Source organism: Magnolia sinica, chromosome 7, assembly GCF_029962835.1.
Source record: "Magnolia sinica isolate HGM2019 chromosome 7, MsV1, whole genome shotgun sequence".
Lineage (NCBI taxonomy): Eukaryota > Viridiplantae > Streptophyta > Magnoliopsida > Magnoliales > Magnoliaceae > Magnolia > Magnolia sinica.
In genome coordinates, this window is record NC_080579.1 from 91,217,922 (window position 1) to 91,290,010 (window position 72,089).

Sequence of the window (72,089 nt, forward strand, 5' to 3'; positions counted from 1 at the left end):
TTTCCCCTACTTCAATTCAGGAACTTATTCATTCCATGACTTGCAATGGTTTCTACTCTTGTTCTTGGTGTTTATTAAATTTCCTTGGGAATCTGAATCCAAATCTTGCTCTCTGTGTGTGTACGCATGTAACTCATTACTTGGATGTAGGAGCAGGAGAGGGTAAAATATTCATGTGCAGAAATTTTAGAAACTGAATGTTGAAAAACCATCACTTCTTAAAGCAGCAACAGTTTATTGTTAGAAGTAATAAAGTCAATTAGATTTATGTTCTACTACTTTGACTATTTTGCAATGCCGATTAGAAAAACGTTTTTAGCATTTCTAACTCGTATCATCCTTCTTGTCACAATTAGTAAGAAATATAAGCTTGTTACAGACATACTGCAAGTTACAGACATTAGATCTCTAAATTTTATTTTATTTTTACAAACATAAATAAACTTCAAGTTTGGCAGGGGAGTTCTTTACTACGTGGTGTGTCCTTGTGTGTGTGTGAGTGTGTGTGTACACACGCATTGGCATGAAAATTCCTAGATTTGACAGAGGCATCATTATCAGGTGCAACAATATCCATTTTAGCAGCACTTGCAATGATGTTTTTCTTTTGAATGGTATGTTTTACTTGTACATTTTCAATATATGTAATTAACAGTATTTATAGATCGATACATGCTTCATTCTTCTTGCCTTCAGGCTTCAATCTAATGCTTTATTGATCACTTCGTTTGTTTATCCTCAGAAGCACCAAATGTAGGATTTGGGACTGGATTTTGAACTATTTGGGGCTGGCTTGTTAGGCCATTACTATTCAAAATTTTAATTTGCTCAGCCCAGCTTTTAGAGGATGGCCTATTTACACCCTTAACTATTCAAATGAAGCAGATACAGACTCTATTTCAACATTGAGACTAGGGATGGAGTGCAAAAGGTGAGAACAGTGAAATCTTACCAAATGACCCAACTATCATTTCCCTACAAATTTAAAAATCATATAACACTTGTGGGGCATGTTCAATGCCTAGTTATTGGTTTTCTGAACATGGCTGATTCGACTTGATTATGTACTTAAGTTACATGGGTTTGTGTTTGTTTGGAAAAGAAAAGCTCTTTTGAATAATTCTAATGTCATAATGCAGTTTGCCAAACTCAATTTATGGATCTCAATGCAGATGTCTTATGGGCCACAGATTTTGGCGAGGTTGTTATATTAAACGTAAGGCGTGTTTGGGCATGCTCAGTTGAATTGAACTAAAGGAAACAAAGAAAAATGGAAAAAAAAAAATTCTTGAATTAGGTATCATTATTCTAATTTGAATGAGGTTGGCATTGCATATCATGTATTTTAATTCAGACTCAAAATCATCTGAATTTGCAGTTTCGGCCTTTTCCCCTCTAGCAGCGTGCTTGCTACTCGTTTTTTGTCAAAGTGAATGCTTTTTTGAATTTAATTGAAATTAAGGGCCTGCTTCCCACCTAAATGAAACAAAGTGGCGATTTCGACTACTACCCATTTAGCATATTCATCTTCTTTTTCTTTTTTCTTTTTGCATGCTCCAGGCGGCAGTAGAGATTAGCTGTGAGCCATCTGTCAGGATTTTTTTTTTTGTTTTCTTAACATAGAAATCGATTGAATTCTTATATGAATTGTATTGGCAGGGTGTTAAAAGAGCTGATCTCACGGAGGATGAGACTGCCTTGCTTGAGCAAGCCCCAGCAATGTCAATGGATGATCCTAGATCTAGTCAATCTGGTGATGTGTCTGTGGGAGATACCGATATGTCAGAGCTAGAATGACATGAGCAAGGTGCTTGGAGACCAATCTTTCGTGTCATCTATTCTTGCTTCGCTTCCTGGAGTTAACCCTAATGATCCTTCAATTAAGGATTTGCTGGCATCTCTCCAAGGTCAAACAGAGCAAAAGAAAGATGAAGATAAGCCACCAAGCGAGGGCGAAAAGTGATGGTGCTCTGTAAGCTGTCCATGCCTCCACATGCTCTCCAAAGGTCAGGTTTGTGATATACATACAGAAGGCTCCTAGGAAAGTTTGTGAGAAGTAGACATCTCTTTTCAACCATGAATGAATTTGATTTAAACAGTTTCAATGTGTCCAAATTATGATGACTTGAAGTGAAGCTCACTGATATGCAAGCTATTCTTGTTTGGGACTTAGATGGTGGCAGCAGCAGCAGCAGTTAGGGAGGTTATTTGTGCATTCAATTAGAGGCCTTGGTAAATTCCTCCTAGTTTGAATTAATCAAACAACCACCTATTGTAGGTTATTTATTTCCAAAGCACTGGTTTAAAATGGATGCATGCCTATCATCGAATTCTTTGACACGGACCATGCAAACACGCCATCAAATTCTAAGGTTTTGCAGAGTGAATTTGAACATTAATCTAGTTTGAACAATGAATTTGAATAGTGATTGGCATTGGTATCATCATATCATGATCCTAGTATGAGCACTGCATGAATAATGTTATGTTCAGTTCATTGCTATCTGAATCTGGGTTCCGTTTTTCATGAAACCAAAAATGGCAAAAAACAAAAAAGAAAAGAAAAGAAAAAGACATGGCACCAATCTCTGCATCAGTGTTTGTAAACGAATCTGTCATAGCCTATAGCTTGAAATTCTATGGAATGTGTAGTTACCTGATTGAGAACTTGTCACTAATGATGGCTTATATATATTTGCAGCAAAACCAAGGACGTTTGTTGGATCGGTTTTCAGCCAAATGCTATCAGGTTAGACAGAAGTATCTATGGCCCTCAGACCTGAGAATATGTTTTTATACGTGGGACAGGCCCGTGCTGTAGTGATCTAGACTGTTGATCTGATGGCCCATTTTGGAATTGGGAATTTTCAAAAAATCTCATTGATATGACAATCCTAACTGATTGGGAAGAAGAAACAACAACAGCTTCAAGTTGAGTTTTATCATTTTATTTTTTTTTTCCATTTTTTTAAGTTGTTATAATTTTTCTGCTAGAACTAGCATGTGTGGATTGGCAAAAGTGCGAATGCACTTGGCGTTTCAAATGCCACCCACTGTTTTGATAGAAAGATATTATGTTTTAAATAATATATTAAATTTTAGCAATTATTATGTTTGATAGTATCAATTGTTTCAAATGCCATCCACTGTTTTGATAGAAAGATATTAAGATTTTCAGACCTCACCTCTTCTCTAACCTTATCTTGCAATTTATACCAGATGTGCCGAGATCTCCAAGCCCGACTGGCTGCTGCAGAGGCAGAAAGGGTAACAGCTGAATAGGAGAAGCGTGAAAAGGAGGAATCTTTTTCTTTGTTCTTTTGTTAAACAAGAACTCATCATGGAAAGGGTGGTCCAAGAGTCAAAGAAACTTTAGCAGGAAGCAGAGGAGAATGCGAAGGTAATAATAAAGGTGATAGCTACGAGCAACAAAGACTAATATAAGTCATAGCATTGTCTGATCGTCTTGATGCTCTGTTGCAGCTACGGGAGTTCTTAATGGACAGTAGTCATGTTGTCGATATATTGCAGTAAGTCTCCATTCTCTCGTTTCTTGAATTATAGAGCTAGAGGTTTCAGTTACTTTTGGACTGAAATCCCCAAGAAAAAAAAATTCATGTGGGACAGTCCAATCCAGTCCAATGTTGCCATTATTGTAAAGAGTGGGTGGCATTTGAAACAACAAACGCTTTTCTTATGTGGTATATCATGGGATTAACTATTTGTTGATAAATTTTTCTTAGGTATTTTAGTCCAAATGCAGCATAATCTAACTTTGATTTATTTGAAAACTTGGCTGGTCATTCATTCATTTCCTAACAATGAAATTTTGTCATAACTGGACAAAAAACAAGCGTCTTCTGGTCATAGATGAACTATTATTAGCATTCCTTTCTTGTCACTATCTTGGTCCAGACTCTTAGTTGGCCTCAGTAGCAGCAGATAAATGGATCTGACTTTGCCACATTGTGATATTGCATTGAAATGTTTCTGCTTTAGCTTATCGATCAGAAGAGAAGGATACACTGTAAAGGCATGTTGTCATCATAGTAGTAGCCTTGTCCCAGCCATTTGGGGTTAGCTTTCACATGGAATGCATGAATCTTGATGTTTTCCTCGGATGAGAACAGTTGAAAACAGAACTTGATTCCTCAAACCTAATGAAGTTTGAAGGATAAATCTTAACTGTTTAAAAAATACATCAATTCTTTTTTACTTGACCCAATTTCTGATGAATTTACAAGGATAGAGATGATGTTTGGCCAAACAAAAAGGTGTTTTTGGTTTTGCTAGCAATGATGCTATTGGCCTCCACATTTCTGTGACCCTAACCATTCATCTGGTGGCGCCATCATGAATTTGTTCCCAAAGTTCACCTCTGGAAAATCTTGCACATGCAGTTTGACTTTTCCAATTGAATGTGGACATGACATTTTAAGGAAATTGGATTGCTAGACCCCACAGTGATGTTTATTTGTCATCCAACCTGTTCATAAGATCATACAGACATGGATGAATGGAAAACAAGAATATAAGCTTGATCCAAAACTTCTGTGCCCCCTAAGAAATTTTCAACTGTGGTACATTTTATCTGTTTCATGTGGTGTGGTCCATTTAAACAAAAATATAAGCTTGATCCAAAACTTCTGTGCCCCCCAGGAAATTTTCAACCGTAGTATATTTTATCTGTTTCATGTGGTGTGGTCCATTTAAACAAAAATATAAGCTTGATCCAAAACTTCTGTGCACATACAAGGATACTTTTTTCAAGGTGATTCACATGCTTTATTTCATTGCCATTGTTTGAATGAACTTGTCCTCAATATATGCTGCATTTTTTCTCTCTTAAAGCTTCTTGAACATGAAAATGTTTAAGAGTCCACTCATGGACGTCTTTCTTTCTTTTTTTTCCCAGGATTGCCTCAAGTTCTTAAAAGAAATACCTTCTGCAGCAACAAATGATGCATTTGCCAATCCTTTCCAACATTCCAGCTCTTTCATGAATCTTTATCTAGAGACAAGTTCTACTCTTTTGAAGGTTTTTACTTCCAAAATTTCTTTTTCTATTACCTATACACAGCGTCATAGAGAACTATTATATACATGAATATTTCACAGGTCCTTCAATCCCATTCTGGCCAGCTCATCTCCCACCAACTTTCTAAGGAATTGAGAAGGTTGCAGGCATCATCTGTGCATGCTAATCTAAGACTGCAAAATGGTGGAGCTATAGATTCATGAACACATGATGCATCATATTTGATTATTCACTGGCCTCTTCAGATCAACAAAAAATAATCTTTTTTAGCATCTTTGTCCAAACACAGTTCAAAATGTATGATTATTCACTGGCCCTTCACTCACCGTTGTTGTTTAAATATATCTTAATGCTATTGTTGTACAGAACAATGGTAGCAGATTTTTGAAGTGTGTGGAACAGTTGTTGGGGTATGAAGGGTTTAGTTGAACAGTTGTTGTTGTATAGAATAGTTGGTGAAGGGTTTTGCAGATTTTCAGAGAGATATTTGAATTTAGCTTTGTTCTTTTGCTCTTTTTTCTTGAATTTGAGGTTGGGAGTTCGGAATTTCAGGTCCTCGGGGAGAGCGATGGATTTCAATGTGATCTTTAGTCTTTCTTCATGAACTGGAAGTGGGTATTTGGAATTATAGTTTTCTTTTTTTCCGACAGAGATTTGAATTTTAGATGTGTTGCTCTTTCCATGTGAATCTAATTTTCTTCTAACATCTTTCTTACTGTAGATAGGGTGTTAAGAAGCCTCAAATCATGAAAAATTTTGTCACGATCTTGTCGAATGCAAGTATTGGGATGGCCATGTTCGGTCTCGGTAAGATCATTGATATGCTCATCATGTTCAGTCTCGGTAAGATCATTGATATGCTCATTCAACATGAGGGGTGTCATCAAGAAATATGATAGTCCCGAACAAAGTAAGTTTGCTTATTCTATGTACTTGCTATGAATTTCTTAAATCTATATATGCTTTCTCATCACCGTGCCTTCTTTTCTTGCAGTTCTTGAAGAATTCTTTCATTTAAGACTTGAGTTCTATGTAAAGAGAATAGTGAGCTTTGATCTAGGCCCCCCATTTTTTCTTTTTGGTAATTGAGAAGATGGTAGTATTGACTTGCTACTTTCATGAAGAAAGTAATGTTGGATAATCTTGAAATAAAGCTGTTGAAATTGTCTAACAAAGTCAGATTCATCATTGGGGTGGTAGAAGGAGAGATTATTGTGAGTAACAGGAAGAGAGCAGATCTGGTCCTCGAGTTGCAGCAGAAGGGTTTCACACCGTTCCCTAAAACTAAAGGCGTTGATACCAGCGAGGCAATGGAAACAGAAGAAAATGAAGAGACACCGGAGGTGGGAATAGTTGTAAGAGCAAGTGATTATGAGTATTTACTATCGATGCCGATTGGATCTTGTTGTTAATGAGAACTTTAAATAGACATATAACTATTATTATGTTGGCATTGTACTTTTGTGAATGGAAATGAATGATTGTGTTTGATTGAATGAATGAATGATTTATCAGGGTGTACTACAATGGTAAGAGTTGCCATTACCAATTAAATTTTCTATTAACAACAAGCATTAGCTACGGCTATTCACCGTAGCCCTTTGTTGAAACCGTAGCTTTGTTGCTAAAATTAGCTTTTTGCTACGGTCTCATTCTACTTTTAGCTACAGATAAAATCCGTAGCTGTATGTAATTTTAAACTACGGACAATATTGCTACGGATTTATTCCGTACCTATACTTTCATTAGCTACGGCTACTAACCGTAGCATTGTATCTGAAAACTGTAGTTGTTGCTAATTTCAGCCTATTGCTACGGTTCTTGCCCAACTTTTAGCTACAGATATAATTCGTAGCCGTAAATCCTTGACCGCTATAGAAGCAACGGCTACGGCTTTAATCCGTATCTATTATCTTTGTAGCTACGGATTTTATCCGTAGCCATAGGCTTTTAGCTACGGTTTTTATCCGTAGCCTTTTCCTTGTTTTCTGGTAGTGTATGATTGATCTAGGGTAAGCCTATCCATCAATGTGGATCTCATATGATGGAAACATATGGATCTTACAAGAGGATAAAAAACAAAACCTAAATAATAGATAACATGCACACACCATTCTTTTCATCATTAAAACAATCAATCATCATAATCTTAAAAAAATTATTAAACCCATGTGCTTCCCTTCTAGCTTGGGCTAGAAGGAACTTAGAAAAACATAATTAATTGCAGAAATAAAAAGCAACAAGAAAGAAAGAAGAAAAAAAATGTAAATAGAAAAGATCTAAAATAAAAAAAAATAACTTATAAAGCTTTAATAAAACTAAAAACTCTTTAAAAACCCTAAATATTGCTCTTGAATGCTTCTAATAATGTTTAAGAATGCCCTAGGAGGCCCTATTTATAAGTAGGGAACTCCAATTTTTGTACAAAGTTGAAAACCCTAGAAAACGTCTCAAATATACATATTTTCTCAAAATAGACTTCTCGCTGCATAGTTCGTTTAAAACAGACTTCTTACTACGTAGTTTTCCAAAATAGACTTCGAAGCTTTAGAATACACTTTTCAGGATGATTTCAGGATTCTTCACTTCAAATCTTCGATTCTTTTCATTCCTTACTTGGTTTTCTTAGATCTTTGACATGTGAATTCTTCAATCTTGATCTCTTAAGATCCATCCCTTGCCTTGGTGATTTTTGAGCATCAAATTCTTACTTTTTAGCACCCCTTTTCAATCCAAGCTCTTAAATTCACCTTGCAACACATACATGAGTAAAATAGAATATTAAGATAATTTATGTTCATAAAACCAAGATATAAATGGAAAAAATTATGCAATATTTGAGTCTCAACACACACCTCAACCAGCATTTTGCCGGTCCCGAGCAAAATTAGCGAAGAAAAATAAAAATAAGAATAAAAATTAATTTTAAAAATAAAATAAAAATGAAAAAATTCTAATTACACCACTTTTACAGGTAATCTCGATTGCATTTAGCATATACAACAAGCCTTTAAACCCTTAGGTTTTCCCTAGTGGACGAGTTATAGTCTCGTGAGGGTTTTCAGAAATGTTACCCACAAACATTAAAAACAAGAAAAATATTTCAACACTAAGAAATTTATACAATTATGCCATCATTCATCATATGAATTCTAAAACAAAACAATACTTAACCTAAGTCTGAAATTAGTTAGAATCTCAATTTTCTAATCCATTACATCCTTGAGTTCAGAGACCTAATCAAAATTAAGAATAATTATGATCCAATATCCTTAGGTGCTCCGTGACACTAGTCTAACTTTGAGAAATATGCATGTTCCCTATCCAAACTCCCTTCAATCATTCCAAGAATATGAAATCTCTAGTTATCTCATTTTTTTCATGACATTTCTTCTTTCATCATTATATCCTCATTATTATAGACCACCCTTAGATGAAGATTCCCATCGGGTTTGCTTCAAAACCTATGGTATCGTACTTGTAATGGTAACAGTAATGGATACTTAGGTATCCTTACTCCGGATTACTGACACGATTGTTATGGTCATTGCATTCATGCTGTATAATAAAAAAAAAAATTCATCATTTTTTTTCTTAAATATTCTCTCTTTTAAGCATATATCAATGGTACTAGTTCATTCAACCTTGTTTGAATCAAAATTTGTTATTCAAGTTCACATATCATATTCCTCACTTAGTTAGCTAGGGTGTATTGTGAATTTAGTACATCAAATTACAACTCACTTTAAACTAGTGATTAGATAATTGAACTCAAGTTTATAATTTTCAGTTATCAGATTTCTGACTACTATCAACCTAGACTAAGTATTAACTTTGCCTTTAGAATTTACAAAATATCATGTTTATATTCTTGTATATAAACATATTATTTTGAAAATGTTGAAATTTTTTTTCCATAAACCTAAAAAAAATAAAGAAAAAAAAAACTTAAACTTAACTAAAACCAAAAAATAATAAAAATAATAATAAAATAAACTAAAACCTAAAAAAAAAAAAAACCTTCACATGGATGACTATCCACACCCCCAACCTAAAATCTACATTGTCCTCAATGTAATGAAATATAATGCAGAGAATAATAAAAAAAAAAAAGGGTGGATAGTACCTACCATGAAAAACTCACCTGCTATATGACACTAAAAAAATTGAATATGATACAAATCCTACACAAATGCTCCGTCAGACTAGGAGCATCAATCTAAATATTCTAGCCATGAAGAGGGATGGACTCCTCTCCCAAATGAAAGTTTTCCACGTAAGGCTTCAATCTCTGACCATTAACCTTATACACATTGCCATTACGTGGATTCTCAATTTCAACAGCCCCATGAGTATAAACATTCTTCAAAATGAAGGGTCCTGTCCATCTTGATCTTAACTTTCCCGGAAAGAACTGGAGACAGGAATTGTACAATAGGATATTTTGCTGAGGTTCAAAATTCTTCCTCAGGATATTTTTGTCATGACAAGCTTTGATCCTCTCTTTTTAGATTTTAGAATTTTCATAAGAGTCTCTCCTCAGCTCCTCTAATTTATTCAACTCTAATTTCCTTTGTCCACTTGCTTGATCCATATTAAAGTTTAATTTCTTTATTGCCTAGTAGGCTCTATGTTCCGATTCCATAGGCAAGTGGCAAGCCTTCCCATATACCAATCTGTATGGAGACATTCCAATCGGGGTCTTATAAGCAGTCCTATAAGCCCATAAAGCGTCGGTTAGTCTGAGGGACCAATCCTTCCTATCTGGCTTTATAGTTTTCTCTAAAATGTGTTTAATTTCTCGATTAGAAATCTCAGCTTGCCCACTTGTTTGTGGGTGGTATGGGTTGCTCACTTTATGCTTGATGCCATATTTCTTCATCAAAGCCTCAAATGTCCTATTGTAAAAGTGAGACCCGCCATCACTAATGATGGCCTTTGAAGTTCCAAATCTAGTAAAAATATTTTCCTTGAGGAATCGTATGACTACTTTATTGTCATTGGTCCTACTTGGAACTGCCTCAATCCACTTTGAAACATAGTCCACACCAACCAATATATAAAGAAATCCAAAAGAAGATGGAAATGGGCCCATAAAATCAATACCCCAACAATCAAAAATCTCCAATGGTAAGATTGGGGATAAAGACATCATGTTACGCCGGGACACTCTTCCCAACCTTTGACATCTATCACAAGCAACACAGAAAGCATGAGTGTCTTTAAACATGGTGGGCCAGTAAAAACCACACTGCAGAATTTTTGCAGTGGTTTTCTTAGCAGAAAAATGGCCACCACATGCTTCCATGTGGCAAAAAGAAATAACACTCTGAACTTCATCCTTTGGGATACAACGTCTAAAAATTTGATCAGTCTCATATTTAAATAAATACGGGTCATCCCAGAAGAAGTTCCTAACCTCGATTTCAAAACGCTTCCTATCTTGTGACTTCCAATGATATGGCATTTTTCCCATTACAAGATAGTTCACTATATCCGCATACCAAGGCAATTTGGAGATCGCAAATAATTATTCATTAGGAAAAGTGTCCTGGATATGCATCTCCTCAGTGGAATCATCTAACACCAATCTAGAAAGGTGATCGGCCACTACGTTTTCTACTCCTTTCTTATCTTTTATCTCTAAGTCAAATTCTTGGAGTAGGAGGATCCATCTCAAAAGTCTCGGCTTCGCATTCTTCTTAGATAACAAATATTTCAAAGCCGAGTGGTTCGTGAAAATGACCACTTTGGATACCAACAAGTAGGGCCTAAACTTATCCAAAGCAAAAACTACTGTAAGTAACTCTTTTTCAATTGTTGAGTAGTTCACTTGGGCCGAGTTTAGAGTTTTACTCGCATAGTGAATAACGTAGGGCCGTTTTTCTTTCCTTTGGCCCAAAACAGCCCCTATGGCATAATCACGTGCATCGCACATTAGTTCAAAAGGAAGTGTCCAATCTGGTGGACGCATGATAGGTGCAGTGGTAAGGGATGATTTAATTTTATTAAAGACACTTATACACTCATCTGTCCACTTAAATGGAACATCCTTTTGAAGAAGATTAGTCAAGGGTCTAGTAATGGCACTAAAGTCCTTGATGAATCTTCTATAAAAACCAACATGCCCTATAAGTGATCTAATATCTCTAACAGTTCGGGAGATAGGTAGATTAGCTATAATGTCGAGTTTTGAGCGATCTACCTCGATTCCATTTTTGGAGATAACATGTCCCAAAACAATTCCCTTTTAAACCATGAAATGACATTTCTCCCAATTTAAGACAAGGTGTTTCTCTTCACACCTAGACAAGACAAGAGGTAAATTGTTGAGGCATTCCTCAAAACTACTCCAAAATATAGAAAAGTCATCCATGAAAACCTCAAGAAACTTCCCAACCATATTTGAAAAAATACTTAACATACACCGTTGGAAAGTTGTTGGGGCGTTACACAATCCAAATGGCATCTGTTTGAAAGCAAACGTGACAAATGGATAAGTGAACGTGGTTTTCTCTTGGACTTCCAGGGCTATCTCTATTTGGTTATATCTAAAATATTCATCAAGAAAACTATAAAAGGAGTGACCTGCTACGCTCTCTAAAACTTGATCAATGAATGGTAGAGGGAAATGGTTCTTCCTTGTGACCTGGTTCAATTTTCTATAATCAATGCAAACACGCCAACCAGTGGTGATACGTGTTGGTATGAGTTCATTATTAGAATTCTGCACAATAGTTATTCTAAATTTCTTTGGGACTACTTGAGTTGGACTCACCCAAACACCATCGGATATTGGGTAGATGATTCCCACATCCAATAATTTGATCACCTCATTTTTTACAACTTCCATCATGTTTGGATTGAGACACCTTGGAGGTTGTCTAATTGATTTGGCGTCATCATCGAGGTGGATCCGATGGGTGCATATGGAAGGGCTTATATACCTTTAATGTCAGAAATGGTCCAGCACAAGGCTCCTTTGTGGTCCCTTAGAACTTTTAACAATTTAATCTCTTGATCCTTCTTTAAAAATGAAGAGATCACCACAGGATAAGTTTTATTTTTACCTAAGTATACATACTTAAGCTCATTTGGTAGTGGTTTTAAATCAAGCTTTTGAACATTGGTTGGTGATGGAAGAGGTCGCAAGTCCTCAATAGATAGGATTTGAGTGCGTGCTCTCCATTGGTACATACCAATGTCTTAGGTGGTAGTGCTCTCATTATCATCAGAAATTTCAGCAATCACTTTTTCTAAATCAGAAATTTTCGAGTCTCTAATGACTTGAATAAATTTCTCAGTCAGACTAGGTTCCAATTCCTCTTCTTCTATCAAGCAGTCCATGAAATTTAGCTCATGGATCTCATTATTTTCAATGGGCTGCTTACATAGATTGAAAATATTTAGCTCTAGAGTCATGTTACCAAAAGACAAGTTCATTATTCCATTCTTGCAATTTATGATTGCATTTGAAATTGCTAGGAATAGGCGGCTTAAAATGATGGGAACTTGAGCGCTAGCATTTATACATGGTTTAGTGTCTAGTACAATAAAATCCATGGGGAAGTAGAATTTCTTTACTTGGACTAGCACGTCCTCTAAAATTTTCCTTGGTACCTTAATAGAGCGGACAACGAGTTGGAGTGTAATCATGGTTGGTTTAAGCTCGCCTAACCCCATTTATTTGTAAACCGAATAAGGAACTAAGTTGACACTTGCACCCAAATCTAGGAAAGCATGCTCAATTTGGAAATTCCCAATAATACAAGGAATAGTGGGACTTCCTAGGTCTTTGTATTTGGGTACAACCCTTTGTTGAATGATAGCGCTCACTTTCTCAGTAAGGAAGGCCTTTTTGTGCACATTTAATTTTCTCTTTACAGTGCACAAGTCCTTGAGATATTTAGCATATGATGGAATTTGTCTAATGGCATAAAGCAGAGGAGTATTGACAATAACCTTTTGGAGCACATCCAACACCTCTTGATATTTCATGGGGACAGTTGGATTCCGAAGTCTAGATATGAACGTAACTGGAGGCTCATATGACTTAGTCTCTTTATCCTTTTGTTGTTGCGACTCTTGAACCATAGTCGGTTCATCATTTTCTTGAGACAGTGGCTCATCCTCCGGTATTTCTACCGGTTGCATTATCTTGTTATCGACCTCTTTTCCACTTCTCATGGTAATGATGGCCTTAGCTTGTTCATGATGTTGCTCACTTGGATTTGAGTCTCCAATGAAATGTGTGTTTCTAGGGTTTGACACAGGTTGAGAAGGAAGGGTGCCTTTTTCCCTAGCATTTAGTTGAGTCTCAATCCTAGCCACAACTGTCTTTAATTCCTGATTTGATTGGATTAGAGACTGATTCATTTGAGCTTGAGAGTTCATAAATGTGGTCAATGCATCCTCCATAGATGATCGCTTTGGTGGAGACACATATGGTGCATTGTTAGGTGCCCCAAAGAAGTTATTTTGTGGAGGCATTTGAGGTGCATTGGGCACATTAATTTGTGGTCCATTCCTCCAACTAAGATTAGGATGGTTACGCTAATTTGGATTGTACATGTTTCCCATTGGTTGCATAATTGACCTTTGGTAATTATTTATAGCATTTGCTTGATCATGCTCATGCGTGATATTTTGTACAATTGAGATTATTGGACAATCCTTTGTGTCATGGTCTGTACCACCACAAATGCTACAAAAATTATCTAAGGAAGTATTTGCTTTAACCTTATCAACCTTCCTAATTTCCCAAGGCTTCGACCTTTCTAGCCAATGCAGCAAATTTTGCATTAAGGTCGTCTTCCTCTCTTAGGACATATATTCCCGTTTTCTCTCTAGGAATGGGTCTAGTTTGGTCTGATTTACCAGAGACATCCCATGTCTGTGTATTCTCTGCTAACATATCTAGAAAATTCCTAGCTTCATTATGATCTTTGTCAAGAAAGGTTCCACCACACATCATCTCTATGAACTGACGGGTATCCATGGTGAGCCCCTTTTGGAAAGCATCAATCACGTGCCATGGTTCATAACCATGATATGGACAAGTAATTAGAATGTCTTTGAAGCGCTTCCAAGCTTGAAAAAATAGTTCATTCCCCTTTTTGGGAGAATGAAATGAATTCTTGTTTTAGTGCATTTGTTTTGTACTTGGGAAAGAACTTTTTCAAAAACTCTCTACTTAAGGCTTGCCATGAAGTGATGGTATTAGGTCTTAGAGAGTTGAGCCATGCTTTGGCCCGATCCTTTAGAGAAAATGAGAATAACCTAAGCTTAAGTACATCCCTATTGCCATTGTTTACTTGTAACGTTACAATTACTTCTTCAAAGTCCTTGAGGTGCAAGTAGGGGCTTTCAGAACTAAGCCATGCAATTTAGGAATTAATTGAATCACACTTGGTTTAAAATCAATGTTCCCTGTGTGAGCAGGGAACACTATGCAAGATGGTAAAGTTGATCTTTCAGGGTGTAAATGTTCACGTAAAGTTCGTGGTTGATTTAACACATTCCTATGAACTTCATTTTCATCCTCAAGAGGAGGATTATATTGATTTTCTCTATTTTGATTTATAGTTGGATCTGGCAGATTTGGATTTGGATTATCAACTGGGTCTGCCATGGAATCCAAGTCATGTTGAGTGCCTCTTCTAAGTGAATAATAAAGGCCTGGAACTAGTCTCCCTTCAAAGGAGAGTCGATTGTTTTGATCCCTACTCCAACGGGACATAAACCATCTACACCACACAACAAATACCAGTAATTTAAATCGCAAGTATGATACTTAAAATAAAAATAAAAACTTAAATTAACAACCCAGGTGGCAGGGCCAACCATGAGGGTTCAGTCCACAAAGCAAAATAAATCATAAACCTAGGTGGCAGAGCCGACCATGAGGGTTCAGTCCACAAAGCAAAATAAATCAACAACCCAAGTGGCAGGGCCGACCATAAGGGTTCAATCCACAAAAAAAAAATTAAATAAATAAATAAATAAAAGTAAAACTAATGAAGAAATTAAACTATACTAATCTGAAAAATAGATTCAGCGGATGATCTTTGTGATCAAACAGCAACTGTAGGATAACCATAGCACTTAGGTGATAAAATCTCAAGCAAGGCAACCTTATGTCATAGTTAGTGTTTGAAAGACCCAACTGAATTTATTTTCAAAGAAAAAGAAAAGAGAAGAAAGAAAAAAAAAATCTACAGAAAATCTTGAGGGTTTAGAAGAGAACTTACCTTAGCTATCTTGTACAAATCTGATCTATCTCAGTCTCTCCCCGGCAATGGCGCCAAAAACTTGATTGCTCGCCTCCAAGTGCAAAGGTTCATAAGTAATATCCTGTGAATACAGGGTTGATCCCACAGGGAGATGAATTGCAAGAAGGAAAAAATCAAATGCAAAACAAATTAAGTAATAAAAACTAAATTGATGATTTGATTTTGGGATTTTTGAATGGATGTAATTCAACTGAATAAAATAACACCCAAGTTTCAAAGTTCCACACATAGGTTAATGTTCCAAAATCATGATGACTTAGATAACACAACTAGGATCTGAGCACTATGGTCAGCCTAATTGGAAAATAAAACACTTTAAATATTTTAATAAATGACATAAAATATTAGAAAATAATGGATTTGCACTATTGACATATATTCTCAAGCGCCAATGATTTTAAGTATTCAATATCTATAGGATAATGAATATCAAAGAAATATAACAGGTTGATAACATCTCTTATCTAGGAAATCTGATTGATCTAGGGTAAGCCTATCCATCAATGTGAATCTCATATGATGGAAACATATGAATCTTACAAGAGGATAAAAAATAAAACCTAAATAATAGATAATATGTATACACCATTCTTCTCATCATTAAAACAATCAATCATCATAATCTTAAAAAAATTATTAAACCCATGTGCTTCCCTTCTAGCTTGGGCTAGAAGGAACTTAGAAAAACATAATTAATTGCAGAAATAAAAAGCAACAAGAAAGAAAGAAGAAAAAATGTAAATAGAAAAGATCTAAAATAAAAAAAACAACTTATAAAGCTTTAATAAAACTAAAAACTCTTTAAAAACCTTAAATATTGCTCTTGAATGCTTCTAATAATGTTTAAGAATGCCCTAAGAGGCCCTATTTATAAGTAGGGAACTCCAATTTTCGTATAAAGTTGAAAACCCTAGAAAATGCCTCAAATATACATATTTTCTCAAAATAGACTTCTCGCTGCATAGTTCATTTAAAACAGACTTCCAACTACATAGTTTCCCAAAATAGACTTCGGAGCTTTAGAATACACTTTTCAGGACAATTTCAGGATTCTTCACTTCAAATCTTCGATTCTTTTCATTCCTCACTTGGTTTTCTTGGATCTTTGGCATGTGAATTCTTCAATCTTGATCTCCTAAGATCCATCCCTTGCCTTGGTGATTTTTGAGCATCAAATTCTTACTTTTTAGTACCCCTTTTCAATCCAAGCTCTTAAATTCACCTTGCAACACATACATGAGTAAAATAGAATATTAAGATGACTTATGTTCATAAAACCAAGATATAAATGGGAAAAATTATGCAATATTTGAGTCTCAATAGTAGGTAAAGATGACTAAGTTTACTTTGGTAAAGGTCATCTTTACCTACGAAAATTTTCGTAGGTAAAGGGTGTTTTGAATTTTTGAAAAAACAAAAAATTGAAAAGTTTACATTTACCTACGAAATATAATTTCGTAGGTAAAAGTAATCTTTACCGACGAAAATTTTAAGTAAAAGTAATCTTTATTGATGAAAATTTTCGTAGGTAAAGGTTGTTTTGAACTTTTGAAAAAATAAAAAATTGAAAAGTTTACTTTTACCTAAGCCATCTTTACCGACGAAAATTTTCGTAGGTAAAGGGTGTTTTGAATTTTTGAAAAACTAAAAAATTGAAAAGTAAACTTTTACCTACGAAATATAATTTCCTAGGTAAAAGCCATATTTACTGATGAAAATGTTTGTAGGTAAAGGGTGTTTTGAATTTTTGTAAAAACAAAAAATTGAAAAGTTTACTTTTACCTACGCCATCTTTACTGATGAAAACGTTCGTAGGTAAAGGGTGTTTTGATTTTTTGAAAAAACAAAAAATCAAAAAGTTTACTTTTACCTACAAAATATAATTTCGTAGGTAAAAGCCATCTTTATCGACGAAAACGTTCATAGGTAAAGGGTGTTTTGAATTTTTGAAAAAACAAAAAATCAAAAATTTTACTTTTACTTACAAAATTCATCTTTACTGATGAAAATGTTCATAGGTAAAGGGTGTTTTGAATTTTTGAAAAAACAAAAAAAAAAAAAATCGAAAAGTAAACTTTTACCGACGAAATATAATTTCGTAGGTAAAAGCCATCTTTCCCTACTAAAACATTCGTCGGGAATAATTATATAATTTTTACCTCATGAAGTTTTCCAGCGGTAAGAGTTTTACCGACGAATTGTCTCGTAGGTAAAAATATTTCACAATACTTCTACTGACGAAAATGTACATCGGGAATAATGATCTAATTTTTACCTTTGGAAGAGTTGTACTGACAAATGGTTTCATAGGTAAAAATATTTCACAATACTTTTACCTGCGAAAAGTTTCGTAACGTGGATGAGACTTTTACCTACGAAATATTTCGTAGGTAAAAGTCTTTTTTTTTTTTTTTTATTTACAAAATTCCTGATATACACTTGTTACAATATATTTCAGCATGATATACACCAGTTATATAATATATTTCATCATATTCACATTCACATCCATCTAAACTCAAACTACGTAAATCCATCCAAACATAAACTACTTCCATCCAAACACAAACAACCCTATTCACATCACATTCATCCATGCATAAATACATATAAGTTTAACATTATAAATAAAATACAAAAAATCATTCATAGCCTATTTCCTAGTGGGGCTCACAAAATTCAGCGTGGTGAACACATCGCCGACTGTGCACACACACCTAGGTCCTTACTCATGCCTTCATGGTAGATTCAAAATATTTTCAATACAAGGCCACGAGTTCAAGTACCCATTGTGGCCGTAAGCGACTCTGGTGTGTGAGTGTGTGTTAAAAGAAAAAGAACGAAAGAAAATGCTAATTTATCTTTTGGGTTGAGCCTAATGGTACTTGATGATTTCTCATCAGGTAGAAATTATTATTAGTTGTTTTTAGAAATGTGAGATTAGGCCACTTATAATTATATTAACATGATAAAATATTGTACGTATATTTGAGCAGACACCATAAAATAAATAATCCTATGAAAAAAATAAATGAAAAGAGACAGAACATATGAGAGTTGATCCTTATCTCCTTTGATGGATTCAAGCTGCATGTGCCCTACCCAACTTCCTATAAGGAGAAGTTATATGGGTCTTAGAATAATGTTGGTGACAAATCCACTTTGTCTATTAATATTATCATATTGTGTTAGGACATGATTCTAAAAATGAGATAAATCCAAATCTCAAATAATCTATGTTATAAGAGATAATGGAGATAAAAATAGATGCATTGCGATGCTTGAGTTCGAGTATACTTGCTAACAAAGCAAGATTTTTTTGTTTGTTGCCATGTGATTAGGTTACATTATTACATCAATCGGGTTCAGGTTCGGGATCGGGTTTAGGTTTGGGTTTTCAAGTTTAGGTTTAGGTTTAGGTTAGGGAGTTGAGATTAAGATTAGGTGTAGGTTTAGGTTTAGGGATTCGAGAATACATTTAGGTTTTAGATTTAGGTTTAGGTTTTAGGTTATAGGTTTAGGTTTAGGTTTTAAGTTTAGGTTAAGGTTAGGTTATAGGTTATAGGTTATAGCTTTAGGGAATTGAGAATAGGTCAAGGTTTAGGTTTAGGAAATCGGGTTCGGGTTCGGGATCGGGTTTAGGTTTGGTTTTCAAGTTTAGGTTTAGGTTTAAGTTAGGGAGTTGAGATTGGGATTAGGTGTAGGTTTAGGTTTAGGGATTTGAGAATACATTTAGGTTTTAGGTTTAGGTTTAGGTTATAGGTTATAGGTTATGGTTTAGGTTTTAGGTTATAAGTGTAGGTTACAGGTTTAGGTTTAGGTTAGGTTATAGGTTAAGCTTTAGGGAATTGAATTTAGGTTATAGGTTATAGGTTATACTTATAGGTTAAGGTTAAGGTTATAGGTTATAGGTTTAAGTTTAGGTTTAGGTTTAGGTTTAGGTTTAGGAATTCGGATTCGGGTTATATGTTTGGGTTTAGATGTAGGTTTAAGTTAAGTGAATTAAGTTTAGATTATAAGTTTAGGTTATAGGTTTAAGTTTAGGCTAAGGGTTTAGAGATTCAGATTCGGGTTCGGGATTGGGTTTAGGTTTGGGTTTTCAAGTTTAGGTTTAGGTTTAGGTTAGGGAGTTGAGATTTGGATTAGGTGTAGGTTTAGGTTTAGGGATTTGAGAATACATTTAGGTTTTAAGTTTAGGTTTAGGTTTTATATTATAGGTTATAGGTTTAGGTTTTATGTTATAGGTTATAGGTTTAGGTTTAGGTTTATATTATAGGTTTAGGTTTAGGTTATAGTTTATAGGTTATAGGTTTTAGTTTAGGTTTAGGTTATAGGTTTAGGTTTAGGTTTAGGTTATAGGTTATAGGTTTAGGGAATTGAGAATAAGTTAAGGTTTTGGTTTAGGAAATTAGGTTTGGGTTCGGGTTGGGTATTGACTTTAGGTTTCGGTTTTCAAGTTTAGGTTTAGGTTAGGGAGTTGAGATTAGGATTATGTGTAGGTTTAGGTTGAGGGATTTGAGAATACATTTAGGTTTTAGGTTTAGGTTTAGGTTTTAGGTTTAGGTTATAGGTTTAGGTTTAGGTTATAAGTGTAGGTTATAGGTTTAGGTTTAGGTTAGGTTATAGGTTAAGGTTTAGGGAATTGAGTTTAGGTTATATGTTATAAGTTTAAGTTATAGGTTATACATTATAGGTTAAGGTTTAGGTTTAGGTTATAGGTTCAAGTTAAGGCTATAGGTTAAGGTTATAGGTTCAGGTTTAGGTTTAGGAATTCAGGTTTGGTTTATATGTTTCAGTTTAGGTGTAGGTTTAAGGTAAGTGAATTAAGTTTAGGTTATAGGTTTAAGTTATAGGTTTATGTTTAGGCTAAGGGTTTAGGGATTTGATTTAGGTTCGGGATCGGGTTTAGGTTTGGGTTTACAAGTTTAGGTTTAAGTTTAGGTTAGGGAGTTGAGATTAAGATTAGGTGTAGGTTTAGGTTTAGGAATTTGAGAATACGTTTAGGTTTTAGGTTTAGGTTTAGGTTTTATGTTATAGGTTATAGGTTTAGGTTATAGATTTAGGTTAAGGTTATAGGTTTAGGTTTAGGTTTAGGTTATAGGTTTAGGTGTAGGTTTAGGTTTAGGAATAGGTTAAGTTATAGGTTATAAGTTTAGGTTATAGGTTATAGGTTATAGGTTATAGGTTAAGGTTAAGGTTTAGGTTATAGGCTTTGGTTTAGGTTAAGGTTATAATTTTAGGTTTAGGTTTAGGTTTAAGTTATAGGTTATAGGTTATAGGTTATAGCTTTAGGGAATTGAGAATAGGTTAAGTTTTAGGTTTAGGAAATCGGGTTTGGGTTTTGGTTGGGTATCGGGTTTAGGTTTCAGTTTTCAAGTTTAGGTTTAGGTTTAGGTTAGGGAGGTGAGATTAGGATTAGGTGTAGGTTTAGGTTTAGGGATTTGAGAATACATTTAGGTTTTAGGTTTAGGTTTAGGTTTTAGGTTCAGGTTATAGGTTTAGGTTTAGGTTATAAGTGTAGGTTATAGGTTTAGGTTTAGGTAAGGTTATAGATTAAGGTTTAGGGAATTGAGTTTAGGTTATAGGTTATAGGTTATACTTATATGTTAAGGTTTAGGTTATAGGTTAAGGTTTAGGTCTAGGTTAAGGTTACAGGTTAAGATTATAGGTTATATGTTTAGGTTTAGGTTTAGGTTTAGGTTTAGGTTTAGGTTTAGGAATTCGGGTTCGGGTTATATGTTTGGGTTTAGATGTAGGTTTAAGTTAAGTGAATTAAGTTTAGGTAATAGGTTTAAGTTATAGGTTTAGGTTTAGGCTAAGGGTTTAGGGATTCAGATTCGGGTTTGGGATTGGGTTTAGGTTTGGGTTTTCAAGTTTAGGTTTAGGTTTAGGTTAGGGAGTTGAGATTAGGATTAGGTGTAGGTTTAGGTTTAGGGATTTGAGAATACGTTTAGGTTTTATATTATAGGTTATAGCTTTAGGTTATAGGTTTAGGTTAAGGTTATAGGTTTAGGTTTAGGTTATAGGTTTAGGTGTAGGTTTAGGTTTAGGTTATAAGTTTAGGTTATAGGTTATAGGTTATAGGTTATAGGTTTTGGTTTAGGTTAAGGTTATAGGTTTAGGTTTTGGTTAATGTTTAGGTTTAGGTTTAGGTTATAGGTTATAGGTTATAGCTTTAGGAAATTGAGAATAAGATAAGGTTTATGTTTAGGAAATTAGGTTCGGGTTCGGGTTGGGTATTGGGTTTAGGTTTCAGTTTTCAAGTTTAGGTTTAGGTTAGGGGGTTGAGATTAAGATTATGTGAAGGTTTAGCTTGAGGAATTTGAGAATATATTTAGGTTTTAGGTTTAGGTTTAGGTTTTAGGTTTAAATTATAAGTGTAGGTTATAGGTTTAGGTTCAGGTTAGGTTATAGGTTAAGGTTCAGGGAATTGAGTTTAGGTTATAGGTTATAGGTTATACGTTATAGGTTAAGGTTTAGGTTATAGGTTAAGGTTTAGGTTTAGGTTATAGGTTCAGGTTAAGGCTATAGGTTAAGGTTATAGGTTTAGGTTTAGGTTTAGGAATTCGGGTTCGGGTTATATGTTTGGGTTTAGGTGTAGGTTTAAGGTAAGTGAATTAAGTTTAGGTTATAGGTTGAAGTTATAGGTTTATGTTTAGGTTAAGGGTTTAGGGATTCAGATTCGGGTACGGGATCGAGTTTAGGTTTGGGTTTTCAAGTTTAGGTTTAGGTTTAGGTTAGAGAGTTGAGATTAGGATTAGGTGTAGGTTTAGGTTTAGGGATTTGAGAATACATTTAGGTTTAGGTTTTATGTTATAGGTTATAGGTTTAGGTTATAGGTTTAGGTTTTACGTTATAGGGTATAGATTTAAGTTATAAGTTTAGGTTAAGGTTATAGGTTTAGGTTTAGGTTTAAGTTATAGGTTTAGGTGTAGGTTTAGGTTTAGGAATAGGTTAAGTTATAGGTTATAAGTTTAGGTTATAGGTTAAGGTTTAGGTTATGGATTTTGGTTTAGGTGAAGGTTATAGGTTATAGGTTTAAGTTTAGGTTTAGGTTTAGGTTATAGGTTTAGGTTATAGCTTTAGGGAATTGAGAATAGGTTAAGGTTTAGGTTTAGGAAATCGGGTTCGGGTTCGGGTTGGGTATCGGGTTTAGGTTTCAGTTTTCAAGTTTAGGTTTAGGTTTATGTTAGGGAGTTGAGATTAAGATTAGGTATGGGTTTAGGTTTAGGGATTTGAGAATACATTTAGGTTTTAGGTTTAGGTTTAGGTTATAGGTTTAGGTTATAAGTGTAGGTTATAGGTTTAGGTTTAGGTTAGGTTATAGGTTAAGGTTTAGGGAATTGAGTTTATAATATAGGTTATAGGTTTAGGTTATAGGTTATACGTTATTGTTTAAGGTTAAGGTTATAGGTTCATGTTAAGGTTATAGGTTATAGGTTTAGATTTAGGTTTAGGTTTAGGAATTCGGGTTTGGGTTATATGTTTGGTTTTAGGTGTATGTTTATGTTAAGTGAATTAAGTTTAGGTTTATGCTAAGGGTTTAGGGATTCAGATTCGGGTTTGGGATCGGGTTTAGGTTTGGGTTTTCAAGTTTAGGTTTAGGTTTAGGTTAGGGAGTTGAGATTAGGATTAGGTGTAGGTTTAGGTTTAGGGATTTGAGAATACGTTTAGGTTTAGGTTTTATGTTATAGGTTATAGGTTTAGGTTAAGGTTATAGGTTTAGGTTTAGGTTTAGATTATAGGTTTAGGTGTAGGTTTAGGTTTAGGAATAGGTTAAGTTATAGGTTATAAGTTTAGGTTATAGGTTATAAGTTATAGGTTACAGGTTATAGGTTAAGGTTTAGGTTATAGGTTTTGGTTTAGGTTTAGGTCATAGGTTTAGGTTTAGGTTTAAGTTTAGGTTTAGGTTATAGGTTATATGTTACAGGTTATAGCTTTAGGGAATTGAGAATAGGTTCAAGTTTAGGTTTATGAAACCGGGTTTGGATTCGGGTTTGGTATCGGGTTTAGGTTTCGGTTTTCAAGTTTAGGTTTAGGTTTAGGTTAGGGAGTTGAGATTAGGATTAGGTGTAGGTTTAGGTTTAGGGATTTGAAAATACATTTAGGTTTTAGGTTTAGGTTTACGTTTTAGGTTTAGGTTATAGGTTTAGGTTTAGGTTATAAGTGTAGGTTATAGGTTTAGGTTTATGTTAGGTTATAGGTTGAGGTTTAGGGAATTGAGTTTAGGTTATAGGTTAAGGTTTAGATTTAAGTTATAGGTTCAGGTTATAAGTTTAGGTTAAGGTTATAGGTTAAGGTTATAGGTTATAGGTTTAGGTTTAGGAATTTGGGTTCGGGTTATATGTTTGGGTTTAGGTGTAGGTTTAAGTTAAGTGAATTAAGCTTAGGTTATAGGTTTAGGTTTAGGCTAAGGGTTTATGGATTCAGATTCGGGTTCATGATCGGGATTAGGTTTGGGTTTTCAAGTTTAGGTTTAGGTTTAGGTTAGGGAGTTGAGATTAGGATTAGGTGTAGGTTTAGGTTTAGGTATTTGAGAATACGTTTAGGTTTTAGGTTTAGGTTTAGGTTTTATGTTATAGGTTATAGGTTTAGGTTTAGGTTTAGGTGTAGTTTTAGGTTTAGGAATTTGGGTTCACGTTCAGGTTATATGTTTGGATTTAGGTGTAGGTTTAAGTTAAGTGAATTAAGTTTAGGTTTAGGCTAAGGGTTTAGGGATTCAGATTTGGGTTCGGGTTCGGGATCGGGTTTAGGTTTGGGTTTTCAAGTTTAGGTTTTGGTTAAGGAGTTGAGATTAGGATTAGGTGTAGGTTTAGGTTTAGGAATTTGTGAATACATTTAGGTTTTAGGTTTAAGTTTAGGTTAAGGTTACAAGGTTAGGTTATGTTTAGGTTTTGGGATTTTAGAATATGTTTAAGTTTATGTTAATGTTGTAGGTTATAGGTTTAGGTTACAAGTTTAGGTTTAGGTTTAGGGATTTGAGAATACATTTAGGTTTTAGGTTTAGGTTTACGTTTTACGTTTAGGTTAAGGTTACAAGTTTAGGTTATAGGTTTAGGTTTAGGTTTAGGTTTAGGTTAGGTTATAGGTTATATGTTTAGATTAAGGTTATAGGTTATAGGTTTAGGTTTAGGTTAAGTTATAGGTTATAGGTTTAGGTTAAGGATATAGGTCATAGGTTTAGGTTTAGGTTTTGGAATTCGGGGTCGAGTTCGGGTTCGGATTATATGTTTGGGTTTAGGTGTAGGTTTAGGTTATAGGTTTAGGTTAAGGATATAGGTCATATGTTTAGGTTTAGGTTTTGGAATTCGGGGTCAAGTTCGGGTTCGGGTTATATGTTTGGGTTTAGGTGTAGGTTTAGGTTATAGGTTTAGGTTAAGGATATAGGTCATAGGTTTAGGTTTAGGTTTTGGAATTCGGGGTCAAGTTCGGGTTCGGGTTATATGTTTGGGTTTAGGTGTAGGTTTAAGTTAAGTGAATTAAGTTTAGGTTATAGGTTATAAGTTTAGGTTTAGGCTGAGGTTATAGGTTTAGGTTTAGGTTTAGGTTTAGGTTATAAGTTTAGGTTTAGGCTAAGGTTATAGGTTTAGGTTTAGGTTTTAGGTTATGAGTTATAGGTTATAGTTTAGGTTAAGGTTTAGGTTATAGGCTATGGTTACGTTCATTTCAAATTACATAAAATTAACTCGAGCATAAATGTAAATTTTCATAAACACAGGCCTGCTCCTACAAATTCAAGGTAATACATAAACACGGTCTGTCCAAATGACCAGACCACTCCAATGTTGTCCATAGAAAATGGACAGCTTCATCATGGTCTTCGCAGCGGTTCCCTCTTTCCAGGGACCCCGTTCAACATCCGAATTGCTCCATCGCACATCTGGGTCTGCTCCAACAAATTCGAGCTAATACATAAACACAGCCTGTCCAAATGGCCAGGCAACTCCAATGTTGTCCATAGGAAATGGACAGCTTCATTATGGTCATAACAGCGGTTCCCACCTTGCAAGGACCCCCACTCAACATTCGGATAGCTTTGACACACATCCGGGACCTAGTCTAATTGCTCGGGAAATAAGTGGGTTAAGTGCTAGTCATGGGCTGGGCTTAAACCTTGTTTTCAGCCCTACAATCGGTCCAAAACTCACTATCAGGTTGGAGAATATCATTAGGTGATGTTAAATGGAATATGCACTTTACATGCTAGTGGACCACTGTTGAGACTCAAATATTGCATAATTTTCTCCATTTATATCTTGGTTTTATGAACATGAATCCGCTTGATATTTTATTTTACTCATGTATGTGTTGCAAGGTGAATTTAAGTGCTTGGATTGAAAAAGGGTGTTAAAAAGCATGAATTTGATGCTTAAAAATCACCAAGGCAAGGGATGGATCTTAGGATACCAAGATTGAAGAATTCACATGCCAAAGATCCAAGAAAACTAAGTGAGGAATGAAAAGAATCGAAGATTTGAAGTGAAGAATCCTGAAATCATCTTAAAAAAGTGTATTCTGAAGTGTGAAGTTTATTTTGGAAAACTTATGATGTGATCTTTGTGGGCCAACATTGTGCATCAACGGTCCGATCTGTACCGTCCATGAGACTCACAAGGTCCCTCTCAGTCACGCCTAGGTGACAGAATTAAATAAGACAATGAAGATTGGGTTTTCAACCGTTCAAAAGCGAAATGGACGGTAGAGCAGAAAATCAGGTGGACCGCATCAAAAGCAATCCAAAAGCAGTCACTTCCTACTGAAATTTTGATTAGATTCTAATGGACGGCATGGATTTCCCATTAGAATTCGATATGGGGCCCTCTGACACCACCGACTCAAAATGAAAATTTTCGTTTCTTTTGGCATGAAACAGAGCACCGTTTGATCTGTAGTGGGCCTCCATTATGGTCCAAATTCTCAATCCGAGCCATCCATCATGTAGAGTGGCTCGATTTAATCAAACCCATGTTGACCTTGTGCACTCATGCACGCACACGTGCTGGTTTCAACAGTTACAAACGGACAGCCCTGCACAGATTGCAGCTTGATTACTACCTTCGGCCGCATCAATAACATTCCAAAACCACCCATATCTTGCTGAAATTTCGTGTACAATCCAATGAATGGATTGGATCTTGTGAGCAATTCCAAGAAATGGGTCCCACCAACGTCCAGCGTCAGTCAGCAGGCCTTGCTGCGCACGTTACTGCGTAAGCTTACACATGTGACCGACTGACCTCCACCGACACAGCCTTGGCTATAAAAGGAGAAGACGGGGAGAGAGAAGGGGATCCGAATTCCTTGGACATGCACGAGAGGGAGAGTAGAGTTTGTAGGGTTTTTATTTTTATTTTTCTGTTTTATTTTTCCTTTCTTTTAAGGTGTAGCCTAATCATGTTGTTAGGATAAACCTCTTAGCCAGGGTTAAGAGGTGAAGCTTGTAGTGTGATTGGGTTGTTAGCTTTGTTTTGATTCATGGTTATTGAACTCTTGTGGATTTTAGTTTGATTATTAAGGAATACGTTTAGTTTTTAATGGTTTATTGTGACTCAAATTACAGTAGATCTGCAATAGCTTTGAGTATGTTCTTTTCATTATGAGGCTGTGAACTTAGGAGGCCCTGTTGTTCACCATTGTCTCATTGGCATGGTTAGGTGATGGAACCCCTTCCTAACTTTCACAATTCTCTTGTGATGGCTGCGGGTTTGATAAATTGCTATTGTTTGCCATAGTCTCCTGGGCATGGTTAGGTGATGGAATCACTTCCAAATCTACACCAATCGTATCTGTTGATAATTCGATCCATGAGACATTCAAAGATCTGACAAATCTCTTCTTACCAACTGGATAGGATGGGACTCTAATTCCAGTTGTGTCCTTGAATCAATACAAGGTAACTTTCCAATTGCTACAAGTGGATCCTTGGCACCCTAGTTCCCACCTTTATTTTTATTAGTTTTTAATTAATCTATTCATAATTATTCCCTCATATTCGCTTGATTTAGATTACATCTTAGTCTAGTTCTAGTTTTATTTAGTTTCAGATTACGTACAGGTTTCAGTCCCTTGGGATTTGACCTCGGTCTCACTGAGTTGATTACTACATCACAACCCTATACTTGGGGAGTGAACAATGGCAAGCCTTAAGTAGAGAGTTTTTTGAAAAAGTTCTTTCCCAGGCACAAAACAAATGCACTAAAATAAGAAATCATGTCATTCTCCCAAAAGGGGAATGAACTATTTTTTCAAGCTTGGGAGCACTTCAAAGACATTCTAATTACTTGTCCACATCATGGTTATGAACCATGACACGTGATTGATGCTTTCCGAAAGGGGTTCACCATGGATACCCGTCAGTTCATAGAGATGATGTGTGGTGGAACCTTTCTTGATAAAGATCATAATAAGGCTTGGGATTTTCTAAATATGTTAGCAGAGAATACGCAGACATGGGATGTCTCTGCTAAATCAGACTAAACTAGACCCATTCCTAGAGAGAAAGCGAGAATGTATGTCCTAAGAGACGAAGACGACCATAATGTAAAATTTATTGCATTGGCTAGAAAGGTCGAAGCCTTGAAAATTAGGAAGGTTGATATGGTTAAAGCAAACACTTTCTTAGGTAATTTTTATAGCATTTATGGTAGTACGAACCATGACACAAAGGATTGTCCAATAATCTCAGTTGTACAAAATATCACGCATGAGCATGATCAAGCAAATGCATAAATAATTACCAAAGGTCAGTTATGCAACCAAAGGGAAACACGTATAATCCAAATTAGTGTAACCAACTTAATTTTAGTTGGAGGAATGGACCACAAATTAATGAGCCCAATGCACCTCAAATGCCTCCACAAAATAACTTCTTTGGAGCACCTAACAATGCACCATATGTGCCCCCACCAAAGCGATCATCTATGGAGGATGCATTGACCACATTGATGAACTCTCAAGCTCAAATGAATTAGTCTCTAATCCAATTAAATCAAAAATTAAAGATAGTTGTGGCTAGGATTGAGACTCAATTAAATGCTAGGAAAAAAGGCACCCTTCCTTCTCAACCTGTGCCAAACCCTAGAAACACAGATTTCATTGGAGACTCAAATCCAAGTGAGTTACATCATGAACAAGCTAAGGCCATCATCACCTTAAGAAGTGGAAAAGCAGTTGATAACAAGATAATGCAACCAGTAGAAATACCAGAGGATGAACCACTGTCTCAAGAAAATGATGAACCGACTATGGTTCAAGAGCCGCAACAGCAAAAGGATAAAGAGACTAAGTCATATGAGTCTCCAGTTCCATTCCCATCTAGACTTCGAAATCCGACTGTCCCTATGAAATATCAAGAGGTGTTGGATGTGCTCCAAAAGGTTACTGTCATTATTCCTCTACTTGATGCAATTAGACAAATTCCATCATATGCTAAATATCTCAAGGACTTGTGCACTGTAAAGAGGAAATTAAATGTGCACAAAAAGGCCTTCCTTACTGAGAAAGTGAGTGCCATCATTCAACAAAGGGCTGTACCCAAATACAAAGACCCGAGAAGTCCTATTATTCCTTGTATTATTGAAAATTTTCAAATTGATCATGATTTGCTAAATTTGGGTGCAAGTGTCAACTTAGTCAGTTTACAAACAAATGGGGTTAGGTGAGCTTAAACCAACCACAATTACACTCCAACTCACTGACCGCTCCATTAAGGTACCAAGGGGAATTTTAGAGGATGTGCTAGTCCAAGTAGAGAAATTCTACTTCCCCATGAATTTTATTGTACTAGACACTAAACCATGTGTAAATGCTAGTGCTCAAGTTCCCATCATTTTAGGTCACCCATTCCTAGCAACTTCAAATGCAATCATAAATTGCAGGAATGGAATGATGAACTTGTCTTTTAGTAACATGACTCTAGAACTAAATATTTTCAATCTATGTAAGCAGCCCATTAATAATAATGAGATCCATGAGCTAAATTTCATGGACTGCTTGATAGAAGAAGAGGAATTGGAACCTAGTCTAATTAAGGAATTAATTCAAGTCATTGGGGACTTGAAAAATTCTGATTTAGAAAAAGTGCTTGCTGAAATTTCTGATTATAATGAGAGCACTACCACCCAGGACATTGGTATGTACCAATGGAGATTGCGCACTCAAATCCTATCTATCGAGGACTCGCAACCTCTGCCATCACCAACCAATATTCCAAAGCTTGATTTAAAACTACTACCAAATGAGCTTAAGTATCTATACTTAGGTGAAAATAAAACTTATCCTATGGTGATCTCTTCATTTTTAGACAAGGATCAAGAGATTAAATTGTTGAAAGTTCTAAGAGACCACAAAGGAGCCTTGGGCTGGACTATTTCTGACATCAAGGGTATAAGCCCTTCCATATGCACCCATCAGATCCACCTCGATGAGGATGCCAAACCAATTAGACAACCTCAAAGGCGTCTCAATCAAAACATGATGGAAGTTATAAAAAATGATGTGATCAAATTATTGGATGTGGGAATCATCTACCCAATATCCGATAGTGTTTGGGTGAGTCCAACTCAAGTAGTCCTAAAGAAATGTAGAATAACTATTGTGCAGAATTCTAATAATGAACTCATACCAACACATGTCACCACTGGTTGGCGTGTTTGCATTGATTATAGAAAATTGAACTAGGTCACAAAGAAGGACCATTTCCCTCTACCATTCATCGATCAAGTTTTAGAGAGGGTAGCAGGTCACTCCTTCTATAGTTTTCTTAATGGATATTCTGGATATAACCAAATATAGATAGGCCTGGAAGACCAAGAGAAAATCATGTTCACTTGTCCATTTGGCACATTTACTTTCAAACGGATGTCATTTGGATTGTGTAACGCCCAAGCAACTTTCCAACGGTGTATGTTAAGTATTTTTTCAAATATGGTTGGGAAGTTTCTTGAGGTTTTCATGGATGACTTCTTTGTATTTGGGAGTAGTTTTAAGGAATGCCTCAACAATTTATCTATTGTCTTGTCTAGGTGTGAAGAGAAACACCTTGTATTAAATTAGGAGAAATGTCATTTCATGGTTCAAAAGGGAATTATTTTGGGCCATGTTTTCTCCAAAAATGGAATCGAGGTAGATCGCTCAAAACTCGACATTATAGTTAATCTACCTATCCCCAGAACTGTTAGAGATATTAGATCACTTATAGGGCATGCTGATTTTTATAGAAGATTCATCAAGGACTTTAGTGTCATTACTAGACCCTTGACTAATCTTCTTCAAAAGGATGTTCCATTTAAGTGGACAGATGAGTGTGCAAGTGCCTTTAATAAAATTAAATCATCCCTTATCACTGCACCTATCATGCGTCCACCAGATTGGACACTTCCTTTTGAACTAATGTGCGATGCAAGTGATTATGTCATAGGGGCTATTTTGGGCCAAAAGAAAGATAAACAACCCTATGTTATTCACTATGCGAGTAGAACTTTAAACTCGGCCCAAGTGAACTACTCAATAACTGAAAAAGAGTTACTTGCAGTAGTTTTTGCTTTGGATAAGTTTAGGTCCTACTTGTTGGGATCCAAAGTGGTCATTTTTATGGACCACTCGGCTTTGAAATATTTATTATCTAAGAAGGATGTAAAGCCGAGACTTTTGAGATGGATCCTCCTACTCTAAGAATTTGACTTAGAGATAAAAAATAAGAAAGGAGTAAAAAATGTAGTGGCCGATCACCTTTCTAGATTGGTGTTAGATGATTCCACTAAGGAGATACATATCCAGGACACTTTTCCCAATGAATAATTATTTGCGATCTCTAAATTGCCTTGATATGCGGATATAGTAAACTATCTTGTAACGGGAAAAATGTCATATCATTGGAAGTCACATGATAGGAAGCGTTTTGAAACCGAGGTTAGGAACTTCTTCTGGGATTACCCATATTTATATAAATATGGCACTGATTAAATTTTTAGACGCTGTGTCCCACAGGATGAAGTTCAGAGTGTTATTTCTTTTTGCCACATGGAAGCATGTGGTGGCCATTTTTCTGCTAAGAAAACCACTGTAAAAATCCTACAGTGTGGTTTTTACTAACCTACCATGTTTAAAGACACTCATGCTTTCTGTGTTGCTTGTGATAGATTTCAAAGGTTGGGAAGAGTGTCCCGGCGTAACATGATGCCTTTATCCCCAATTTTATCGTTAGAGTTGATTGTTGGGGTATTGATTTTATGGGCCCATTTCCATCTTCTTCTAGATTTCTTTATATATTGGTTAGTGTGGAATATGTTTCAAACTGGATTGAGGCAGTTCCAAGTAGGACCAATGACAACAAAGTGATCATACAATTCCTCAAGGAAAATATCTTTTCTAGATTTGGAACTCCAAAGGCCATCATTAGTGATGGCGGGTCTCACTTTTGCAATAGGACATTTGAGGCTTTTATGAAGAAATATGGCATCAAGCATAAAGTGAGCACCCCATACCACCCACAAATGAGTGGACAAGCTAAGATTTCTAATCGAGAAATCAAACACATTTTAGAGAAAACTATAAGGCTAGATAGGAAAGATTGGTCCCTTAGATTATCTGACATTTTATGGGCTTCTAGGACTGCTTAGAAGACCCCGATTGGAATGTCTCCATACAGATTGGTGTATGGGAAGGCTTGCCACTTACCCGTGAAATTAAATTTTCATATGGACCAAGCAAGTGGATAAAGGAAATTAGAGTTAAATGAATTAGAGGAGTTGAGGAGAGACTCCTATGAAAATTCTAAAATTTATAAAAAGAGGACCAAAGCTTTTCATGATAAAAATATCCTGAGGAAGAATTTTGAACCTTAGCAAAAGGTCCTATTGTACAATTCCTATCTCCAGTTCTTTCCAGGAAAGTTAAGATCAAGATGGACAGGCCCCTTCATTGTGAAGAATGTTTATACTCATGGGGCTATTGAAATTGAGAATCCATGTAATGGCAATGTGTACAAGGTTAACGGTCAGAGATTGAAGCCTTATGTAGAAAACTTTCATTTGGGAGAGGAGTCTTTCCCTCTTCATGAGCCAGAATATTCAGATTGATGCTCCTAGTCTGACGGAGCATTTCTGTAGGATTTGTATCATATTCAAATCTTTTTAGTGTCACATAACAGGTGAGTTTTTCATGGTAGGTACTATCCATCCTTTCTTTTATTTTTATTGTTCTCTACATTGCATTATCATTACATTGGGGACAATGTAGATTTTAGGTTGGGGGGTGTGGATAGTCATCCATGTGAAGGTTTTTTTTTTTTTTTTAAGGTTTCAGTTTATTTTATTATTATTTTTATTATTTTTAGGTTTTAGTTAGGTTTAAGTTTAATTTTTTAGGTTTATAGGAAAAAAAATATAAATTTTTTTTCAACATTTTTAAAATAATATTTTTATATACAAAAATGTGAACATGATATTATGCGAATTCCAAAGGCAAAGTTAATACTTAGTCTAGGTCGATAGTAGTCAGAAATCTAATAACTGAAAATTATAAACTTCAGTTCAATTATCTAATCACTAGTTTAAAGTGAGTTGTAATTTGATGTATTGAATTCACAATACACCCTAGCTAAGTGAGGAATATGATATGTGAACTAGAATAATAAATTTTGATTCAAACAAGGTTAAATGAATTAGAACCATTGATATATGCTTAAAAGAGAGAATATTGAAAAAAAAAAAGTGATGGAAAAATAAAATTTTATTATAGAGCATGAATGCAATGACCATAATAATCGTGTCAGTAATCCGGAGTAAGGATACCTAAGCATCCATTACTGTTACCATTACAACTATGATACCTTAGGTTATGAAGCAAACCCAGTAAGAATCTTCATCTAAGGGTAGTCTATAATAATGAGAATATGATGATAAAAGAAGAAATAACATGAAGAAAATGAGATAACTAGAGATTTCATATTCTTGGGATAATTGAAAGGAGTTATGATAGGGAACATGCATATTTCTCAAAGTTACACTAGTGTCACGGAGCACCTAAGGATATTGGATCATAACTATTCTAAATTTTAATTAGGTCTTTGAACTCAAGGATGTAATGGATTAGAAAATTGAGATTCTACTTAACTTCAAACTTAGGATAAGTATTGTTTTGTTTTGGAATTCATATGATGAATGGAGGCATAATTGTATAAGTTTTTTAGTGTTGAACTATTTTTCATGTTTTCAATATTTGTGGGTAACATTTCTGGAAACCCTTACGAGACTATAACTCGTCCATTAGGGGAAACCAAGGGGTTTAAAGGCTTGTCGCATATACTAAATGGAATCGAGATTACCTGCGAAAGTGGTGTAGTTAGAATTTTGTTTTCATTTTAATTTTATTTCTAGAATTAATTTTTATTTTTATTTTTATTTTTCTTTACTTATTTTGCTCGAAACTAGCAAAATGTTGGTTGGGGGGTGTGTTAAGACTTAAATATTGGATAATTTTTCTCATTTATATCTTGATTTTATGACATGAATCCGCTTAATATTCTATTTTACTCATGTTTGTGTTGCAAGGTGAATTTAAGTGCTTGGATTGAAAAAGGGTGCTAAAAAGCATGAATTTCACCAAGGCAAGGGATGGATCTTGGGATACCAAGATTGAAGAATTCTCATGCTAAAGATCCAAGAAAACCAAGTGAGGAATGAAAAGAATCGAAGATTTGAAGTAAAGAATCCTGAAATCATCCTGAAAAAAGTGTATTATGAAGCTGTGAAGTTTATTTTAGAAAACTGCGCAGCAGGAAATCTGGTTTAAACAAACTATGCAGTGAGAAGTCTATTTTGGAAAAATACATATATTTGAGGTAGTTTCTAGGGTTTTTCAACTTTGTACGAAAATTGGAGTTCCCTACTTATAAATAGGGCTTTGTAGGGCATTCTTAAACATCATTCAAGGCATCCCAAAGCAAAATTTAGGATTTTTAAAGAGTTTTTAGTTTTATTAAAGCTTTATAAGTTGGTTTTTTTTTAGATCTTTTCTATTTGCATTTTTTTTTTCTTTCTTTCTTGTTGCTTTTTATTTCTATGATTTAATTATGTTTTTCTAAGTTCCTTCTAGCCCAGGCTAAAAGGGAAGCACATGGGTTCAATAATTCTTTAAGTTATGATTATTCTCTTTTTTATGATTGATTGTTTTAATGATGAGAATAATGGTGTATGCATGTTATCTATTATTTAGATTTTGTTTTTTATCGTCTTGTGAGATCTATATGTTTCCATCATATGAGATCCACATTGATGGATAGGCTTACCCTAGATCAATCAGATTTCCTAGATAGAAGAGGTTCTCAACCTGTTATATTTCTTTGATATTCATTATCCTATAGATATTGAATACTTAAAATCACTGGCGCTTGAGAATATATGTCAATGGTGCAAATCCATTATTTTCTAATCTTTTATATCATTTATTAAAATATTTAAACTATTTTATTTTCCGATTAGGCTGACCATAGTGCTCAGATCCTAGTTATGTTAGCCAAGTCATCATGATTTTGGAACATTAACCTATGTGTGGAACTTTGAAGCTTGGGTATTATTTTATTCAGTTGAATTACATCCATTCAAAAATTCCAAAATCAAATCATCAGTTTAGTTTTTATTACTTAGTTTGTTTTGCATTTGATTTTTTTTCATTCTCACAATTCATCTCCTTGTGAGATCGATCCTATATTCACGGGATACTATTTACGAACCTCTGCACTTGGAGGCAAGCAATCAACCACTAACAGAACAGTACTTGCATATTATAGTGGTACTCAATTTCTACTGATTCAAGCTTTCCATGAAGTCATCCACAAACCATTCTACATTGCAGACAATGAGTTGGGTGCATACAACCTAACTCATCGACTGGTGTATGAAGTGTGTACACCTACACCATTCACACCATTAACCACATTTTTTTAAAAAGTTTTGTAAATCTTACATAGCATATATTATTTTTTATCCCATGGAAGAAACACCAACAGTCCTAATCCAGCTATAAATTCTAACATTTCGAGTAAATGATTAAATCTTTTTCAAAGATTTGAAATTATAGGTGGTACCCAACACTTTGACAGGTATAAATATGGGCATTCATTTCAGGTCCAACATGAGTACAGATATAGATTTTAGTACCCTTGCACCTAACTCAAACAGGCCAATTACAATACTTTGAAATGATTAGACCTTGGAAACTGGTTAGCCTGTGGTTGGTTCGGGCCTCATAATTGAACTGGTTGGACTTTTTGGGACATTTAGTAATTAAATAATTGGAAAAAGAAGCATACATGATAAGTTCCCATTTTATGGGAGTTTAAAAGCATGTGTCATTATAAAATATCAATGCAATAGTAACCAGAATGAGTTTGTATAATATAAATGCATCCAATCCAATCATCCATCCATGCATAAGTACATGTCTAACCATCTAACCATCCATCCATGTAAATCAGAAATCCCTAATTCTGGTTAGATCCTCAAATCCCCAATTCCCTAATTTGTAAATTCAGAAAAACCCCAATTCGAGGTCCACATTCAAATATGTTAGCCCCAAAATCCCTAATTTGTAAAATCAGAAATCCCTAATTCTCGTTGGATCCTCAGATCCCCAAAATCCCAAAATCCCCAAATCCTTAATTTGTAAAACCAGAAAAACCCTAATTTGGGGTCCACATTCAAATCTGTAAGCCCTAAAATCCCCAAATCCCTAAATGAGGGTCCACATCAAATAAAAAATCTATAAATTACTAAATCCCCAAATTCCTAAAACGGCATTGAGAGAGAGAGAGATACCTCACGTTTGACAAATCCCTGTCAACCGAGCTTCAAAGAGAGAGAGAGAGAGGGCGTATGTGGGCAGGGCATTCGTGGATCAAAGAAACACAAGAATGGTTAGGGAGACGGAGACAGAGACAGAGACAGAGACAGAGGATTAGGGTGAGAGAGAGAGAGAGGGAGGGAGAGGATTAGGGCGAGAGAGAGAGGAGAGGGGGACGCGGATTAGCTATTGACAAGTTGAGAGAGAGAGAGAGAGTGAGGGAGAGGATTAGGGCGAGAGAGAGAGAGAGGAGAGAGGGACGCAGAACGAAATTGGATTACATACTGAGTTACTCGGTACACTCTTATCATACCGAGTAAACTCAATTGGGCCCACCGTGAATGTATGTAGTCTATCCACGCCGTTCATCCGTTTTTTCAAATAATTTAAGGGGTTGACCCCAAATTTGAAGCATATCCAAAGATCAAGCGGATCATACCACAAGAAATAGTGGGAATAATGATTTCCACTGTTGAAACCTTACCAGGCCCCACAATGATGTTTATTTGTCATCCAACCTATTCATAAGATCGTATAGACATGGATGGATGAATGGAAAACATAAAAATAAGCTTGATCCAAAACTTATGTGGCCCCCAATATTTTTTCAATAGTAGATGTTCAATTCACACTGTTTTCTGTTGTGTGGTTCATTTTAGTGTTGGATATGCTTAATTTTTGGGTTAAAGTCCTAAACTTATCCAATAAAATGGATGGGCGGAGTGGACCAAATACATAAATCATGGTCTACCTCATGGAGTTTACTCAATACGCTGAGCGTACTGAGTTACTCAGTACGCAATCTGCTTTCGCTACTGATAGGATATATCGGTCGTATCGGGGAATTTGTCGCACATTTTGGGAACATGAGGAAACATTGGCCAATTGGTTGAATTTATCAATGAAACATCAGGGATTGTTAACAAAGATGTCAATGCACACTTTTAAATCATTACATCACAGAAAACTATTACATTCAAAAGCAAAAGAAGTAGAAATTTATAAATATACTTGTAAGTGATGTGTCTAGCCCAATTGGCCACTAATAGAAGTGGAATTTTGAATTTAAAAAGAATATTTTTTTAAAACTATTTTTAAATAAAAAATATATTTTTTTACAAAAATCCTCCAATACAACATGAATCAATAGATCAAGCCTCATACATGTTTGATTTTGTGTTTGAACAAAAAGGTTGCAACTAATTTGGGAGAAATTGGGGAAAATTCACCAATTTCTGCCAAATTGAATCACCAACCCTCAAATTTTGAAATCGACGGTTCAAATCCTTGATTTTCCTGGAAAAACATGAAGAATCAAGCCTTTCTCACCTATTGGCACTAATTTGGTACAATTTAAACAATAAAAGGGAGCAAAATGCAAAAATACTCACCGAATCAAAACTGGCATCAAATATGCTTTGATCTTTATTTATGCTTGATAACCTTATTTTTCTCCCAAAGAATTCAAAAGGATGGACCGAAATCCAACCTAGACAAGTTTTGAAGAGGGAAGAATGAAGGTATAATGCAAAAAATGGAGTATTTTGCAGTTTTTTTTTAAGATAGTTGTAGTTACCTTTGCATTAAATTCCTAGTACCGAAACAAGACAACATAAACAAATTCTATATGCACCTTTTTTTGGCCAGGACATGTACACTGTGGCTCCCCAATTGATACACTGAAAGATGGAAGTATGTGCAAATCTGGGCAAGGTATGCTCACATTGAATCCCATTGATTAAAATACTGTAGAAACTGAAACAAATGTATTAGATGCGACCATTCATCAACTGGGACGTATCATGAATGTGCCTCAGCCCATAAATTAAGCTGGCCCGCTCATTAGGTGGGCCACACATGTATGTTAAATATAGACCCTTGGTCATTTACAAATTGGCAGAAAGGAAAAAAAAAAAAGGTTGTATTGTTACAACGTGTAGAGATCATCAAGTCTGAAGACGTTGACCCAGGCCATCCACACCACAGCTAAATACCAAGTTTAGGAAACAGCTAAATCAGAATCATGACTATAACTACTACTATGCATGAATTCCAAATTTAGATGTTTGTAAATGTCAATAAAGAAAATAGAAATAAATAAATAAAAGACAAAAGGTGAAATTCTCAATTCCAAAATTACTCAGCTCCCCAAAATTCTAAAATCCCCAAATCCCTAATTTGTAAAATCAGAAAAACACCAATTTGGGGTCCACATTCAAATATGTAAGCCCTAAAATCTCCAAATCTAGGTCAAATTGTTGGGTAAGGCGGGCTACACGGCCCATTGCGAGTAACATCATTGTGGGCCCCACCTAGCATATCAATAGGTTGTGTGGCAAATAAACATTAGTATTAGTATATTTTGAAAGCTTTTACTTATTCTTATATTTGTTAGACAGGGTTGGATTTGTGAACCACATCTCAGTGGGCCCAACAAATGATTATGAATATTTTAATGGAGGGTAACCCCTCTCAAATTTTGTATGTGGTGTGGCCCAAAAAAGTCACTGATTGACTTGATTTTTAAGCCCCAGGCCCACCATGGAATAATGCATCTGACTGATTGGGTAGATGTTCGACACCCATCACGGTGGGGCCCACATAGCTCGACCTCATGAGAAGTTTCCATGAGCTCGACCGTATGAAACCTTTTCATATACACACACACACATAATAAATTATAAAATTATTATATATCCATCATTAAAATCCTCCTCAGGCCCACTGTACTATTTATTTGAGTTCCAATATGTTGATCAGGTCATACAGGGCCAGATGAAGGGGAAAAGCAAAAAACAGTTTGATCCAAAACTTTTATGGCCCCAAAATGTTTTTTTAATGGTTGACGCTTATTTAGCATTGTTTCCTGGAATGTGGTCCACTTAAGATTTCGATATATCTCATTTCTGGTCTCATACCGTAAGATGATCTTTAAAAATAGATAGACGACATGGATTAAACACATACATCATGATATGATTCATTTGTGGATCAACCACAACCATTGGATGGTGTCAGGGGGAGTAGCCAATCCGTTCCCCTTATTTGTGGTGTAGTCCATTTAATCTTTGGATATGATTCTTTTTTTGGATAATTCTCTAAAATTATCTTGAAAAATGGATGAATGGTGTGGGTTGATCTCAAATTTTCGGTAAATCCAAAACTCAAGTGTACTATGCCACGCGAAACAGTGTGGAATAATGATTTCCACAGTTGATACCTTCCTTGGGCCCACAATAATGTTTATTTGACATCCAACATGTTCATAATATAAAAAATATATATATAAATGAAGAGAAAACACAAACATCAGCTTGATCCAAAACTTCTATGAATGTTATTTTTAATGGTGGACGTTCAGTCCCTACTTTGTAGTCCACTTAAGCTTTGGACCCACCCCATTTTTTGGTTAATATCTTAAAATGATCCAAGAAATGCGTTGAACGGTATGGAGAAAGTCAACCATGACGTAGGTGGGCCAAGAGCTTAAAAAATAAAGGCAATCCGTGACTTGGGTGGGCCACACCACATAATATAATGGAGAGGGGTTTCCTTAAAACATTCATAATCATATATTGGGTCTGCCTAAATGTGATTCACATATCCAACCCACTCATTATGTGTGTCCCACTTGGATGAGGTGTCGGACCAATTTTCAACCGCATCCAAAACTCATATGCGCCTCACTAAGTGCTTTTATATTTTTTAGGAATTATTCAAAAAATGAATCATATCCAAAGATTAAATGGACCACACCACAAATACAGGGAACAGATTGGCTACTCCCCCTAACACCATCCAATGGCTGGTGGTTGGTGCTCTGTGGGCCACACCATGATGTATGTGTTTAATCCATGTCGTCCATCTATTTTTAAAGATCATCTTATGGCAAGAGACCAAAAATGAAGCATATCCCAATCTGAAATGGAGCACATTACAGGTAACAGTGTTGAATGAGCGCAACCATTTAAAACATTTTGGGGGCCAGAAAAGTTTTGGATCGAGATGATTTTTGTTTTTCCCCTTCATCTAGGCCTGTATGACCTAATAAACAGATTGGATGCCAAATAAATGGTACAGTGGGCCTTACGAGGATTTAAATGGTGGATATCCAATCACTATTGTTTTCATGTGGTGTGGTCCACCTGATATTTATATACTCTCATTTTAGGGCCCCACCATGATGTATGTTTTATATCCACACCTTCCATCCATTTGGAGAGATCATTTTGGGGCAATATCCAAAGAATGAGTTAAATCCAAAGCTCCAGTGGACCCCAGCACAAAAAATAGTGGAACAGTGGGACAGTATCTAATCCATGTGGTTGGACCCTAGGAAGTTTTTAATGGTGTCCATGGACCCACGACTATCAATGGAATGGGCCACGGTGGGGTCAATACCTGTATACGCTGTGGGCCCACTATCCCACGTGACATTGGCCTACCATAGAGTTTATTTGCCATCCAAGCTGTTGATTTGGTCACATAGACCTGGATTAAGGAAGAACAATAAGATCAGTTTGATAAAAAAATTTGAGTGGGCCCCACATAAAAAATGGTGAGCATGAAACTATTTTGAAACATGGCCTAAAAAAATGTGTTCTATCTAAGCCATCCATCTATTTTGAAATATTATTATGGGCATGAAACTAAAAATTAGCTAGATAGAAGGCTAAAGTGGACCACACGGTAGGAAACATGGAGATTAAATCACATGTGCTTCCTATGGTGTGGTCCACTTGGGAATTCAATATACTTTATTTTTGGGATTATGAACTAAAATATTTTAGTAAAATTAATGGACGGAATGGATTAAGCAAATACATCATGGGGGCCCCCACAGAGCCCCTGACAGGACCGTCTATGGCCCTATGCCCAAATTGGGCGCACGCTCAAAATAGGGCCGCGCCCAAATCTTCCCCCCATTTCTCTCTCTCTCTCTCTCTCTCTCTCTCTCTCTCTCTCTCTCTCTCTCTCTCTCTCTCTCTCCATTCCCACCGTCAGCGCCCTCGCCGTCTCCCTCTCCCTCTCTCGAGGTCCCTCATCGTCTCCCTCTCCCTCTCTCGAGCTCCCGCGCCCTCACACCTCCTTCAACAGCACCGGATCTTCAATAGCGCTGCCTCCACCGGTCCTTCGTCACCCTCACTCCCCCTAACATTGAGGCTTCTTCCTCTTCAAAGGTTCTCTCTCCCTTACATTTCCAGGTTTTGTTGATTTCCTTGTTACTGTGACTTAAATCTGAGATTAAATATATATATATTTTTAATTATTATGTAAAAGCTCCGTACAAGCAATGAATGCATGTTTGGATTTGTCCGATCCATAGGACCATGTCTCATTCCAGTGATGCAATTGATAGGCAATCAGATCTTGGTATAGGCCAAGCTTCAAACAGGCACCGAGCAACAAAATGGTCGGCCCATTATTTAAACATTCTGGATCGATATGGCACTATTGTGTAAAAGAATGTGGTGATCGCGCCCTGTAACACATGAATTAGTGTCATCACGGGTCACCTTCAATTGAAATCACATCTTGTGTTGTTGGCGATTTTGGCAATGTTTGATGATTCTCATTGCATATATTGATTAAATGCAATTTATTTTTCTCTTTTGATGATTCTTATTGCATATATTGATTAAATGCAATTTATTTTTCTCATTTTCTTCATTAAGATTTTCTAATTTTATATTAATTTGTTTTACTCTGAATGCATGGATTAGCTTAATCATGTGTACCTGTTGATAAATTCACATCCTTGGGTGTGTTTGGATGCCACCCATTTCCCATTTTTCATTAAATCTGAAACTAGCATTCGTCAAGAAAGCTGGTGACCAAGGTAGGCAAGGCTGGGATTGATCGTCTCGTGGACATGTCTTCGTATGTCCCATGTGTTTGAAAATCTTAACCATTCATCAATTTGGGATTGAATAAATTTCACACCTATTAGATACCTGAGTGGTGAATACTTAGGCTCAAGGCCAGCCCATTGACAATGTATTAAATTCATTCTCAGTTGGACCCAAACACGCCCTTAGGGCCCGTTTGGATGACAGTGGAAAACAATTCCAATTCATTTTTGCTCAACAGGCATGATAAGAGGTATCAATGCTTGTTGTAGAAGCTTATGTGCGGTTCACGTCTGGCCGTATACTAGTCCACTTGATCATTTGATGGGTGTGATTCTTTTAGCAAGTGGAGGGTCACATGATGGTGCAACTAATGGACAATTTGGATCCATAGGTGTGCGATGCAGTGGCATATGTGAACTTCAAACTCATTTACATAGGAAAAAAAGTGTTAGTTTTGTTTTTTCGACTGTCTCGGCCGGTTGGGAAGAAATGATTCAAATGAAAAAAGGGCATATATGCAGTTGTCCACATTAAGGGACCATTTGGGTGCATATGGAATTGAACTCCAATTACTTGCCTAATAAAGAGAAAAAATAATCTAAATTCTTCTTAATCTCTACTCCAAACTGTCATTGATGTTACTTACAAGTTGGAGTTGAAGGAAACAGTCGAGGTTACGCAGATTCGTTTCCAGATTTTGCACGGACTGCAGATTTTTGAGACGGTTTCGCAAGAGGTGCGAAAGGGAAGTTGCCTAAACTATAAATAGGGGTCCCTAGGGCTTTTCTAAGGTTATGGGAGTTATTCTAAAGTGTGGGCAAAGGGTCTTCTCTATACATCTAAAGGGAAAAGGTTAGTATATTGCTTGTAATCTCGTTTTCTTTATAGTGGAAGTTTGCACCCGTGGTTTTTTTACTGTTGTTTGGACTTTTTCCACGTATATCTTGTCTTGTAGTTTGTTTGGTATGCTTTGATTCTTCTTCTAGATTATATTTCTTCTTGTTTATTATTTGTGGGTGAGACCGAAGATTTGATCTCGGTTCACTGGCGTTGTTGGCGTGCTGCGCAACAACTGGTAATAGAGTTATTGGTTTAGTTCAAGTGGGAGCGATGATGGAAGAAAGGAAGATTTGAATAAAGAAGTTTGATGGTTCAAACCTTGCCTTCTGGAAGATGTAGATGGAGGATTATCTCTATTAGAAGGACCTCTATATTCCTCTAGGAGGAAAATAGAAGAAACTAGAAAAAATGATAGATGATGAATGATTTTTACTGGATCGGAAGGCTTTAGGAACAATCCGATTCTCTTTGTCTAAGAGCATCGCCTTTAATATATCGTAGGTAAAGGCCACAAAAGAATTTAATGAAAGCCCTAGCTACGATCTATGAAAAACCTTCAGCATCCAATAAGGTTCATCTTATGAAACAACTATTCAACATGAAGATATCAGATGGTGGGAGCGTGGCTAAACATTTAAACGAGTTTAATACAGTCGCGAGCCAGTTGAAATCCATTGACATTATTTTTTAGGATGAGGTCAGGGTGTTATTGATCTTGTCCAGTTTGCCAGATAGTTGGGATGGTTTGGTGATTGCCGTGAGCAATTCTTCAGGGTCGACAAAGCTGAAATTTGATGATGTGGCCGGTCTACTTCTCAGCAACGAATCTAGAAGAAAGGCATAAAGAGTTTTAGGGGATTCAAGGAATGCTCTAAACGTTGAAGGAAGAGGAAGATCGCTAAACAAAGGAGGTAATAAACATGGACATTTTAAGTCGAGGAAGAAGTCCAAGGGACCGAAAGATAAAGACGGGTGTTAGCATTGCAGCAAGAAGGGGCACATGAAATGTGATTGCAGGGCGCTTAAGTAACAAGAAGAAAGCTCTCAAGGCTGGAAGGATTCAGTGAATCTATCTGAAGAGAGTGACACAAAGGTGTTGATCTTGTCTCTTGATGCGAGGAATGAGTCTTGGGTCATAGACCGGGGTGCTTCATTTCATACTACTTTGTGTAAGAAAATTCTGTGTGATTATGTGTTAGGTGACTATGGGAGAGTCTACCTAGGTGATGATGAGTCGTGCAGTATTGTTGGAAAGGGAGATGTTCATATAAATCAGAAAGACGGAATGACTTTGAAATTAAAGGATGTCAGACATGTACTGAGTTTAAAATGGAATTTGATCTCAGTGGGGCAATTGGCCGATACTAGATATGTGACGACATTCACTAGTGATTCTTGGAAGATCACAAAAGGTGCCTTGGTGATATATCGAGGCAAGAAGGAATGAACTTTGTACATAACTTCAGGATCGTATAGTTCACTCGCAATCACATCAACTGGAGTGAATGGGCAGTTATGGCACCAGAGGTTGGGACATATAAGTAAGAAAGGGATGAAAGTGCTATTATCAAAAGGGAAGCTACCAGAGCTGAAGTCTATTGACTTGGAATTCTACGATAACTGTGTGTATGGCAAGCAGAAGAAGATAAATTTTAAGAAAACAGGACGCGCTCTAAAGACACATTTGTTGGAGCTTGTACACACTGATGTGTGAGGACCAGCATATGTATTATCTATTGGTGGCTCACGTTATTTTGTTTCTTTTATTAATGATACTAGTAGAAAACTGTAGGTCTATTTCTTAAAGCATAAATCTGATGTATTTGATGTATTTAAGAAGTGTAAAGTAATAGTAGAAAATGATACAAGTAAAATAGTAAAATGTCTCAGATCAGATAATGAGGGAGAATACTATGATAAGAGATTTGAGGAGTATTGTTCAGCAAATGGAATCAAACATTAGAAAATGATTCCAGGGACACCGCAATAGAACGGTGTGGTTGAGCGTATTAACAAGACCATCCTTGAGTGCACTAGGAGCATGAGGTTACATGCAGGATTGCCCAAGATGTTTTGGGAAGATGCTATGAATACTGTCGCTTATCTCATCAATAGAAGTCCCTCAACACCATTGGATGGTGGGCTACCAGAAGAAACGTGGACTGAGAAAGAAGTGAACCTTGCACATATCAAAGTATTCGGTTGCACTTCATATGTTCACATTAAAGCAGAGCACGGAAACAAGCTCGATGCGAAGTTTAGGAGGTGCACGTTTATAGGCTACGGGTAACATGATTTTGGCTACAGGTTTTGAGATACAGAAAACAGAAAAATCATCAGAAGCAAAGATATAGTCTTCAATGAAAAAGTGATGCATAAAGATAGTGTGCAGTAAAACAAGGCCAAGGAGAAAGAGTTCATAGAGTTGGAAGAGTTACCGGACACGGGTGTTACAACACCACAGGATGATCATGCATAAGAGCATTATGAGGCAGAGCCACAGACATCGGTTGTGAGGAGGTCTACTCGAGAGAGGAGACCCACGATTCGATACTCACCCTCCTTACATTATCTACTGCTGACAGATAGTGGTGAACCAGAGTGTTTTGAAGAGGCATTACAGTTAAATACATGGATTAAGTGGGAGCAAGTCATGGATGATGAGATGGACTCTCTTAAGTCAAATCGTACATGAGAGCTAGTCACTCTACCAAAAGGTAAGAAAGCTCTTCATAACAAGTGGGTTTACAGATAGAAGGAGGAGCATGATGGTTCTAAACGGTACAAGGCTAGATTGGTTGTGAAAGGGTTCCAACAAAAGGCAAGTATCGACTTCACCGAAATATTTTCACTAGTGGTGAAAATGTCTACGATTCGTATGATCTTGATTTGTAGATGTTGGAAACACTAAGAACCCAACAGAATTCCAGCATAAATTAGAGCCTTTCAACTAGAAAAAAAAAAAACTGCTTTTTGTGAGTTATAGCTTAGCTATGAATGGGACCATGCCATGTGCTTATATAGACCATGAAACTTAAGCAACTTCTTTCATGTCAACTATGAATGGGACCATGCCATGTCCTACCAAAATATTTTGAACAAAACCATGTATGGTAATGTCTGCAAGAGTGCACTTCTTTTGTTGATATGGTGAATAGTTGGATGCTTCTGTGTCATGTTTTACATGTCTGAATTTTCTTGTGACTTAAAAAGTTTTCATTCTTTCATTGAAGTAGCACATCATACATGTATAGTTTAGAAGGGATATATGCATCTATCTAGCAACCAAAAGGCACATGCCTAATATCAATTGTCTTGCCTTCCAAATAGACAAACACCGTGCATTCAAATTTAGCAACAGATGTTCTTGCTACAAAGGCCATTCGAAAACATTAATCCGTGGTTGAATATTTATTACGTAGCTCCCATTTGTTATTACTTGAGGTCATATGCAATTCACGAAGATTATTCTACTCTTCTATTAGGCGAAAGCTCTTGATTTGGAGAAAATTGTGCTTCAAACAATAGCAAAAGTTGCGGAGGACTGGAGAATAGATGACATAAGCGGGCTCTTGGGTCGTCGTAATTTTAAAGCCAACATGCTTAACAAAAAAGTCTCACTTTTGAGTGGTGATGAGAAGGTATGTGAAAAGTCTTCTACCATGCATGCTATTTTTGGTTTTGCTTATTTGGCTATATTAGGCTATGTGGTTGCATGGAAACTTGTATTGCTATAAACATTTGTAGCATGGAAAATGGACGTTCATGTGCATTTGTAGTCTGAAAACATTAAATAGACCGTTAACTATTTTATTGGTATTGTGCTAATTATTGTCTTGATGAATATTAAATGGGTGAAACATGCACGCACATGTTTAATCATTGATCGATTATGATATTGTTAAACAATCATGTGAATTATTTTTTGATTGACCATCAGGTGTAAGATTAAAAAAAAATACAAACAAATCTGACATTTAAAAAAAAATTCGCAGCTATTTTAGCGACGGACCAAATCCGTCGCTAATTTCTAAATAAAAGAATGGATGACGAATTATCAGCGACGGACCTTATAAGTCACCAATATTTTTAATGACGAATATATCGAGTGGTTTTTCCCGAATTTCAGCGACACAGATTTTTTATTTTTGTGATAGATCTTATCCGTCGGTAATCTACGACGGACCTTATCCGTCGCAGATTAAACGATGGATTTTATCCATCGGGAAAAAAACGACCTAGTAAACAGTGATGGACCAAGCGACGGACGAAATCTGTTGTTTATTTAGTTTTACGAAATCCGCGATTTTGGCATAGTGGTCTACACCGTCCAATAGGAATTGGACACCTACGGTTGAAAACTTCTGAAGCTGATATTTGCATTTTCCTTTTATCTGAGCCTGTGTGACCTTGTGAACAAGTTAGATGGCAAATAAACAGCATGGTTGGCCCTAAAAAGGTTTCTAGGGTAGTTTCGATCCTCACTGCTAGAGAAGTCACACGGGATTAAAATTGTGTCATGTAATTAGTCAATCTATTCTCTGAGAGGTAAAAGTTACGTTGTGTAATATTATGTCAATCAATTCTGGAAGATGTAATAATAGTGTTTTGAGAGCTTGTGTGACTGGCAATGATTGTAACAATGATTATTGACAGGTGGGTGCTGAAATAGTTGTGGGCATGCACAACATGATGTATGTGTTATATCCACATCGTCCACTGGTCTTTCCAGTTCACTTTAGGTATGAGCCAAAAATTGAAGAAGATTCATATCACAGGTGGGCCACGCCACACAAAACAATGGTCATTGAACACGAACTATTAAAAACTTCCCAAGGCCCATAGTGATGTTTATTTTTCATCCAACATATTCATAAGTTCACACAAACCTGGATGAAGGGAAAATAATATCAGCTTGATCAAAACTTTTAATGGCCTCAAGAAGTTTATAATGTTAGGCATTCGATCACCACTCCCTTGTGTGGTGAGGTCCACATGCGATTCAGATCTGACTCATTTTTGGGCTGATGACCTAAAATGAGTTGGCAAAATAGATGGATGGTGTTGATCATACATGTAGATAAAGATCAGCCTCATCAAATCTTTTACATACCCAAACCCCCTACGGCAGAGTATTAAACTATAAAAACAAAAAGGTGTGGGGGCAAATGTCTTTTTCACACCTAATGGTGTTTTTCATCCCCAAGTACTGGTCAAAGTTTAAGAGAAGGCTTTTTTTTTTTGTTATTTGCAAAGCATAAGCTTATTGATTTAAATATTTTAAAATTGGCTTTTCATACTTCAATGGCCCTAAAGGCAGGCAGTTATATGGAAAAAAAATTTCTAAAAAATATTTATTATAAATTAATAAATATTTTATTTTTTTAATTTTTTTTGGGTAAAATGAATTTAATTAATTAAACTTTTAAGCATTTATTTCAAAGTTGCAAGAAATTAAAAACTACCACGATTTCAAAAATCTGGCAACAGTATCATTTAACAAAATTCCTACTAAAGTATTATGAGATTTTCAAAATTTCAACAGTATTTATCGCGCTGCACAAGTGGGGGCCATGCTCCAATAATCTAGCCGAGGAGCTATCTGATACTCTAGTTCTATATGACGCTTGATATGCAGGCATTTTAAATGGTGCATGATATTTTACTTCAAATTAAACTAACTAATTACCGAAGCCATTGTCATTAAGTTACCATTTAACCCTGTTAGATGGTCATGGGGCCAGCTAAACCGTTTTCCCATACTCTAAACTCCACTATTGAGAGACAGCTGAACGGTTGCCCCTATTGTTAATGTTGAGGGGGGTCACTTACAGCTCCTAGGTGATGTGGGAATGTTAGACCACCTGTTTTGCAATAGCTTCTTAACCTCTTAGGTATGGGTTTTCTTTTCCCAAGTATTCAACATGCATGTGCTGCAAAATCAAACAATCCAACAATGGATCATCCTATGGACTAACAGAGTTGATTTATAGTCGAAATTCAAAAGGTTTCATAGCATAGAAGAGAAGGCAGTCTGAGAGTGGAGAAGTAGTCTAGGCCACCTAGAGGATGGCTAAAGCTGAACATCAATGGGTCATCTATAGGGAACTCGAGAGGGCGAGGAGTGTGTAGAGATCACAATGGAAAGGTAATCTTTGCCTTTTATAGATGGTATAATCGGGTTTCCAACATGGTAGCAGAGGCTCAAGATGTGGTGGATTGGTTGGAAATATATGTGGAAATGGGATTATCTAACATTGTGATAGAATTGGACTCTCAAGTGATAGTTGATGCCGCTTCAAACTTGCGTGGAGATGGGCCGTGGAACATTTGGTATCAAATGGGCAGCATCCTCCAAAAACGGGCTTCTATTATGTTGTGCAGTTACCTTGCATTTTAAAGGGTTCACGGTTGACTGTGAGAATCCAAGGTCGATTGTGAATCTCTATGATGTTTATGGTCAATCATGGAATTTCATGATCAATCATGACTTGTTGTGATGTTCACGGTCGACCGTGGTGCTATTATCGGGTTTCGTGGTTTTATGCGAAACATAGTATTTAAGTTCGATTTTTCATTAGGGCTTAAAGATTATGAACATTTTCTCTCAAGAGGTTAGGGTTTTGCTAAGGAGAGGTTTTCTAATGTTTTAAGGGCTTGGAAAGGATTTTCCAAGGGTTGTGCATCATAAGCGGAGATTGGGCAATTCTATAATCGAAGAAGGTGAGTGTGTACAAGTCTAAGGTTTTGATTATAGTGGATCTATATCGCTTTATGCCCTAGTTTTTTTCTGTCGGGATTTTCTGCATAAAATATCATGTGTTTGTGAATTATTTGCGTTTAATTTGGTTATCTTGTACTATTATATAGTTCTATATTTGTTTATCATGCTTTCACAAAGCGCACAGATTGGTGTTGGTGTTAGATCCAAAACCTAGAGTTTGATCCGGGTTTGTTGTTGGTAGGTTTACATTGTTGTGGTGTGATCTAGAGGGGGTTCACTTACAACAAAGTGGAATCAAAGAGTCACATTAGATGTTTGGGATTCAATGAAGATAACAGGATCAAAATTTGATATAAAGAAGTTTGATAGGAAGAACAGTTTCAATTTATGACAGTGGAACGCTAAGGATATTCTAGTTTTACAAGGGTTGAGTGATCTAGGAAAGAAAGTGTTCACACCCCAAGAATAGGGTTGTGATGTAGTAATAATCTCGGTAAGACCAAGGTCGAATTCACAAGGACTGAACCTTGTACGTAATCTAAAAGTAACCAGAATTAGAACTAGAAGAAGATGTAATCTAAATCAAGGAATTTTAAGAGAAATAATGGTGAAATCTTAGACTAAAACTTGTAAATTTTAAAGGTGGGAAACTAGGGATTCTAAGGATCCACTTGTAGATATTAGGGGGATCTACGCTTGATTCATGAACACAACTGGATTTAGAGTCCCATCTTCATCCAGTTGGAGGATATAACATTAAAAAACAAATCTGAACTTCATTTGATCCAGTTTTCAAGAGATGAGAGGTATGAGAATTATAATTAATTCCATCACAAAACCACGCCCATGAGATAAAGCAAACAACAGAATTTAACAAATCCACAACCAATCTGAGAAATTATGAACGTTAGGAAGGGTTCCATCATCCAAATATGTCCAAAAGACAATGGTGAACAACAGGGCCTCATGACTTCATAATCTCTATAATGAAAAGAACATACTCAAAGCTATCGCAGATCCATTGTAATTTAAGTCACAATAAACCATTAAAAACTGAAAGTATATCTTATAATCAAACTAGTATCAAAGAGAGTTCATCACATGAATCAAAGCCGTAGAAAGCGACCCATCACGCTACAAGCTTCACCTCGTAGCCCTATCTAAGAGGTTTAGCTAGACATGATTAGGTTAGGATCTCTTAGAAAACATAAAGGAAAAAAGAAACTAAGAAAGAAAGAAAAAAAAAAAAACTCCACAGTCGCTCCACATGAAAGACAAGGAAGAAAACTTCCCAGGATGATGCCCGGCTGATTCTCTCTCTCTCTCTCTCTCTCTCTCTCTCTCTCTCGTGCTCTTTGCTCTTCTCCATGACCTGGCCTCCACGGTTGCCCTCTACCTTCCTCATTCCTCCACACTCTCTCTCTTTTATAACAGCTTGGAGTCGGTCGGCTGGGCTTGCGCAAGGAGTTACGTAGCAACAGCAAAACTGCAACATGTTCTTGTGTTTGGATCGAGTTTTGGGACAGTTGTACAGCCTATCCTTGCTATCTGCCACCTTGGTGATGGTCAGCCCCACCTTAGTCTTCATCTAGACGGTCTAGATCGACCGTCCAATCACGGACAGTGGGCCACAACTCCCCGAAAGTTCTGGTTTTCCTGGACGTAAGCCTTACATACGTGGATTCGCTTTGATGCTCGGTGGGTCCCACATTAATGTTTTCAGAGAAATCCACCCCGTTCATTGGATTCCTGGCGCGAGATAAGTCAAAAAAGAGTGATTTTGGTCCAGTTTGTTGCAGTCTACTGTATTAAATCAACTCACCGTCCATCCTGCATTTTCTAGTGATTCACGTGTGTACGTATGCATGGGGCCAAAAATAAAGCAGGGTCAAGGTCATGGAAACCATATGGAACAGATGGATGGTCCAGATCGTCCGTTGGGACGATGGGTGGGGCCCACTGAAACTAGCCACAAGTCATGTTCACAGACATTAATTCAAATCTAGGTGGGAGTCGGGTCAGCGCACGCTGATCGACTCCCCAGGTTTGGTGTATTGCAGGCTCACGTGCGTGTGTGCACACTCAACCCAAAGTGGGGTCCATCGTGGTGTTTTATGAGAAATCTTCTCTATCCATCCTCTTTCTCATCTACTTTAAGGGGTTGATACAAAAATTGAAGCATATCCAGATATCATGTGGGCCCCAGATTGGTGATTTGTGGGCTGATCTGTTTGTTAGTACACTTTCATAAGGATCCAATGTATGAAATTTTATATGTATGGTTAATTTAGGATCCTCAAGCCATATATAAATTTTCGAGCCAAAAAAATGGTAGGAACCCTGAAATCTTACATTCAGGACGACTTTCAGGCCTCTTGGACTTCAATTGCTTGATTTTCTCAGATTTATGGCGTATAAATTCTTCGATCTAGGTCCCCTAGGGTCCGTCCCTTGCTTTGGTGATTCTTGAGCATCAAATATAGGCTTTTAGCACTCTTTTAAGTCCAAGCTCCTAAATTCACCTTGCAACAAAAAACATGATTAAAATAGGATGTTAAGCATTATCATGTTCATAAAACCATGTGATAACTGGGGTTTAATATGTAATATTTTACCCTCAACACAAAGCTATGAGCATGATCAGTTTATGTATATTGAATGAAGTTATGTACAACCTCCTGAATGAGGAACCTCGATCCCCTAAAGATGTAAAAGAAGTTAGAAGACTTGTACATGTCGAAGTCCCTCACAAATAAGTTATTTATGAAGAAAGAACTTTTCATGTTTAAACTAATGGAAGGATTGGATCTTCTAAACACATGAACTTATTTACAAAGCTATGTAGTGAGTTGGTGAGGCTCGGAGATATGATCAAGGACGAAGACAAAGTGGTCCTCGTCATACAACTATCTTGTCACTACTCTATTGTATGGGAAGAATATAATGAAGCTTGAAGAAATCATACGGCGCTCGTTTCCAATGAAATGAGGAAGAAGTCGAGTGATGAAGACTCCTAAGCAGAAGGGCTAGTCGCGAAAGGGGGTCAAGGACATGGGAGATCCATGGAGCGATCTCAATCTAACAAGAATATAATTTTTTTTTAAAAAAGTTTAAATCGAAATTGAAGGCAGAGGACGAATGCTTCTATTGCAACATTAAGGGGCACTTCAAGATAGACTGCAAGAAATGGAAGGATAACATGGAAAGCTAAAGTAAAGGAAAATGGAACATAAAATCAGTGAGTGTGGTAGAAGAGAACTCAGAATGAGACATGAGACATGAGACATCCTCTCAGTCTCTTTAGGTACGAGTCATCTTTAGACACTTGGATTCTATACTTAAGATGCATGTTCGTATCACATATGCCCAAATAGGACTTGGTTCGATTCCTATAAGTCTTATGATGGTAGAAGTATTCTGATAGGGAATGATGCAACATGCAAGGCCATCGGAATAGGAACTATAAAAGGTAGAATGTTTAATAGAGTCATTCAAACTCTATGTGATGTTAGGCATGTCTTAAAGGTAAATAAAAACTTAATATCCTTGGGGGTTTTAGATATGAATGGTTGTACATTCACCGCAATTGGTGGTGTATTAAAGGTCACCAGAGGTACAATAGTATTGATGAAGGGACATAAGATTGAAAATCTATACAAGTTTGGTTGGGAGCACAATTATGGGTGAGGCCACTACCACCTCACACATAGAATCAAGCACAATTGATATAGATTTGTGGCATATGTGGCTAGAGCTTATAATCAAGAGGGGTATGATGGAACTCTACAAATGAAAACTATTGAGAAGAGTTAAAGCATGCAAGATGGATTTCTTTGAGCATTAATTGCATCCTAGGCAAGCAATGCAAGGTAAGGTTCGAAACTACTACACACACTAACAATAGGGTGCTCAACTATATTTATTTTAATGTCTGGGGGCTAGTGATAATATTGTCTAAGGGAGGGGCATTATACTTCGTGATCTTCATAGATGACTACTCGATGAAGGTTTTGGTCTATTTCATGAAGCACAAGTTTAAAATTTTCTTTATGTTCAAACAATGGAAGGCAAAAATAGAGAAACAAACTAGGAGATAGGTCAAGTGTCTCAGGTCAAACAATGGTAGTACAGAGAGGTGGAATTCAAGGAATTCTATAAGGATCAGAGCATCATAAGGCACTTCTTAACTCCAGAGACCCTACAACGGAATAGGATGACAAAAAGGATTAATAGAACTCTATTAGAAATGGTGAGAAGTATACAGTTACATGTGAGGTTGCCTAAAAGCTTATGAACTGAAGTAGTGAATATGGCATGCTACATAGTAAATCAGTCACCATCTACAACAGTAGACTCCAAGGTTGCAGAGGAAGTGTGGAAAGATAAGGGCATCGATTACTCAGGACTGAGAATCTTTGGGTGTCCAACATATGTTCATGAGCAAAGTAGACAAAGGTCGAAATTGGATTTAAAGTCTATAAAGTGCGTCTTTGTCATGTATGAGAAATGTTTTTTTTTTTTTTTAAGAAAATAGATCTTCATATATATTGATTAGATGATTAAAACTTTACACTTTTTTGAGTTACCCAAAATGAAAACGTCTGGGGCAACCTATCGTGGGAGAAAGAAAAACCAAAACTCAAACTGGAGATGGCGTAAATCCCAGTGGGAGGGCCGCTAGCAAACTATACTACACATTTCTTATCGATCTGAGGCCTACCTTATCCAAAAAGATGAGCCTTTGATGGGTGTGGGAATGTCCACAGATCTACTGCAGAAAAAGGAAACTTCATGCATGAGAAATGTGTCGAGGGCTACAAACTTTGGGATCTAGTTGCTCAGAAGGTGGTTATTAGCATAAATGTCTTCTTTGATAAAACATGAATATTGAAAACCAACAAGGAAGTTACATCAAAGAAGTTGAAAAATTATAGTGAGATCGACAGATTGTCGGTGCAGGTGGAGCCAGTTGAGCTGGTTACTAAATGTGAAAATCAACAGGAGCTAGACACTAAGCAAAATAATCAGCAGGATGCAGGATGCTTAGGAAAGTATAACCAGAAATAGGGAGAAAAGAACCATTAAAGCCTGGTTCAGCATAGGTTCAAGGACATGGTGTCTTTTACATTGTTCATAGGAAATGGAGATCCTTGTACCTTTTAATAAGAAAAATCTAAAAGGTATTGTGATAATTTGATGTCAATCATAGTGAAGGAGATGAAATTCCTCCACAGGAATTAGACATAGGAGCTTGTGAAACTTCCTAAATACGAGCGTGCTATAGGGTATAAATGAGTTTATAGGAAGAAAGAAGCATTAACAGAAAAGGAGGGTGAAAGTATAAGACAATGCTCATAGCAAAGGGATACTTGTAAAGGAAATGAGTGTATTACAATAAATTTTTTTCTCTTGTCGTAAAACATACCTCAATTAGAGTGCTACTTTCAATGGTAGAGGAATCCAATTTGAAATTAGAGCAACTTGATGTGAAGACAACATTCCTTCATAAAATTTGGAGGAAGTCATTTACATGAGACAACCTGAAGGTTTTGAGGAGCTTGGTAAGGAAAGCCACATGTGTAGGTTGAAGAAGTCATTGTATGGAGTTAAGCAATCTCCAAGGTAGTGGTACAAGCCGTTCGGTTCCTACATGGTTGAGATTGGGTACAACAAGTGCGACTATGATTGCTACACGTACTACAGGGTACTCGAGGATGGTCTGAGATTCTACTGATGCTTTATATATACGAAATGTTGATCGCTGCAAAGGACAAGACGAAGATACACTTGCTTAAGTCTCTGTTAAGTAAGGAGTTTGGCATGAAGGATCTATGGGCTACGAAAAAAATCCTAGGCATGGAGATAAGTTGAGACAAAGAGTCTAGGAAATTGGATTTCTCAAAAAGGTTATGTGTAGAAGGTATTAAAGAAGTTCCATATGAAAAGTGTTAAGCCAATTAGCACACCTCTAACAAGTCACTTTAGGTTATTAGTTAGGTCATATCCAGTACAAAATAAGAGATTTCAAAAATGTGAGTGTCGTACACTAGTGTAATGGGGAGTCTGATGTATGCAATGATTTGCACGAGGCCGAACATCTCACAAGCAGTCAGCGTAGATTGCAGGTAAATGGTGAACCAGGGAAGGAGCTTTAGAATATTGTTAAATAGATTCTCAAGTATCTCAGGGGCACAGTCGATACTAGAATAATGTTTGGTAGACACGGAGTTTTAGGTGGAGTTATAGGCTATGTAGATTCAGACTACGTAGGTGATCTTGACAATAAAAAGTCCACTCTGAGAATATGTTTTCACATCACCAGGCAAACCGGTACGTTGGAGATTTACACTACAATCTATGATAGCATTGTCTACAATTGAAGCACAATACATGGCTGCGACAAAGTCATCAAAGGAAGCATTATGATTGGAAGGTCTAATATATAGGTGAACTTGGGTTGAAGCAGGATGTAATTTGGTTACATTGTGATAATAAGATTGCTATCCATCTGGTAATAAATCAGGTGTATCACACGCGAACCAAGCACATCGACATAAGGTTCCACAAGATACGAGAGCTCATTGCTTCAAGGGAGATTTTATTTTAGAAGTTGCATGCGGATGAGAATGTTGTGGATATGTTGATACAGATGGTGACCATAAAGAAGTTCAAATACTGCTAGGGCTTGATCAATATCATTAGTCATTGATGATATTAGGATCCCTTGGAAAGGGGTGTATATGGAACTGCATTCCAGTTGGAGAGAAGTAGGGAGCCGTTTATGCTCAAGGTGGAGGTTGTACGAGAGGTCTTCAAGGTGACTTGGTAAAATACAAGTCAATGTGCAGATTATTGTGCAGATGACTTGCATTCTACATGGTTCCCAGTTGACCATGAGAATCCATGGTCTACTGTGACTCTTTGTGATATTCTTGGTCAACCGTGGAATTCCATGGTTGACCATGACTCGCTGTGATGTTCACGGGCAACCATGGTGCGATAATCGAGCTTCACGATTTTGTGCGAAATATGGTATTTAAGTTTGATTTTCCATTAGGGCTTAAAGATTATAAATGTTTTCTCTCAAGAGGTTAAGGTTTTGCTAAGGGAGAGGTTTCCAATGTTTGTAAGGGCTTGGAAAGGGTTTTCCAAGAGTTGTGCATCATAAGGGAAGATCGAGTGATTTTGCAATTGAATAAAGTATGTACAACTCTAAGGTTTTGATTATAGTGGATTTCTGTTGATTGTGTCATGGTTTTTTCCCACAAAGGTTTTCCACATAAAATATCATGTGTTTGTAAATTGTTTGCTTCTAGTTTGGTTTGCCTATAGTATTATATTATTCCATCTTCGTTTATCATGCTTCTACAAATTAAGCTCATAAATTGGCGGTGGTATTAGATCTGAATTTCTAACCCCTAGAATTTTATCTGGGTTTGTTGTTGGATTGGGTTTACATCAATGTAGTGTGATATAGAGCGGGTTCACTCACAACATATTAACTTCTCTATACCACATCTAGCTGTTGGATTCCAGATGCGAGATATTTTAGGCGTGTGGACCTCCTGGGGCCCATTAAAGGCCTTTTATCGCTAGATGTTTATCAGGTAGGGCCCTCAAGTCTTGCAAGCAACAGTGTTTGTGGATAGGGTGTAACACCTTGAAAATCGGGGGTCGTGCATACGCTCGACTCCCGAGTTCCCGGGGTCACTTATAATTGGTTTTCATTGATATGCGATTAATCCAGGTTAAAAGGCGCAGCATGGAATTACTTGAAACATGAAACACGATCACAACTAGTCTGCTGAAATGAAAATAGATCATTTATACTTATATATACATGCCTAAAAGAATACAAACGGGCGCACAAGGTGACTCCCAACAAATTCACAAAAGAATAATATGTCAAAAAAAAAAGAATAAAGCTGAGCCTTCTGTGCAGCGATCCAACGTGCCGTCTACAGGTCCGATGAGGACCCATTCATCAGCTGGAAGAAGAGAACCGGTCCTCCTCCTTAAGGCTCGCATCGCCAGGCTCCACGAAGTCTGTATCACCTGCATCTATGAACAGGTCTGGTTGGTGTTTTAAAACACCGTCCCAGAGTGGGAGTGAGTGATCAACTCAGTGGGTGCTATTAGCCTTAAGTCGCAACAAGCATCAATTATAATAAGAATTTAATGAAAAGCAATCAATCATAAACATCTATCTAGTCTTGTTAATGTGCCTGGATGCAGGATGATATGATGTATGCCCTCACCACAACGCTCCCTCGTGCGACAACATCTAACGATCGCCGATGCCAACACTCCCTCAGTGCGACCTCGATTGCCGAGTCGCCAACCTAGCTAATGCCATGCAATGATGATGTTAACCAGGTTCTTAGTTAAGTCCATTCATCCAGCAGATTTGGAAATCTGATACACCCCACGTATCAAATGCCCTGAACTAGTTGCGAGGCCAAGACCCCCCAATGTGTGAGGCCGAGACCCCGCGATCCTTGACCCTGTCGGGTTTTCCCCATCCCCGACTTCAAGCACATAGGGGTGCTGAATGTGGGGTCGCTTGCGGTCACTACGGGGAGGCGCGTCACCCCAGCGTAGGCTGACAACTCGGACACAGTGTCCCATTCCACCATGCCCGGCTCATGAGACTGTAGATCAATATTCCATCCGGTATCGATGGGCTACAACAGTGGTAGGGTGTTTCAGTTTCCATACATATGTGAGCAAACAAGGTTAACAAACTAGGTGGGTCAGCCAGTGGACTAAACCGCACAAGCCCAGGCAAGTATGTGGTGGAATGACATCGGGTACAAGCGACCCATATAGTCTAACTACTGCCGCCCACACGTACTCGCCCAAACCCATGGGTTTAGCCTCAAGGTAGTCCTACCAACGGGACTACCTTCGCTCTCCTCATGTTCATGACCAACCCAAGGGTAAAAATAGTGACTCATAGCATGCCAACTACCAATGTAACATCAAGCATATTCAATACCATGTTCTCATGTTGCTCAACATACAATTCAAATTTCTCTAACAAGCAACTATTAATATCATGAATAAAGTGTAGGTGTGTGGTGTGGGTTAGTGAGGAAGTTAACACTTCCTCTATGTTGAGAAATCATATGTACAAGAGCAATTAATCATACACAAGATGAAGCAACACATATGAGAAGAAGAAATCAACCATACATGAGCATGTAATCATCCATACACTAGATTATGAGATAGGCAAGATTAACATCAAAGAGAAATAAACATGCAATTCATACAATTCCAACAATATACCATTCCTAGGTTCCTCTAGATTCTTCCATACAACATACCAAGCAAATAAAATCATTAAACTTCAACTATAATTGGTGTTAGGCCACCTAAGGATAATAGTCTGCACCTTAAGAGGAGATTTCCATTCTTTGAGATCTTAGGGTTTGGGGATTTGGGTAAAACCACCATTTCCTAAATCAAAATAAAAAAGACAACATTAATGCCTATAAATCTACACTAAGTTGCTCTATTGAAGGGAAATATACCATTCTTACCTCCTCTTCTTGGCATGGGTGGGTTTGGTGGAGGTTTCCTTGGAGAATGGGTAGAGAGTTTGCAAGTTTGAGCTTCCTTGGGCCCCACCTCTTACCACATACTCTTTTCCTTTCTTCTTCCTCTCTCTTTCTCCTCCTTTCTCCTCTTCCTCTTCTCCCTTTCTCTCTTTTCTCTCTTCTCTCTTTCCTTTCTCTAGGGCAAATTCGTATGGGGAGAGGGGTGCCCCAAATGAGGCCTTTATGTAGTCTCAGGTTTGGTGTAAATGGCCCTAAGGGATGGGTTTTCACTATACTAGACCTATGAGAGAGTCTTTCTAGCCTCTAGGGCCCACTATGGGGTGTACAAGTCAATATACACCATAGGATAGCTAGCCCTAATGATGATCTACGTATGAATATGATCGGCCCACCATTTGGATGCGCCGATCGACAGATATGATAAGAAGTCTGTTCAACGGTCACCGATAGTCGATCAGGGCCACGGCTATACGGATATGAGAAGGGAAATATCCTTACTCCATGGGTAAAGTTTGGTAGCAAATCGACGGTCCGAAATCCTCAACTTTGCATAAGAATGGACGACTCAATTCACTTAAGTTCCAACTCCTTCCTTTAGGGTATTTGCACTTCTCATGCACTCGTCCTTCAGCTCAAGTTAACCGGTTCTGGACCGTACCCAGGTCCGATTCTCGTGATAGACGTCAAGCCCAATGGGATGGACATTATTCTATAGTTTTGGATCTAGTGGTCCACCAACGCACGATCTAGATCTCGTTTGGAGAATCGAGGCAGTTCTGGTGGCCCACTGACCATGAAACTTATAGGATAGGTGCTCCATGGCCCGATGAAGGGCCATGCAAAATTTGAGGATGATCAGATATGGGGTTTGGTCGCACGGGTCTGATTCGCAATCAACGGTCACCATGCCACGATCGGGTCCTAGAGTTTGTGGACGGGCGTAGAAAAATATATTAGACCCTCATCGTAAATTATGAAGAAATTCGATGGCTGAAATGTCTTACATTTCAGTTTTTATTTACACGTGCCAGATTCCAATTTTGACATTGGTGGGGTGCATCTGGCAAGTGCCAGATTACACTTCTGGGTGTCTACGGGGTCCGTGGTCCGCGATGGTCCCCAAGCCCAGTGAGATCTATGCTCCCCTCAATTTTTATAATTTTCTGACCTTCCTATGTCGCGGTATAGCCCGCACGGGCTGCTGCCAAGTGTAAATGGTCATTTGGCTTGACGGCCCGCACTTGGCCCAATCACAACCTGACTGGTCTACTCTAATGGGCTAATCCTAACTTAATTTAGTTATGGCACCAAACCATAAGTAGTTTAAATGAATGGTCCTGCGGCAAATCCTACGAGGACGTCTCAGTACACTGTTCTGGTTGGACAGGACGTTACATGATTAACCGGACTTGTGCGGTTCTTCACTGGTACACCCTGTATAAACTGACATTGAGTGCTAATGGTCATTGAGTAATATTTAAGTTAATTAAATAAGATTTAAAAAAATAAAAATTGATGGATTTTTTGGAAATCCAAATTAGTGAAAATCAAGGACGTTACATAGCGACTAGTTTTGGCGCATTTTTTAATGATGCATGTAGGGAATATGATAGGACCATGCCATTGTTTTTGTGCGAGGCCATCCCGAAGGCTTCATCATATATCCTTTTGGGATCCTTTCTATTATTAAAATTCAATGAGTTTTTATTTTTTATATTTTTAAAAAAAGTTACCATCTAAAAATCAAGTTGTTTGGACAATCCTAACTTCTAATAGGAAAAACCTGTTTTTTAAAATAAGACCAGTGAATATTTTCATCTTTGACCGTCCAATAAACGTCCAGCTATTTGATAATTAGATAACCAAATAAAAAGTAATTCTTTGTTCATAATACCCTAAACTAGTATCCATAGTTTAGATGGTTTGTCTTGAATTACTTGTATGCCACTGTCATGTATGCAATTTCTTAGTAATTTCCAACTACCTGCATATCATCCATCACACACCCAGCCCAAGTGTCAAAGTATTTCTCAATCTAACCACTAGCATGTTGCTCTCATAGTGAAAGAAGAATTCCCATATTAAATTTCCCAGATTATAAGATCAACATTAGGTCATTTCTTTGTCGAATATGGACCATCACTGTATTTCTCTTCACAATTAAAAACGTTTTGGAGAGACTCTCAATCCCTTCCTAACTAGTCCATTAATTTAATTTAATTATATATAAAAAAAATCCTCGTAAAAAAATGAAAAATGGGTGGCATCCAAATAGTCATTACTGTCGAAGATATTTTGAGGCATAAGCCATATATGGCAGGACACAACAAACTAGCAGCCTAGATTACAGAACCATGATGTGGGCCACACGTACCGTAATCCCTTGATTGTAATGTGTCTCTAATTTTGTGGGAATTACAAATGGGGAACTCGAACTTTCATTTAATGAAAGATTGTGATTGTTTTATTCCTTTCATAGTTATCAAAACATGAAAAAAAAAAAAAACAAAACAAAACAAAACAAAACAAAACAAAAAACATGTGGGAATCTTTGTCCGAATGAGACAACCCTTAATGTAGGTAAGTGGGCCATCCATAGGTCACGAAGGTGATAAAAAAAACATGCATGAACGTCCCTTTCACAATCTCTAATTACACTTTTGAGAATCAAGTGCTCATGTGCAGGAGCAGCCCAATGCTAATTTGGGTTTTTTTAAAAAAAATAAAAATAAAAATTAGGGAACAAAACATGGTTTTAGGGTGGTACTTTAATTATTAGGTTGTCGTTTGCTGCGCCGCCTAGCCCACCTAACTAAAGGTTCCAAACAGTTAGTCACTTATTGATGTAAGCGGGTCGCGGACAGTTCTATGGCCAAGATGGATCAAAAAAGGCCTGGCCGACGACAGAAGTGATCCGGACCGTTGGACCTTAAATCGGGCGTATCTCGCAATCCGGAATGAGTTATCGGACGTAAAATATATGATTTTGGGTTAGAACAAGCTACTTTAGCCAACCAACCCGCTATGTTGGGTTGTGCAAGCTGGATTTGTGAAATACTGCCAGATCGATGATCATTTTCCTATTTTAATTCTGCTTTTACTATAACTAATAAGTTTTAGTTTGATTATAACTCTTCATCCGTTGGGCTTTAGGAGTTGCGCCCAACGTGAAAAGAGCTTAGAAAAATTACGAGAACATATTGGTGAAGCCAAATAGGACACTTACTATTTTTGGCCGAAAACCTTGCGCACTGGTAGACATCACGACTATCTATAACTAGTAAGTTTACTATTTATAGTAAGTCGTGAATTTTAGGAGTTTTAGTTGTAGTTTGATTCTGATTTCTTTCTCATTGCTCAGTATCCTTATTTAAAGGGTTGTGAACTCATTTTTTATTCATTCATTAATCAATTTTGAATTTATTAGAATTTATTTCTATTTTCTTGCTTTCTTTTCTTGTGGATTTGATAAGTCTATATGAGGAGTCCAGAGAAGTTCCGTGGATTCATAATAGTTATCCTCTTCAGGAAGACGGTGCTCGACCTCATGTCCCTCGCTGTGTCACTTATTTTGTTCGTGGGCTGCTGTTTCTTGGGAAACCACTGAAAGCTCTGAACTGTCTTTTTGTATTACCTAAATATGGTTAGATCCACACATCAGTTTCATTTCTGATCCGTGGCCACACTCTGGTGGGGCCCACTTGATGAATGGTGGAGAGTATGTGACACGTGAGGGGGACGTATTTGGACCCATTTGCAGCTTTCTTTTCTATCACGGACTTCAACACTATAGGAGAGTGATGGATGATAAGTAGGGACTTGAAATTAATTACTACGAAATTGCATATTTCATACGTGTCAAGTAAGTTATTCAAATTAAACTGATCAAATTATGGGTCAGTTTAGATGTATCACGGACCGGATAATAATTTTTACTTGATCATCTTATTATCGAATTGGTGGACATTCATTAGATCGTTAATGATGGAAAATATCTAATGGTCCTGTTTCAATAAAAAAATTTCCACAAATTAGAGGTTAGGATCATTCGATGTGGACCCTTCTTAGATACAATGGGTTCTACAACTTACTTGGTTTAATATGGGAAGTGAATTTGGTGGGTGACCCTAACACCACCCAGCTAAGTGGTGTTGGGTGCACTAGGCCTATTATGATGTATGTGTTTTGATGTAGAGTGGGTCACGGATAATTTCATGGCCAAGATGGACCAGAAAAGGATCGATCGGAGATGGAGATGATTCGGACCGCTAGAACTTAAAACGGACATATCTCGCAAATTGGAATGAGTTATCCTACGTACCATTTATGATTTTAGGTTAAGACGAGCTACTTTAGCCACCCAACCTACCAGGTTGCATATGCCTAACTTGTGAAATACCATGAGATCAACGGTCAAATTCCTATTTTAATTTCATTTTTACTAGTTATAGTAAGTTTTAGTTTGAGTATAACTCATCCCTTGGGCTTTAGGAGTTGCGTCCAACATAAAGACTGCTTTTAATAATTAGGAGAATAGCATGGTTGAGCCAAATAGGACACTTTATTTTGGCCGAAAACCATGAGGTCTAGTGGAAATCACGACCATCTATAAATAGTAAGTTTACTATGTATAGTAAGTGTCACGCCCCAAACTCGGAAACCGGGCTCACAAAATTCCCGATCGCCGAATCTGGCGCCGACAGCCTCCGTAGAACCCCATTCTCGGCTCCCAGGGCCCATTCGCCAGGTTCCGATCCTGGGATGCTACAAGGAGGATTTTTAACATCAGTTTGATTCGTAATAAGCATAACCAAAGGCATAACCCACAAACAACGACCAAAAACTCCATCACATTTCCACTATAATCAAAAACTTTACAAGTACAATGAGCATAAGGGAAATACAATGAAGATAGACCAAAACTCCAAAAGAAGATCAGCCACGCGTCCAAGCCTCAGCGCTGCTGCGATCCAACGTCACCTGCACGCAACGGTCGTGCATAAGCTTATAGAAAGCTTAGAGGGTGGTGAAAGTGTATGCTCAAGGTGATAATGTAGTTATGCAGTATCAGAGTAATGCGGAACATGCTGATGAATGCTAAGAATCCCATTAGCCGTACCAAGGCCATGCGGTGCAAAGAATGATGTCGGCCATACCAAGGCCATGCAATGCAAAATGCAAGTCAAGCATACAAATCCTCATCTAAGTCCACATGTCAATACGGCTCAAATCTGAAATATCACTGGGGTCTAGTACACTCCAAGCCGATTGCCGCCCCATCGCGCGCAATAAGGTGAGTGGAAAAGACCTCACTATCCGCCGCCAATATCGGGCTCGGCTCGTCAATAGCGGACCCATTCCTCGAGCTGGTCAGACTCGCCTAGCATTGCCCCCTACTCTCGGGCGGGTAAGGCCGCACCCCCTTCCAACCGACCAAGACACACGGGAAAGCGCAACCGTCGGGTAATCGGCACCCAGCGCGCAAACACCCACTCGATCTAGACGTTGGAGCAAACTCCTGGTCCCAGAAGGGTTAAAGGACTTTCACCCAGCGATATCTATCGCACCCCATGTAGAACAAGATTTCGGTATCCAATCCCGCCAACCACGATACGTGTGTGGAGCCATCCACGATGTCGCTAGGGCATATAGTAACCATAACACACAATGCGAATGCATGAATCACACTATCCAGTCATGCAACAATCCTGCACGTATCGTGCGGTCATGTAGGGCAACACCCCTGTACGGGGCCCCTAGACAATCTGCCCGAAGGCACATCATTTCTCATATCAAGCATACGTATGATGCATATGGTCATGAATCATGGAACTGAGCATGCTATATAGAATGGATGATAATCATAACAAAGATGGGCCTAGACGGCCTACACATCAGACGTATGAGCCTAACAATGGGCCCTAGGGAAAGTCATAATGCGGACATTTAACCATACTATACTTGCAATGTGGACGTCAAACCACCATTGTTCCCAAGGCATAGCCTTGACGTAATCATCATTACATGAATCATATTGGGACTGCACATTGCAATGAACCTTAGGTATAACTCATTGGGCCTTCAATACATCAAATGGGCCGTATCATATGGGCCTCATGTTCATCAAGCGAGCCACAACAATGGGCCACACCAATGGGCCTTATGTGCATTGCAATGGGCCATAACCCGTGGGCCTTAGAATGCATTAAATGAGCTTAATTTTTACGGCCTTATATGTATCAAATGGGCCTCGCCAGTTAGGCCCCATACATGCATTAAATGGGTCTCAACCCATTAACCACATTACATCTCAATGGGCCTCGACCCATGGGCCCCTAATACATTAAATGGGCCTCGACCCATGGGCTCTATATATACATTAAAGTGGGCCTCAACCATGGGCCACAAGTACTGAGGTGGGCCTTACCTATATATCAAGGTGGGCCTCAATCACGGGCCTCATCATTGGTAAAAATATATACATAAAATATAGTATATAATATATATATAGTATATAATATATATATATACATAATACATATAATATTATATGAAATATAATATTATATATATATATATATACATACACACACATGCACACATCACAGTGGGCCCCACGCAATCATCACAGTGGGCCCACACAATCGTCACAACGGGCTCCACCGTCCAGGCAGACGGTGAAGATAAAACACGTACATCACTGTGGGCTTCATGTGGGGCCCACCATAATGTTTGCTTTCCATCCAACCCGTTGATAAGGCCACGTGGGCCAAGATGAAGGGTGAAAACAAATTTCACCCTGATCCAAAACTTCTGTGGACCCCAAAAGAATTTCAAGGGTAGAAGTCCCATCCAACTATTTCCTACAGTGTGGGCCACCTGAGTCTTGGATCAACCTGATTTTTGGGGTGGGCCCACGTCAGGTAGTGGCCCACCCGATGAACGGGTTAGATGACATATAAACATCAAGGTGGGGCCCACGGCTGCAGCCGTGGGTGGCTGCTCGGTCACCGTCCTCCCGGACGCTGGCGTGCGCAGGCAGCGCCTGCTGCACTTCCTGACACAGCAGCAACGCTGCTGTGTGCAGTTTCTTTTTTTTTTTTTTGATTTTTTTAAGAAATTTGCAGGTGGGGTCCATATCCAGGGAATCCACGCCATCCAGTGCTCTCCCATGGCTCACCACGAGCAGTTCAAGTCCAATATTGGACATATTTCAAGGTACAACCAATCAAGGAAGTTTTCAATGGTGAAAACCACCATTTACTATGGTATGGCCTGCCTGAAGGTCTGATTAACCCCATCTTTTGGCTCAACGCCTAAAACAAGTTTGGGAAAAGAATGGACAACATGGATTTAATACATACATCAGGGTGGAGCCTACACAAGTGGGCCACCCCAAAACTTTGGAAAAGTTGATATTTGTGTTTTCTTTCCAGCAACGTCCAGGGACGCTGGACGTTCCATATTCCTTGGAGATGGGCCCTGCTTAGGTGGGCCACCAAGTGATGGATGGCATGGAACTACACATGTAAGGTGGGCCCCACTTTTAAATGATTTGGATAAAATACCTACCTCATGGTGGGGTCCATTCAAGTGGGCCACATAACCTCAGTATTACAAAAAAAATAAAATAAATAAGATAAAAGGGAGAGAGATAGAGAGTGAGACCGTGTGATGGAGGGACCCCGGCACTATGGGCCCTCCCTTGCACTAAATCATACATCAAGTGGGTCCCATTACATGTGGGGTCCATGGAATTGAAATCCAACGGTGGAGATCCTTTCTCCACTAAAATAAATGGTCTAAATGACCTTAAGCATACAAGGAAATAAACATCATGATGGGGTCCATGGGGAATGGCCCCATCGTGGAATGATCATGATGGTCCAAGTGGGCCATCGGCCACATCTTAGGGTCCAAAGCGAGATCCAAACCATTGATCGGTTGGCCTCACTTGGCCCATCTTAAAATATCAAAATCTACCCTATCAAGACACCCACCACTTGATCTTCTTGCTCCCTTGGCTTCCTTAGTTCCTTGAGCTCCTCTTTGATGGTGGAAGATGAGAAATGGATGGTTGAGATGAGAGATGAAGGGGTAGGAGATGGGCCACACTTGAAACTTGGGAGAAAATGGGAGAGGGTTTCATACGTATGGTGCTCTCTCTTGGATTTGGATTTTTTTTTGAAAAAAATGAATAAGAGAGATAGTTGTAAAGGGAGAGAGAGAGAAAGAAAGAATGATGGGTGATGGAGTGATGGGGGATGGTTTGGGTTGAAAATTGTAAAAAGGTGTATGGTTGTTGTTGAAATTTGGAAAAGAGGAGTGGTGAGGTGGAAAGAATGGTGGACTTTTGAAAAAGGTGGGGATGGGTTGATGTACTTGAGGTATGGGATGCTTTAATGGTTGATTGATGGGACTAATTGTAGAGATTCCCTCGAAATCCGCAACGTGCGGTGTTTCTTCGGAATAAACGCTGATCGGCATCTTCTTGCCTGGGTATCGATTCGGTGCGCAAGTCACGGCGTTGGAACCGCGGCGACGACGCGGTCGCTATGATATAACTTTCGGACCAAGCCGACGTCGGTGCGCGGGACCTGGCTTAGGATCGTGCGCAAACACCGAATACGGTGCGAAGGTTGCCGGAATTTGACCGGAAGGACCGTGGAAGCTAACGGAACAGTACGGATTAGGACACGGGTCTTACAGTAAGTCGTGATTTCTAGGAGTTTTAGTTGTAGTTAAATTCTGAAACTTCTCCCTAAGGTTCGTAGCCTTATTTAAAGAGTTGTAATCTCATTTTTCATCATCAATAAAATTATTTCGAATTTTTTAGAAAATATTTTCTTTTTTTCTTTTTTTCCTCATGGATTTGAGGTAGATCTGTGAGGAGTCCAAAGAAGTTCCGTGGATTCGGAACAATTATCCTTGAGGAAGACGGTGCTCGACCTCATCACGCCCATCCTTACGTCACATTTTATATTCACGATGTTCATCTGTTTTGTCATCTTATTTTAAGGCATAAGACCAAATATGAAGCAGTTCCAAAGCTCAATTGAATGACAATAAAGAAAAAGTGGAGATAACTACACTCTCCGTTGAAACCTTCGCAAGGCTTACCATAATATTTATTATTCACCATCCTACCTATTGGTAAGGTATTAGAAATGATAACACTTATTTGGTTTTTTATATTTTTATCGTGTTGCATAATGGTTGCATATGATAGGCAAGGCTTGTTCTTTTCTATGCATCCCACGAGAATGTCATGTATTAACATTTTTTTTTTCTTTTTGCAAAGTAATAAACTTACACATGGTGTAATCCCACATTTTCAATAAAAAAAAAGAAAAAGAGTTCCCTTAGACATGGATGGAATAAGGGAAAACACCAATAGCTTAATCTAAAATTTTGCTGCCCTAAGAAGTTTTTAATAGCACCTGATCAATCACCATTGTTTCTTGTGGTGTGATCTACTTGAGCTTTTTGATCTGCTTCGTTTTCTTAGCTAATTTCTTAAACTGAGTTGGCAAAAACGGATGGACCACATGGATAACAGATATACATCAAGGTGAGTCATGCAACGTGCAACACCATATAGTTGGGTTGCAATTGGATTATAGATAATTGGATTCCAGGTAGGGTTGAAAGTCTAGCGGGTTCAACCCGACCGACCTGTGACCGACCCAACATTGGGTTGGGCTCGGGCACAATGTATCGGGTTTGGTCTCAAGCTTGGGCTATATAAACATCAACCGGATAAAGGTTAGGTCAGGCTTGGATTCAGGTCTCGGGTTGCCTGACCTGACCTGAACACAATCGATATATGAGTTATAAATTATAATTAAGTGTGAATCATCTGTGTTGAAAGCATAGGAAATTCCAATGTTGCCGGGTGTCATTGGTCCACGCCATTTCCAATGACTGAAAGCTAACAAGATATGTCATATTTCTCTCTCTCAAATATATTGTGTGCTACTCCACATTTTTTTAAGTAGTAGTCTTATATTTTAGCTTGTTTGTTTAGAAAAAATGAAGTTTTTTACGATAAATAACTATATATATAATTAATAAAATCATAAGTATATATAAAATAAAAATAAAAATAAAGCATGTATTAAAATATAATAGATTGATGTAATAACGAAAATATTAGCTTGTATCCACCCGACCGACCCGATTAACCCGATCGAGCCCACTTGGATTAGGCTTGGGTTGAGAATTCCCAACCTAGGGTTGGGTTGGGTTAATTAGGTTGTAGGAACCTTGGGTTGGGCTAGGGCTAAGCACCAACCTGACCCAACCCACCCAACTTTCAGCCCTAATTACAAGTGTAAAGTGTTTACAATCTATTTTATCTAGTGTTTGATACACGGAGCTGTCTCGGTTGACATGGAGATTCAAAAATGGGGCATCTCGTTGGCTTCGAGCTGTGAATGTTGTTCCTATCTTCAGGACTCAACTCATGCAGTGGAATCGTTGAACCACCTCTTTATCGCTAGCCCTCTCGCCAGGTGCATTTGGAATTTCTTTGGGGGTATGTTTGGTTTGATTTTTAGTTCTATTTTGTCCATCAATAGTATGTTATTGGCTTGGTGGGACGGCCGAAACCGACCCTCCCCTCTGCTTCAAATAACTCTATGTATTATTTTTTGGGAAATCTGGAAAGGCCGGAATGCTGCCAGATTTGAGAACATCAGTCTCTCTCCTTCCGCCCTCCGCCCAAATATATTTACGTGGCTCATTTCTCTAACCTCCTACTATCTGACTCTTATGCACCCCCCGCCTGGCCGGTTTTTCGTGGAAGAGTTGGGTCTTCAGCCGTCAGTTCTCCGGTGCAAGCCTTCTCAGGTGGTTAGGTGGCAGAGGCCGAGTCCTGGTTGGATCAAGTTGAATGTCGATGGCTCTGCCCGAGGGAATCCGGGTCCATCGGGTGGTGGCGGTATTTGTAGAGATGATATCGATAAGTTTGTCTTTGCATTCTCCTTGGCTTTCGGTATCGCCTCCAATATGAACACTGAGCTCAGGGCTATTCATGACAGCCTGGAACTATGCGTTCAGCATGGCTTCCATCAGATTATGGTGGAATCAGATTCTAATCATGTCGTTGATTTTTTAAACGGGCCCTCTACCCCCAGTTGGAAATGGAAATACTAGATTGCCAGGATTTCTAGATTCAAAGCTTTGGCTCGGGTTATTTTCTCACATATCTACAAGGAAGGTAATGAGCCGACGGATGGCATGGCTCGCTTGGCTAGCTGCTCTCAAACCAACTTGCTGATCACGAACGTTTCGCTCCTCCCTGTCAAGGTTAGGGGCAGTCTTTTCCTCGACAAGGTTGGACTCGGGGCGGTCCACTTAGGCTCTTCTTGATCAGGCTAGCAGTGCTCATCTTGATTTCGCTTTTTGTTTTGTTTATTTATGTGATGTATCTAATCCTATCCATGTCTCATGATAGGTGGGGCCTGCCCTTTTTGTTGGGCCCACCCGAAGGTCTGTAATATTTTGTGAGTAATGAAATTATGGCATCAGTCTATTTCTTCAAAAAAAAATCTATTTTTTCTAACTTTAAGTTATAATATATTTATAAATAAACAGTTGTTGGTATTTGAATAACTTATAAACTGTTTATAGTTTATAAGTAGGTATTCACATATGACAGATCTTGAAATGCTAAACTCTTTAAAAACCACCAAATGACATATAAATTTTTTATTTAAGATAGATAATTAAGATAAGCCCAAATTAACAAAGCTTATAGTTGATCTTTATATTAAACAAATCATTTAGTAAGCCACGTTTCGCTCAATAATTCAAATTTCCTTTTTTGATGAGAAATTATTAAATATAAACAATTAACTATTACTTCATGCGTGCATATAGTGTGCTAGTGACATGTATAGTATGCTCCACATGCACAGTAGCCCCACATACGGTGGTCATCGGTATGGCCACATAAGAACATTTAAACATACATAATACAGGAAAATGTACAAAGATAAATTAGAAAGCAGTACATACATGATTATGTGTCCAATAAGACATAAGACAGAGATGGATGACCCCACATGTACAGTAGGCAAAATCGTGACTACTAATTTCTTTAATATAGATGAATAATACACATAGAGATGATATTGTGGGCCCAAATGTGCAATAGATGTCATGTACAATAGGTCATAAAACCACGATGATCTGTATCAACAGTTTCTCATTCCTACTGGCAGCGTCAGTAGCGAATTTGCTACTGAAGTGACGTCACCAAGTTCTGTGGGCCCCACCCTGATATATGTGTTGTATCCACACCGCTTACTTTCACTAATTAGTGTAATGTATGAGTTTTCTGCAGTGGACACACTTAGTAGGATGTTCCCATTGGTACACACGAGATCATTGTAAATACAATTTCGCACTCCAACGTGTGGGCTCCACCGTTTACTTTCACTGATTAGATCCGTTGGACGGTACAGATTTACCGGCAAGTTAAGCTATGACCTCTTTTTTTCTTTTTCTTTTTTTTTTCCTTCTTTGTGATCTAGCAGACGAATGGATCCGATCATTCAGGGCACAACACACACGATGCTGGCCCACCTGATGAACGACCTGGATACCGCAGACAAAAATCTGAACCTGGTTCTGGAACGAGACATCCGAACCAGGCATCAGTGGACCCCCTCAGTTAAGATGGCTCGTGCCAAAAATTGGGTTGATTCAATGTATCTGGTGGACCACGCATATACTTTGAAAACCGTCTTCTGTTTCCATAAACGTGTGGGGACTGTCTCCAGGTGAGAGTCCATCAGATCTACGGTCTGGATTGTAGATCCATGGACCCCACTACTACAAACTCGAAGCTTGAGGACACTGACACATCCTGGACTCCATCGAGGATTATACAACTCCTTGGAATATTCAATATTCGTGCCCGAATGATTCAGC

General features: G+C 37.6%; 1 non-coding gene across 1 annotated transcript; it reads right to left on the minus strand.

Annotated features, from left to right (window-relative positions):
- Window positions 1-27,522: 27,522 nt before the first annotated feature.
- Window positions 27,523-27,629, minus strand: LOC131252405 (small nucleolar RNA R71). Its single transcript, XR_009174427.1, has one exon. It is a non-coding gene; the product is annotated as a small nucleolar RNA R71 (small nucleolar RNA).
- Window positions 27,630-72,089: the final 44,460 nt, after the last annotated feature.